Source organism: Aethina tumida, chromosome 3 (assembly GCF_024364675.1).
Source record: "Aethina tumida isolate Nest 87 chromosome 3, icAetTumi1.1, whole genome shotgun sequence".
NCBI lineage: Eukaryota > Metazoa > Arthropoda > Insecta > Coleoptera > Nitidulidae > Aethina > Aethina tumida.
The window spans coordinates 36,207,421-36,268,368 of NC_065437.1; the positions used below are offsets into that span (position 1 = coordinate 36,207,421).

Sequence of the window (60,948 nt, forward strand, 5' to 3'; positions counted from 1 at the left end):
CTTTAAAAAAATATATTATAATTAATTATTCATTTCGAATGTTTCTTATAACAATGTTATGGGTTCAAATTGTATCAATTGTGGACAAGGGATGAACGTATACGACATTCACAGAAATAAAGTTTCCATTTGATTATGTTGGAATTTGAGTTCCACTTCAGTTCCTCGAACGTGTTAATAAAATATCCGGGTGGATCCATATCAGACACAACCGTCTTAATACACCGAGAATGTGATCATAAAATAGCTTTTTTCATTAAATATATAATTCGAACGTCGAGCCATAAAATTGTTACGATCCAAAACCGATTGTTCACTATTACAAATTCACAGGCACATTCGGAACACTTTGTAGATGGGCAAGAAATTAATTTACGGCGCAGTAAAAACTATTACAGAAAAATAAAAGTGTCGACATAAATTTTCATCCCCTTTTAAACGAACATCCATTCGCAATAATGCGATTTAAATTCGTCGACAAAAAGCTTAAGATGCAATCATAACTTCGTAAAAGTCGAAGGAAAACAAACTTCAGTTGTAAGTTAATCCAATTAAAACTTTAACTATGGGATTGTGACTGCTCATAATTTTATCATGAGGCAAGAGGCTGGAAGAAAATTAGTAATAAACCATAAATGTAAATTGTGTAGTTGTAAACTTGTTACCATTTACGTAACAGCAAATCAAGCAGGAACGACGAATTAATTCAGAAGTTATTCATTAAACAAGTGGTTTGAATGTGGAAAAAGTGGCTTGGACGATTTCCAAAAGTTGCAACAAGGCAACCGACAAGATGGACAAAAAGAAGGAAAAGCTTCGATACAAATTGTTATGTAAATGAGCAACAAATAGTCCGGCAAACGAGCGTCACCCGTCCCGACATAAAAAGCCAATCCATTACTGGGCTGCATCATAAAACACACAGGCGGCACATTAATAAACCATGAGGCACGCACTTTTTTTCGCGTCTCACACACGCAAAAATAATACGATTTGCGTATAAATGGCCACGGCCATTAGGTTTAACGAGCGCTAAACGGCGATAGAGCAGAGGCGCAGAAAACAGGATCGTGCATGTGTCGTGCATCCGTGCATCCGTGCATCCGTGCATCCGAGCACCGTCGAGTGAATGCGCCCTCATTACAGAATAAAGCCCGTTATGCCCGTTATGCCCGTTTTGCCCGTTTTGCCCGTTTCGTCGTCCTTGTAGGGTGTAACATGGAAATTTAATAGCGGCACAATTCTGCAATCCGCACCGCTGGCAAAAAGCGAACGGAACGAATGATCATTTTATGCTGCCCATTCATAACTGTCACTTGTTGTATTTTAACAGGTTGTGTGTTTCTACGATTGTATTGTGAACGACCCGCCATAAAGCGATTTAATAATCGACTGATTTGTTGTTTGTCCCCTTCATCATTGGATCGTTTGTTTTTGCACAAAGCGTTGTTAGTGCCCCCGTCGAACGGCCGACGCTTTTATTCAATTCGTCAAATCACGTATACACTCGCACAATGGAATTTATTTTGTTGCCATGTTATCTGCACAGATGCGAAAAATTACACTTTAACTACTTTCATGCTGATTTCTTCTTAATCACCCTTAAGAAATTGTGACTAGAAAATGCCTATTCATAATACATATACAGAAAATTGTCTGTAATAATACCCGTTTAATAATGGTTTAGAATAATATAACAAATTTAAATTATATCTCCAATCACAACATTATTTTATAATTTAGAAATAGTTATTTAATTGCTGTAATTTTATTTCGTATTTAACTGACTCGTTTTTTTTAGTTTCCACTTCTTGGTCTGTGCCTTATTCCAATCCTCATTTTCACATAATTTCCATAATAAGGATTAAATCTCACTTTAATTTGTGTTTAATGTTTTTTATTATGTTAATTTACACTAAAATTATCATTTTCTTTTTCAAATCAAATTTTTGGATCTAGGGAATGTTTTATACAAGGTGTTTCACAACTTACAGGGTGTTTTGCAACTTATCCGACAAGTTTTAACCACATACTGACTGTAGAAAAGTATATATATTTTTATATATTTTTTTTAAAATTGACTACTTATTTTTAATTTGTCGGATAAGTTGTATCCTGTATACATATGCACATTAAAGAAATAACTCTAATTTTTAACCCAACATTTTTTATCAGATCAGCCACAACAACCAAATATACAAAGGCTGTGTGATAAATACTCAACAAGATGTGATTCCGGTATTATTAAAAAAATACCATTTTTCATATGCAGATGTGGAAATTTTTAGTTACTTATAGGTTAACCAGTAAGACTCTCTTACACGTGGCATATAGGAAATTCTTCCAAAGTTTAGTTTGTGATAGTTTAAACAAAACAGGTTATCCCGTTCCGTTATAAAAGATTGGAGAGTAAAAATCCAAATAATTTAATAACGCTTGTCGCAAGATGTAGTTATTTATATTAAAATATGATTATTTATTATTGTATCTTGTTTAGAGATTCAAGTTAATTAATGTAATATTACCCCTCTTTGTTTTCATTATTTCATCCTTTTGTTTAAGATAGTATTGGGAAGAGCTGGTATGAACTTTGATGAGAACGATTCGTCATCTTTGGTTTCAACTGTTAAATGGATAAGACGTCTAGAAGGTAATAATAAATAATAATAATAATAATATGAGATAAATTAATAATAATAATAAATTATTAATATAATAAATAATATATAATAATAAATAATAAATTATTAATATGAAAAATTTATATTTACCATATTTCTGGTTAAAATTATGTCATTGTAATAATATCTGTATTTACTCTATTTTTTAAAATGTCGAGTTTTGTCTTTAGATGTGAAGCTTTCGGATCTGTACGCGTTTCCTTGTTAATCTGTCTGCTAATCATTTTATTTATTACTCTTGTTTTTTTAGAAACAACATGCTCTCGTAAAACAGTTTTTCTCATGTGTCAAACCTGTGACTTAATGGGGGTTAGAGTGTAACTCAAACAAACATATATTCCAAATATATGCAAAATACTTTATTACTAAATAGTTACAAATAGGAAATAAACAATAATACTTAATATAACTTATGCTAAGGGGCATCTTTAAGGATGGGAATGACTCCTACATGTTTGTATCTACTGATGCTTGTCCTTTGTCTTCACTAACTACTCTACTCATCTTTCTATGACCCCCTTTACTACAACTTTAATACAACTAGTCAACTGTCATACTGTTACTACAAAAAATAATAAACATTCGGGAATGCCTTATTGTCTATATGTGACAATATTCCCTATTACATTTTCAATTCATCAAAATCTAATTAAAACAAAGCATAAAGTAACTGATCAATTTATTTCGAAATATAATAATGTATACTGATTATTCGGATTCTTTGATAATTTATTGGAATTTTTTATCTACATCTTCAGTTTTAGTTCCCTCTAAGTTAGTGGTTTCCTTAGATTTCTCAACAGTCCCATCTTCAACTTTTGCTGCTTCACGATTAGAATTTAACTTACGTAAAGCAGCTATATTTTTCAAAAAGTTGGCCCTTCTCATCTTTCTATCATCCTCAAGCTTGTCCAGTTTTTCTTTGGTGCTCTTCAAAGATTTTTCCATATTTTATCAATTTTCAATTTCTAATAATCAACAGCAATTATTTAATATGCAGTAATTATTTTTATAACTTACCTGACAGATATTAAAAATATATTTGACGTAACTTGAGTTAAACTCACAAGTGTCAAACATTTATAATCATAGATAAAATGACTCAATTCAATGAAGAAAGAAACATACTGGGTGTTAAAACAAATGTCACAGACTTTAAAACGATGTCCTATGGCCGTAAATATGACAAAAAGTTTTTATAAAGATGGGTGCCCAAGTAAAAAAGTACTTTTAATTAGGACTTTAATATTATCAGATTAGCGAATCAATTTAGTTAAATTAATTTTGTCATAAATTAGTAAAAAAGTATAATTATGAGTTTCCATATAAAATAATTTATTTCAAACAATTTAGATGTTTGGCCTAACTTTAGCGTAAGCAACGACCATAAATATCTACTTGTCATGGTGTGATCTCATCAATCATTTAAACTTAGATAAATTATTATTCGTACCTGTATATTAAAAGTTAAGATCATCGCTCAATTATTATTTTTATCCAGCATATAACATTCGAAATAAATAATAAAAATCAATAGTCTACTATAAAAGAGCGGTAAGCTTGTTAATTTCGAATTTCGCCAAAAGTAAAAAGGGGTGATTTGTTACAGAACACTCTCTTATTCTAAATGCCATATTGTCTAAAACTAACCTTATATGCAAGCCATATGCCAGAGTTTCTAGTACCCCTGATAAATTGTGTTCTGCTCCTCTTTTACTCACCCCTCTTCGGTTGGCAAAGAGCATACTCGCATCACGTCAATCCAAAGGTGGTGGTGTGGTGTTTTTACTCATTCAAAATTCCCCACCCTTATGTTACAGTGCTTGAAAGAGCAATGTTTATGTCTTTGGATTGATTGATACTTTGTTACTGGATAATGAACCATGAATCATTTCATGGGTCACCTTCAACCATTTTGTTAGAAAGTATAATTAAAAATAGTCATTTTCAATTATTATATTTTGTAATAATTAATTTGTCTATTCGTTTCCATTCTGATTTTGTTGCAAATGATTTCAAATTATCCATTCAATTTGGTCCGATGAAATATGAACATTTTAGAATGTCTAATCAGCATTATAACAATTCAAAGGGAGAAGAGTATCGTATAACCAACATAACTAAGTGGCGGGCACTCGAAGAGCACGGGGTCCCAATTATAACGATCGCTTATTGTCTGGTGCCCTCTCTAAAAAACCTGTCGCAGATGGTTTCAAAAAGGACACTCGATCAAAGAGTGTGGCATGCTGTTTATTGATGTTCCAGATTCTGTTGTCTCTTTGATTTTATTTTATGCATATGGTGCAAATGACGAGATATTGTGGAGAATCAGATGTAAAAAATTTGATTAGGTTTATGTCAAGAAGCAGTGTTAAAAATGATGGTGGCTGAATAAAAAATTGAAATTAAAAGAAAAATATAAATAACAATTTCAGAGAACATAAATAAATCATCTTGGATATCTGTCTATTGAAATTAAATACAAATTTCGGTTTCATCGACAATCAGAAGCAGATTGCGCACATATGTTTAATTAGATCGAAAATCGCAGTCACATTAAGGACCAACGATCCATATAAAATCCTGATACACAACATAAACTCCGGACATTGTTCGTATTGTTCCGTCATCGAAAATAGAAAAGGGGTTTAAGACCGCATTCGAATGACGCAAGGGTGCAAGAAATAATAAACACTCCACACAAATGTCCTGGGGGTGGACCAACCAGGCGTGACGACGCCAGATGCACCTTACGTAGTGCACGTCAACTATTACAATTAATGATCCTGTGTAAATTTTGATTTATTATCTTCAGCCACCAGTCGATTCACTAGTTTGTGGAAAATTGTAAATTTTCTGATTTATTATTCTTATTGGTAATTATATTTGTCTTATTTAAATTATGTTTAAAAATTTGAATAAAAATAATAAAGATAGATAGTATCACAAATAACAAGTCAATATAAATAAATAATTGTACACAACATATTACAGTAAAACTTAAACAATTCGAAGCACGACTTGCCACGAGTTACAAAATTATAAAAAGGTTTGTACAATGCTTAATGAACTTTTAATTATTGTGAAAGTTGCTGCAATCTGTTTATAACATGAAGCATCCTCCATCATGTTATTATTGGTATCTCGATATTATCAAACAATGCAGATTCAGAATTAATTCTGACAATATCTTTGTCTATGGGTAATTCTGATCTATCAATATTATCATCCACTGAAAAGGACATATTCTATATTTTTGATAATTTTTTAAACTTCCACATTTTCCTTCGAAAGTTTACTTTTGGAAATCAAAGAAATGTCATTGTCCTCCCTCCTCTTCAGATTATTGATAACAAAAACTATATTTTTTAAAACATTTGATTATCTGATTAACACAGTCCATTAATCTGATGCTATTTTATTTATTTTCAGGTCATATTTAGAGGAAAAAGACAAGTTTAACAAATTTTAATTTAGAAATTCACTCAGAAGTTCGACTTATCGAATATAATCAAATTTGTGAGAAATGGAACCTGAAACTTGTTTTAAAATCCAAGAATATCAACTAGAAATCAATTTTAAAAACATTTAATTCTTCAAATACTTAATATGTGGAGAAATAGCCAAATTATTAATTTATTTTGTTCGTTAAATATGATGTAAAGTCCCCCTCCAATAGAGTGTAAGTTTCAAAATTTAAAAAAGCAGTTCCTTTTTTATTTATATATTCATAAATTTTATATTTTAACATTAGTGCAATGAGTTTTTCCATTAATTAATCATTATAATTATAATTTTGAGACAATTAAATTCTGTCTGCATTTTTTATATTCACATTTAGTTAGTTATTTACAATAACGAAATTGTACTGACACATTATATTGACATTTTTAGCAATTTGTTTAAAAATTGATGAGAAGCGGTGGGACTGAAGTAAATAACTCAAAACTATCAAAAATTAACGAAAAATGCGACATAAAAACAATATATCATTTCATCCCAATGGAGTGTAACAACGAAGTGAAATATTCGAATAATAGGTAAATATTTATCTCTTGTCAAATTTTGATTGTAATCAATTATTCTCATTCAATTTACACGTTTAGCGTTCTTTCAATTAAAAAAATAGTCCGCTTAAATACGCCAATTGTAAATAGACATTCCCTTCAGTTATATATTTTATATTATATAGTATCTCTTTTAATAATAATATATTTATTATTAAAAGAGGAACTTAATTTATAGTTGTATAGTGTTATAATGTATTATAACATAACATAATATGTGATATTACAATAACTACATTAAGTGTTTAAATCCGAGGTCCCATCCCAGAAAATGGATAAAAAATGTTAACCATATGAGTCCCAATATGCCCCAATTTTTGAATACCATCTGCGACAGGTTGCAATAATTCACAAATACAATAGAGGATCATTACTGGAGTGGCATCGTGGACGGTGGCCCGTGCCCGCCACTTAGTTATGTTGGTTATCGTGTGCCGCACCCCGCTAGCGTGAATAATTAGAATGATAATGGCCGAATAAAAAACGAGTATGCCAAACAACGGATCGCTCCCCCGTCCTCAAACGTCGGACACTGCACTCGCTTCTGTCGGAAGGGAGGCTGATAAATCTGTTTTGCGGCGGCCGACCGAGTTCTTCGAGAGACTGGCAGGTTGCAGGCGGTGTTCGAACTTCGAAGTTCGAACAGTTCGATGCCGTGCCGGAGGGGGTGAGTACACAGTTTGTCCCGCGTAAGTCCATTATGACCTGATGGTTTGCGATTTTTGTTTACCGTGTACCCACACTGCGTTTGGTATCAACGGATCAGATCGGATTAACTAAACATGTGTGGTCACATCTAAATATTATCAAATGTTTTAATTAGGACAAAGTAATGCTTAACATTTTGGTAACAAAATTGGCCATTTTACAGCCATATACAGTGTAGAGTTTATTTCTGGTTTCACTTCGTTTTTAAAATGAATTAAAAATATTGATCGAGGGATTAGTAGATTAGTGATTTATTTATAACAAATAAAATTTTTAGTTTTATATAATTAAGGGTTACTTCTATTATTTCGTTTTAGTAAGTAATTACTTATTTATTTTTATATAATAATTATATTTCTAAATCTCAAATGATTTTTTATTAAACTTTTTATACCAAATAAACTATAAAATTTCTATTCTATTATGCTATATTTACTTTTATTAATGTAAATTGCTTTATTTTATAACTTTAATTATTAAAGTTTTAAAGTTTTAAAATAAAATTAAAATTATTTTATAATTAAATTAATACATTAAATTTTGTATAAAAATTTATTTATCTTTTTTTGAAAAGAGATAGTTTTGACATTTAATAAATATAATTCAAAATTTCAGCTCTTTGTCTTAAACAGAATTGGGGAAAACATTGGTATTCATTAATTTTGAATTTTTTCCATTAAAAAAAATGATAACGAAAAAAGAGGTTTTTTTGTAGACACGAAAACCATTTATTATTTGACTTTTCTTAGTAAAACTTATTTCCTTTTTAATATATATGTTTAATCACAAAACCTCTAAAAATAGAAATAAATTATATATTGAAAAACTGAATAGAACATATAGTATAATTTAATTACTCTAGCAATGTGAATGTAATAATTAAATATTGAAAAACATGCAAAATTGAATAATTATTGTATGCGACAAAGGCAAGGATTCGAAAAATCAAAGCTTGCAGAACCTTTCTAAACAAAGTTTGTCCAAAACACTCAGTAAATTACTCCAAGCTATACGTAATATATATTATTATTAATATTAAATATTAACTAGATTTATAGATCAAGAAAAAATAATGTAATGAGTGAAATGGAACCATATGAATGATATGATATATTTCATGTCATCTTTAAGAATAATATTATATCACTTGCTATTATCATGTGGTCCAGTTTACTTGAGCGCTGACTGCCATAGCAATAATAATAAACAAAAAGATAGTTTACACTCCACCATATTGTCAAAAGGTGATTTTTATACGATTAAGGTATTTTTATTTTTCTAAATATAAATTATTTTATTTTTCAACTTTCTTTATTTCATTTATAGAAGCTCCAACAATTCAAATAATTTTTTAAGGTTAGGTTTTAAATTAGAATTTAAGCTCTCTTAAATCCATTTAATTGACAAATAATATTTGTTATGTAATTATATATTTCCAATACAAAAATTAAATGCGTAAATTTGAAGAAAAACGTATCAAATTTCATTTTATGAATATTAATTAAAACTTTTGTTTTCAAATTTTGTATATTAAATGTATAGCAAAACTCTAAAAATATTTCAAATTTCAATGGAAAATACTTAATAAATAGGTATATAATTCATCGGTAATTCTCTCCTAAGTCGATAACAATTAATTTAGATCTCGACAAAGTCTTATCAGATTACAATAATGTCCCCACTAATCCAACGTGTGAACCCTTTCAAAAGAGCAAGCAACTCTTTGGTGGCTCGTGCAAAGTTCGTCCCGTCCCTGCAATTGCTGCAATTGTATCGGATACATCGTACTGTCACACATTGCTCTGACTGGTGTTATCGCCTCTATTACATCTACATATACTTGTGTCCCTTTTAACGGGAACGCGCTGCGATCTTATCTGGTTGCACTTTCGCATTCACTAAATGCACAACTGTTCGTCCCGTTTTTGATGAGCGGGACAATGGAAATACAAAATTTATATAGTGTTTCCCCCGTCCGAAACCCACATTATCAATGAATTAGCATCTAAACGCTCTTGTTCACTCACTATCCCAGAGTTTGACCATCTGACAGGATAGCACTCTTCATACTCCAATTCTATTGTTACGCGTCATATTATGAGCTAATCAATCATTCAGAGGTAAGATGGGCACGTCGTACTTAATTACTGTCTCATGGGACCTTGTTTTATTAACCTTTAATATTTAGTTCATTCATTTTGCAATAATTTCACTAGTTATAACATTAAAATACAATTATAATGGGAAACATAAAACTTAAGTCAGGGAGGAAAAAGGAAAAAATCATCCCCACTTCATAAAGAACATGAAGTTTGATTTGGCTCAGATCTGATTTATACCGAAATCCGTTTCACATTTATGCAAATAAATCATAATTATGGCGGAATCTGTTGAATTTTTGCCTCCAAACCCTCCCATAATCTGTTTATACGTATTGAAAAATCGAGACATAGCGTTACCTCGACTCCCTAACGACCGTTTCATCTCAATGTGTATTTATTTTTTTTATACGTATTTATGCCTTTCCCTGCATTATTTTCCTTTTCGTGCTGTCTCTTTATTTTGAAATATTGTGTAAGTTATTGTGGCCGTTTCGCGCCTCGAATTATTGCAACATGTTTAAATTTACTGTGCCTATAGGACATCCATAAATAACTTGAGCGTTTTTGTTACTTCCAAAAAATGTATATTGGCTTTGAGGGTTTCATTGTGATATTTTTTATCGTTGTTAAAATAAACCAGCAAAATATAGCTCCATTGAGAGGTAATTTAGTCACAGTCACAGTAGTTCTGAACAGATGTCAACTCTTTCCTCATAATTAGTTTTTATTCAACTCTAATCTGGAAAGTTTGAGTGTCACAATAGTTAAATCATTTGGCTTATCCTTCCAACAAATGATGTTATTGTGTTTTCAATAATTTCGGGAATCACTTACTGTTTACGGAAGCAGGTACACAAAATGTGGTAATGGCTCAGTAGCTCATACAAACAAATTTCTCTAACAGCATAATAAGTAACTGGTTAAGCAAGAGAAGGTAAAATTTTGTACCCCGGGGACGTAGCTGTAACGAACAATGGGACGCATGTTGAGATATTTACAGCTTGTAAAAGTGTCAGTTAATCACGGGACAATATTTCAGCTTACGTGCCCGATGTTAAAATATGCATGAAACTGTGTGTATTATTCCTTGCGACGGGAAGTTAAGTTATAAATCAATTTTTCAATATTGCCTTTGCCAAATTCACGTTCGGAAATTACATTCCGGTAACATAAATAAAACTACGTTTCAGACCCTATCAGTTACGTACGTATGTGTATCAATGGAGTGTGAGACGAGGTGAAAATTAAATATCTCGAGCTCGGTCGTGGAATGTAATTTCACTTTTTTTTTTCACACAGGAATTCATTGACGAAGTTAACGTAATTTGACAGTAATTTAATCAAAACAAGGAAACGGGGAAAATTGTGTAAACACATGGGATTGAAATAATTTAAATACGGTAGAATTTGACTTTCCAGAAAGATAATTCGGCTTATTATGACATACAGTATTGGCAGAAAGTAGAGCAACTTTAAAAATATATAGATTGTTACCGCCCTGTATATGCAAATCTAATATAATTTATACCAATTACGTACACACTGTATACAAACATATCGGTGAATATTTCTTCTATTAAAAATAATTCGTTAATTACAAAAAACTAAATATTCGGCTGGTAAAAATTAGAGCAACTTTTTACTAAATATCAAAATCTACAATAATTTTTTAGGTTTACAGTATACACCAAAGTAAATTGAGTTAATAAAGTAGAGTGGAAAGAAATTATTTACCGAATTAAAATCACGGATTGTATCGTTCTTTCAGTCCGATGAGAAGAAATCAATATCGCTCGATTATAACGCGTGTTTTACAACAATTTTCAAGTTTTTATAATGTGGAAGGAAAAAATAAAACTGGAAGACCAAGAAACACCAATAGGATTCAGGATAAACAAATTTTATACTACTCCAAAAAAGATCCTTTCTTGAGTTCCACCAAAATAATAGGTCTACTTGAGACCCAACTTGGAATTAATGTTTCTCCAAGAACTGTAAGGGATAGCTTACTATAAGGGTGTTTCATGGGAGAAAGGCAGCCAAAAAAGCAGTACTATCGGAGAAGAACAGACGATCTAGAGTTAAGTTTACCAGATTCCTTTTACACTGGATTTTAAATGATCGGAACCGGAACTTCATAAAAAGTTTAACTCAAAGTGCTTTTCGGGATTTGGAATGGGTCCTCTTGGATCGTTTTATATATAAAGACAAATTGATTATTATTTTCAACAAGATAATGACCCGAAGCACACTTTAAAATATTTGAAGCAGTTGCTTTTAAGGGAAATAATTAATGTTATAAACTTTTTATAACAATTTCCCGATCTAAACTCCATTGCAAACTTATGGGAGATAGTGAACAACGAAAGAAGACACAATGAGTATAGTAATCAGCAAAATTTATTCACGGTTCTGCAAGAGGCCTGGCAAAATATAGATCCAAATATTATGTTCCTTTCCATGAAAAAAGGTGTTTTCGAAGTTATTCATAATGTGAATTGTGAACAATATATTAGTGTAGAATTAATTTAAGTACTAAAACAAATTATTTGTATTATTAAAATTTTAAATAGCATAAGTTGCTCTACTTTTTTACAGCCCAAATAATCATCAGTAAAATTAAACTGTTATTTTTTATTGTTTAACTATGTAATTGTTAAATTTATAAGGGGAAGTTAATTTTTAATATACATTTTTTGAACATTATAACCAGGACAAAAATTATTTAAATTTTAAAAAAGTTGCTGTACAGTTATGAACGTACAATGTACCAAATAGTTGACATCGTCGGACATATCTCAGGAACTACCACAACTACTACGAGTCTCATAGTACGAATTGAGACAAAGTAGGTCGTTTTGTCTCTAAAAATTTCTTAATAAATCATATGCTACTCTTTTCGGAAAATAATTTATCTGTAGTTTGGAAAATTCAATAAAATAATTATCCAGTCCAAATCCAACATCTGATTTTAAATTCAACAAAAATCATCACCAACAAAGAGCACTTGTAGCAACTTAACTAAACAAAAGTCCATAAATTTTCTATTGTTTTTCATCAGCCATTTAAAAAGACTAATATAACCACCCTATAAAATTGACAAACTTTTTGATGTTATTTGATTGTTTCATTCACAGACCATATTTTTACGAGCCTTAATTTACCAACTGACTGAAATTTAACAAATATTTGAAAAAGTATAATAACTAAGTTTACTTGATCCGTTAGGAAGACTAATATGGTAACAAATATTCTGATTGAAATATATTTTCAATCCTAAATCATATTTTTACAAGAGTTTAAGTTCGAGTACCGCCCTCTGGAACAGACTGAAGGATTAGCAATGGACGGTCCTCTTAATCTAGATATGCCAATTACTTTATGGAAAAATTTGAACAAAAAGCGATTGAGGCTTCCAAACACAAACCGTTACGTTTGGTATTGTTAAGTGGATGATACTTTAGTGATATAAAAACATGGACAAGGAAAACTAGATCAGTTTCTAAAACACCTAAACTTTCAACATAGCAGTATCAAATTCACAATGTAATTGGAGAAGGAGAACCAAATACCTTTTTTGGATGTCCTAGTAAAAAGAATGGGTGAATTTAGACCATAGAGTATACTAAAATCCTACACACACCGATCGGTATCTACATAAACCATTTAACCATCATCCTAGTCAAAAACAAGGGGTCATCAAAACACTATCCGTACGATTCAAAAAGAAATGTGCCAGACACTACCTCGCTGAAGAACAAGAAACACTTGGAAAAAACACTACCGACCAACGGATACAAACGCTCAGAAATAAAACGTACAATGGGACCTCATAATAATAATAAAGATCCACCTGGTGAGCCCACGATTGGTAAAGCTTTTCTCCCACATACATATAAAGTTAGTAAGTAAAGTAGAATTGAAAAAATCTTATTAAAACATAACATTCATACTGTTTTTATACCAACAAGAAAGATTCAACACAGTCTCAGATCAGCCAAAGATGGGAGAGAGCATCAAACAGCTTCTGGGATATACCGCATACCATGCTCTTGCCGGAAAATATACATCGGTACCACAGAACGTTCAATAGGGACTAGGATTAAGTAACACAAACGAAACTGCAAACTAGGACAATCGGGCAAGTCTGCTGTAGCTGAACATGCATTGTTAGATGGAAATCATAAGATACATTTCCAAGACACAATTGCTTGCTTCGAAGCAATTGAAATCCATAAACCCGGAAACTACTTCAACAGAAAAGAAGAAGCATTGAAGCTTCATAAAATATGAACACCAGTGCTCAAAAACACCAAAATCGCTAAGCAGATAAGAACGGCCAACAAACATATGTTGCGTAAGTTGTCATTTAGTTGTCAATCAGATGTCAAAGTGACACGAACCAAATCAGACCTCTGAAGATGTTAGCCACTCGTGCTAGCGAAACGTCAGTGAATAATTCCAACAAACGTCGAGCAATAAACCCGAACAATTATAGATATGCATAAATACTAAAAAGTATGAAGAACATAAAAATAATTTAAGTAAAATGAAAAGATATCAAAAAGTCGTTGTAATAATGGTAGGAAAAGTCTCGGCGTTAAATCGAGGGACAGCTCTATAAGTAAAAGAGGAGTCAATGAAGAAAGAAATTTAATTGGCGTAGTTTGCATGAAACGCCAATTAAGCGAATTTATATGGCTCGTAAAAATGGTAGTTGTTGGAAGAAAACCGGCGTAGTAACGGAGCAGCCGAGCATCACGGAGGGTGGAATGCAGATTGCGTCTAATGAACGAAATTGGACTTAACGCATCTTTAATTTTCGCCACGGCGCGCGATGTCTATGCTGGAAGTCACTTTGTTCGAACTTCGTTACGTCGAATTTAACAATTACAACTTCGGGAATAATTTAGATTTGAACTTTATCCGTCGACGACGGCACAGTACGAAAAATTTACGAGTACCCAACTTTTGTTAGCGGATGCATGAATATGCATTTCGGATTAACGAAGGGACAAGGGCTCTTACTGCTTCGACAACTTGACTTATCTAACTTAGTTTTAACTTTTGTTCAGCACAATTTTTAAACAAATTTACACACTCTAATTTAGGTTATTAAATTTTGGTCAAAAGTCTTTCAAAACAAGAAGTTTTACAATTTGAAATTTCAGGCAAACCTAAAAAATTCTAGATAATTTTTACTGAAATTTCTAATTTCAGTGTGGTAATTATTATTCTATGATTATTATTTTGAAAAATAAAATTAGACAAAACTAATACTAATAATACTTTTAATTGTGACAAATTTTATAATCACTAAATTTGTATTAAATAATATTAAAATAACAAAACGAAAATAATAAAGACAAGATCTGTTGTTTAAATGAATTACAGAAATTAAATTAACAATTCTCACAATAAATATATAATTAATAAAATAAATTCTAAGGCCACCTTATATACATTGTAATTAACAGTGTTCAAATACCTACAATAAATTCAAACAAAATTCGTAGATATTATTTGGATATTTTTTATTTTTTGTTTAAATAAACCTAAAGGCAAAAATCTAACGATTTTTATGTTAAAAAGGATTAAGGATCCAGGCAACAATTCTTAATAAATACAATATCTTGTCTAAAAATAATTATTTCAATATTAATTCAACATTATTGTTTTAATATTAAAATTTAGTTTATACGATATTTTATTGGTAGAGAAATTGTATAATAAAATTATTTAAATAATTGTTGACATTTTTTGTTTTGTTAATTAAATTTAAATGAAACATAAATATCTAATAAATATACAAATAAAATAACAAATTAATTCTGAGTAATATACTATTCAATGTTTTATTGTCAGAAAAATTGTTTGTTGTTTTTTATCTCGATCATTCAATTGATAAATTTTCATACATAATACAAATTAAACATCAGTTGAATTAATTAATATTGTTTAATAAATATCTCCATAAATCTAATATCTAATAAAAAACTTAGAAATCTTAGATCTTAGAAATTGTATAATAAAATATATCGAATTTTATATTAAATTTTATATTTATATTTATGTTATAACAAAAAGAAAATAATAATAATAATAATAATAATAATAATAATAATAATAATAATAATAAAAAGTAGAAGAAGAAATTATGATGTGTACATTTTAAATTTGAACTATAACTAAAATAAATTAATTATTTCCTTAATATTAATATTAAAAAATCAATTACCACAAAAATTATTGTTAATTTTTTATTTTAATTAATCAATTATGAAACATTTAGGTTTTAATATTTCAATTTATAATTAATTCACAAAGCGAATAAAGTAAAATTAAGAGATTAAATAGATTAAGTAACAATTAAAACACATAAAAAAGGTTTCTTCAATTTTAGTCCATTAAAAATAGTATAAATATAAACGAATAATTTCCAACTTACATTTATATATATTAAACTATATTTGTTTGACTAAATACATATTATTCATTAAAAAGTTTCGAAATTATGACACTTCACTTTGCTATTCATTTTATAAAGTAATCTTCATTAATACCATATAATTGTAATCGCTTTTTTTGTAGATAAATATATGGAATAAAATGTGGTTTATGACAGAAAAGAATAAATTGTAATATTACTTAACGCATTTCAAAAAGTGCTTACCTATGAGTAAAAATTTAATATTTAATCGGAGACGAAACGTCTCGTTATGTAGGTCTCAAATGTAGGTTTAAACAAATATTTGTATTCAATAAACGATATAAATGCAACTGTCAATGTACGTAACTGCTGAAACAGTTACAGATTTATGATTTTCACCCAATGCACAAGCTTCCAAAGTGATGAGTGGGAACAAAATTAAATTCTTTAAAATAAAATGAAAAAATGAATGTTTAAGGTATCAAGCGGCGGCGTTTCAAATTGTAGTGACCGTCTCCCGCGCTTGCCGCCGCCTCACCGACTGAGCCCGTGTTGCAGAGCCTGCGACGTCTCACCTTCCGCCACCGGAAACGATGTGGCGCTCCGGAACAGGTGGCGATTCCGGCGCGTGGCGTCTCCGAAGTGGCAGGTTGGCCGGTCCGCCACAAGAGACCAGCACAAGTGGATCGTCAGCGTCCCACGTCCCCGTCCGCATCCCCACTTCCGGCCATGGGTCCGACGGGTCGGACGTCGGTCCCGATTGGACGGATGGGTTTCCCGCTCGACGCGTGGATTGGGCACCGACGCCGGTGGGTGGACCCCGGTGGGACGCCCTCCACCCACGGCGGCCGTGTCTCTGGGGGTGGGGGCCGGCCCAAGGGAGGCGACGCGGAGCCGCGTTGCTTCGCCGGAGCACACCGCCGGCCACCCCAAACTCGAGAGGTCGTCTCGCACGCAATTGCCACCAGACCAGTTTTCGATGCTTATCAGCGGCCCCAGTCGTGTTTAAACGCTTGTTGGAAGAGGTCTCTCGCGGCCCGATCTCTCGCCTCTCCGCTGACAGTCCTTCCATCCATCGGGAGCCCCAGTCGAGGTTATGAGTGGTGCTAAAAGTTTGTGACAGGACTGCTACATCATCATCATCATCATCATCATTATTATTGTTGTTGTTGTTGTTGTTGTTGTCGTTGTTGTTGTTGTTCGATACGCGGTGCTCCCCCGAACCGGTTAACGGCAGAACTTGAGAACCGCTGTCACCGGAAGCCGTCAAGACGCGGTCGGACGAAGTCATCCCCGCGGAACGCGGCTACCCATCGGCGTCTCCCTGGCCGGCGCTGTCGCTCCCGACGCCCGATCTGGACCCAGTGGCGGCTTGGGGACGCAAGCTGTATCCACCGGGGAGCGGCGCGGCGTCCCGCGTCACCGGACCCGGACTCATGTTCGGCCTGCACCATCACCAGGATGCCGCCGCCGGCTTGCACCATCACCATCAACCGCGCGGTCCCAGTCTCAAGGAGGAGCCGCTCACGACGGCCAGGTCGTGGATGCAGTCCGCCGCCCCCGATCAGACCGGGTAAATTTTATTAATTCACTTCACTAATAATTTAATAATGTCAACACTTAGTGTTTTGTGCTTATCAATAAAATATTTCTACTTGAATTGAATTGAACTTTAATTAGATGTAATTTAGTTTTTACAACTTTATAATTTAATTATTTGCTTTATTTTTAAAATCCGATGTTTGAGAAAAAATGTTTCTGATAAGATAAAGTTAAAAATAATTTAAATAATATAATTCCAACTATATTAGAAATTAAATATAAATTATTACTTATTTTAAAATTTACTTTTAAATTATTAATTTAATTGTCGTTATCGATTTACGATAATAATTTTTTTACTTTATTTAATTGAGAACATTAAAACAAAAATAAAAAAATTAACATAAAAAATGATTAACATAAGTTAAACAAAACAACAATATATGTATCTAATTTCAATCCATTCTATATACACATTTATAACAATTAAGAGAAGTAAATAAGATATAGTTCACTGCATTTATATATTTATAACAAAATGCATAGATTACTAAAAATTATAATTAAACTTTCTTTAATTAGTAATGTAATGATAACATAAATGTAGTACAAGAAATTGTACTCGTAAATTTTATTCATTCACTTTTGTAATTTAATTAGTGTTTGTTAGTTTAAAAATTAGCAAAGTGTAAGATAATAATTAAATATTAATTTATATTAAAATACTTTCACTTCAATTAAATGTAATTTATTATTAGTATTTAAAATTTTATAATTTAATTTAGTATTTTATTTTTTGTTTTATTTTTAAAATTCAATGTTTGAAAAAAAATGTTAAAAATAATTTAAATAATATAATTCCAACTATTTTAGAAATTAAATATAAATTATCATTTATTTTAAAAATATTAAATATTAATTTAATTGCCGTTATCGATTTATCGAATAATTTTTTATTTTATTAAATTGAGAACATTAAAAATTGTAAAAAAATAATTAACTTAAGTTAACCAAACAATAATATATATCTAATTTGAATCCATTTTATATACACATTTATAGACAAATAATAAGTCAATACGCAATTAAGAGAAGTAAATAAGATACAACCAATTATATATCATTGTATTTAGACAGTTACATACTAATCGACAATCGTTTGATCTTACTGAATTTTAAAAGAGACATCATGCACGACAGAGACAGTAAATGTCAGCAAATTTGCTTCGCAGTGAGAATCTTTTACTGTCTCTGTCATGATGTCTCTCTCAAAATTCAGTAGGATCAAAGACTTTCCAATCAGTATAACAAAAGTCAAATATTACTAAAAATTATAATTGAACTTTCTTTAATTAATAATGGAATGATAACCCTAAATAAATTCAATTCTATTTGTTCCATTTCATATATACATTTAAAACAAAAAGCAAATAATAATAATAATAATAAAACATTTTAGTGTAATATGGACTCTAATTAGAATTAACTCGCCTTTAATTAATATTGTAATTTTAAATAATAAATAAATAAATAAAGCTGAAAATTACAATTAATTTAAATAAATTATTTATGAGAGAAATTACGAAAGGTTTTATATTATTTATTTTATTAAACTTATAAATTTAGTAGAAGAAATTGTAGAATATTTAATTATCCTACTAAGTTATTACTAAAAGAATTTATAATAAAAGGCAAATTATAATAATAAAAAAACATTTTCACATATGAAACATTTGATTTTCAATATTTCAAATTCTAATTAAATTCACAAAATAAATAAATAACGGTACAATTAATTTAAATAAAAAGTTACTTAAAACAGAAATTAGGAAAGATTTTATATTATTTATTTTAATAAACTCATAAATCTACGACAAGAAATCGGAGAAAATTTAATTATCTTACTTTCTTACTATTAAAAGAAATAAATAAAATTATCGAATTTTATATTATGTTTTATATTCATATTTATAACAAAAGGCAAATAATAATAATAAGAAATTGTGAGATTTAAATTTGAACCATAACTAGAATAAATTCCATACCATAAAAAATATTTTTAATTTTTTATTTTAATTTATCAATTGTGAAACATTTGTTTGATTATTTAACAATTAAAACAAATAAAAAAGGTTTATTCAATTTTAGTTAATTAAAAATAGAATAAATATCTTTAATTTATACTATAATTGGAATAAATAAATAAAATATTTTAAGTTATAAAAAATATTAACAATTCAAACATTATTATTAAAAGTGAAATTTAATATATAATTGTAAAATTCATTAATCTCATTTTACTTAACACGTGGAAAATCTAAAATAAATACATCTAGAAAATGATTAAATTTCCAACTTGCATTTATATAAATTAAACTATATATTTGTTTAACTAAATACATATTATTATTCATTAAAAAGTTTTGAAATTATGACACTTCACCTTGCTATTCATTTTATAAAGCAATCTTCATTAATACCATATAATTGTAATGACTTTTTTATAGATAAATAATACGGCAGAAATGAATAAATTGTAATATCACCTCACGCATATACGGCTAATTTTATTAACGCATTTCAAAAAGTGCTTACCCATGAATGCGAATTTAATATTTAACGGGGGACGAAATATGATAAAAAACAAAAAAACAAAAACAAAAAATAACACGCCCGAATTATAAAACATCCAACAACAAAACGTCTCGTTATACGTCAAATGTAGGTTTAAAATAAATATTTTATATTCAATAAACGATATAAATGTAACTGTAAATGTAATAATTGAAACGCCAATTCTGCATAAAATTAAATTTAAAAATCCAACACTTCCAAAGGCAAATAAAATTTAATTTATTCCAGTTGTTATTTTACTATAATTCAATATTATAAATACGGCGGAATATTTTCAATATGATATGTATATATCCATTTAGGCCGGTCCGATTCGACACCGAAAATGTATAAAGTAATTTCGACGATGAAATATTTATCAATGCGTTTGTTATTTGCATGTGTGCATTATTTATTTATACATACGTATTAATTGATACGCCCGGAATTGCATATGCGATGCAATTAATTTTTTCTAATTGCACCGAAAAACACTTCTTTCATTCAGTCTTCTCAAATTTGAATTGGAACAAATTTTCAGGTTTTCAGGTTTGTTTTTTATCGATTTTCCTCCCAACACTTTTTGCCTCCTGTTATTTACCGTCTCGACGTCCATCAACAATGTACGCCCATTTTATTCGACGTACTTCAATTTGCTTATCCGGCTGAATAATAGATGAGATTAAGACACCTAAAGTTTAATAAGATTGTGCAGTTTAAGGCTCGTTTGTATCCGTCTCGTTCCGGAAGGAAGCGGGGCGAAATAGACGGAGAAAGATGCTCCTTCGCTAACCGGAAGTAAATAATAAGTTGTGCGAGGGCCGCTTCAATATGTCAAGTTAAAAATTAATAAAATTTCTTACTGCAACAATATGAATGACGCCATTTTTACCGGATTACCGGGGACGGAATTAGATTTTAATAAAATTGATGGCCGAAATAAATTCCACGGGAAATCGGTAAGTGGTATTTTTAGTTTTGTCTGACGAATCAGTGCAGGATTTCACAAAAAATAAAGGTTACGGTCAAAATTAATTTTAAACTTAAATTATTTATTTACAAATATTGCAATTATTATATTCTTATAATAATAATAAATTTAAAATTTAATAAGAAATAATGATTCTCGTTATGTTTTCATTTAATACCAAATCGAGAGAAATGAATTTTAAATGATAGATGTAAAATAATTATCTTATTATCTAATTTTTTTTATTACAAACATTTTAGTTGATACATTAATGTTAATATAAGAAATGTATATGATTCATTTCATATTAAATTTAAATATAATTCTAATTTTATATAACATTAGTATTGAATGTTCATAATTTCAAAATGTTTACATAAGAAGTAAACATAGTATACATATTTTAACTGAGGATTTTTAAATAAATTAATTCAAAGTTTGAAAATTAATTACTTAATTTAACATTTTCTTCAACAACCCCTCAATTAATAATGTAATTATTAATTTTACATAAAATAAAAAAAAAACAATTCTTTTAAAAATATTTTATCTAAATTTCAATATTAATTTCTTAATTTTTTATCTTCTTCAAAAATAACTTAATTAATAACTTACAAAATATACAAATTTATTTATTATAAATATTAATATTTATACATTCAAATTTTTATCTGGGAAATAAACATCTTTTTCCCCTTTACTTAATTAATAATGTAATTATAAATTTTATACAAAAAACATTAATCAAATAATTATTTTATTTATTAAAACTTTAATGTTTAATGTAATATTAATTTTTATACAAAATATACAAATTCAAATTTATAAGTATCTCCATTTCGATAATTTAATAATATGTATAAATGACAATTTATTTTTTATAAAAAATTTTACAACATATAAAGTGAACATAATACCTATACACATTTAAACATAATTACTCTTAATTAAGAGTAATTAAAAATTTTTACATATGAATGTACATAACACAATTCTAAATTAATTTTTAGAAAAATTAATTTTAAATGTACTAATTAATTAATTAATTATTTTTTATTTGAAATTTAACATAATTAAAATACATACACAAACAATCAATTAACGATATAACATTAATTTTACATAAAAATAAATTATAATAATGTTAATAATTTCAAATTTTTATTTAAAAAGGAAACATGATACATATTCACATTTAAACGTAATAAAATATAATTCTTAAGTTTTTAAGGAAATATTTTTTATATATTATAAAAATTAATGTTCATAATATTAATTCTTTACAAAACATTATAATACGAACAAAAACATATTACAAATATTAAAGTATATATTTAAGTTTTTACATAAAAACTGAACATAATGTACATATTGATTTACAATAAAATGCAAATTTATAAAAATAGATAGTCACGATAATTTTTGTAAAATGTGTATAAAATTATTTTATTAGAGAGGGAATGTTTTAAAACAGATTTTCGGAAAATAAGATATGCATATCTTTATGTATACCATGTATACTATGTAGGTATGTCTCTTTAGCTGTATGTCTATTTAACTTTTGATAAATTCGTAAATCTGAAGAAGTCAAAGAAAAACTGAACGTCAAATTGAAACCACCAAAAAAGCAGCACTTGAAGTTATTGGCCAATAATTAAAAACGATCCGGTTAGGAAAAGCGGACGACAGTGGCAGCGATAGAAAAAAAAATGAGAAAAATTGCTGCATTAATTGGCGGCGTCCGCAACGTAACCGTACGAGAGTGGCCCAGATCAATGACAATCAGTGGCTGTTTGCGGTCTCGTACAATGTTCCGCTCCGGTCCGTACGATGGAGAACTAAAATATGCCCCGAGGCCGCGTGAATTATATGGACACGATAATTTATACCTTGCCGTTAATGACGGCGGTAAATGCAGAAAATCGTTTGTTAGCCCCCCCAAAACGGTTGGTTGTTCGTTCTATGTCCTGTGTCACACAGTTACGGCGGGCGAGGGGGAACAAAATCAACTTTCCCGCATCCCGCCGATTTAATTCGTTGTTATGCTTTTTCCAAATTCACGATTCATTATTTTAACACTGTTTTTTTGATTGGGGTTTTTTTGGGGCTTCAAGTGGATGTTTGGCCAAATAAATTCATGAAACAGAACAACTAAAGCCCCCTTTATGTTAAATTATGGTGTACAAAAGTTTATTAATGTAACAATTTATCGACCGTATAACTTTAACTAACATTTACCATATATGTAGTAATATTTTTAATTCATAAATCTCAAGGAACATAAGTATATTGGAAGCAAACTATTAATTCACTTTTATAATAAGACTTGTATCTCTTTAAGTAATAGTTAATAGTTGTAAGTATTATTTTATGAAAGAGCAATTGAAATACGACTTCCACTTGTAAATCGCTATCCAAAAAATTACTATTAAAATAACGTTTTAATGTAATCAGATCAATCAAATTTAATTGTGGTGACTTACAAAAACAAATTAGGTATGAAATTAACATGCAAAATTATTATAAATTCAATTTTTAAACGGCCAAAAGATAAAACATTTCATATATAAATATGCATGGAGTGTTGGATTGTAATTTCTATATATTTATTTATGCACAGTTCTCATAAATTTATTACATGCTAACTTATAATTCATCTGTCGAGTATTAAATTTCAACATATTTATGAGCACTTGATAAATAACTGAACGACTGGTACAAATAATTGATACGTCTGTTCGAAGCTGAATAATTTTATCAATTTGGCAAAAGTGTAGAGACGAGCGAATTGAAATAATTGCTGTACGTATTTGATTAAATTAACACACTTAAATGCTAATTAACCACCAGCCAAAAACAACGATTACTAATCATTTGACGTTTTTACGTACGATGAGGCATAAAAAGTTAATTGCATAACCACTCCTAAAATAATATTAATAGTCATCCTACCTGTAAGATAATTATATGGACTTATCAACATGAAATCAAGCAATTATATAGATATGTCCGAGTAATGTCCCGGACAACTATAAAAGTCTGCTATTAATGAATACGATATTCGATTCCCTTATTCGTTCGTTATGGTACAAATTCTCAATTAAAAGCTCGATCCAAGTTGGAACACATCACAACAGACAACAGATTTACAACAAATTTAGCCCAGTGATGGCTGTGTCGTCGGATATTCGAGCGGTTTTAGAAGAGTAAAAACCCGTTATTGGGTGCATTTCAGCATTGACACGTGTCGGTTTTTTCTTCCAGGATCGGCGTCGGACGGGCGCACTTCGAGAAACAGCCGCCGAGCAACCTGAGAAAATCGAACTTCTTTCATTTCGTGGTGGCCCTCTATGATCGTGCGGGACAACCGGTGGAAATTGAACGGACCGCCTTCATCGGGTTCATCGAGAAAGATCAGGTGAATATTTCAACTGTACAATATGCAATCAAACAGTTCCCCAATGCGGTAACTCCGCAACGGGAATCCAATTTTCCGATGCACGGCCGGTCTAGACGCCCAAACTGATGGCCACTCTTCTCTCACATATTCTCCTTTCAAACAACGCATGGACAGGACAGGATGGATCTTATTTGATGCATCTTATGTTTCTGCGTCTGATTTATGAAATTTAACATTATTTAGATATTTCTCAAATGAATTATTCAAAAAAAAATATTGTTATCAGTGAAGTTTAACTTACTTACAAAGAATTAGTGTAATTTTATAGATTGTAGCTTTAAACGTCTCTTTTTGGTTATTTAGTAGATTATAATTTGGATCACATGATTTTTTCAATGTTCAATACAAATATTTTATTTTGAAGGAATTTCCTTTAACACATGCCATCTCTCAATATTTATTTTAAAAATGTCAATATTTCTCAAGACTTTGGTTTAATAGAAATGCTGCTTAAAGTATAAAACTTTTGAAATTAGTGGCAGAACTAATATGATTAACTTAAGCGTAATGTAGTGATTTATTGTATGTTATTATTTCAAAACAATATACAATATAACTTAATTAGTAAGATAAATATAAATATATTTTCTAAGAATAAATATTTTTACAAAAAAAAAAAACTACTGTAGCTTAATAGTGGGTAGCAGCTAATTTTAGCTAATTTACAATTTATTAATCGTTACGATTTCAGAAATTGGCCAAATTTTATTAAAAAAATAATATATATTTCATTGACAATACAAATTTTCATACTTGTTATTAGCCGACAGAAGTAGAGATTCTCACACATATAATTAATAAAATAACTACATTTATGAAAAAAAGAAATATTTTCATGGTTTTCATTTGACAATGGAGAGTTTAAGCGTAATTTAGCTTTATAGATTAGAGCTGAAAATTGAAATTTTTATGGGCGCTTTCGCGTACTTCGCAATAACGTAGACATCATATCCGGGGACAATTGATATACAAATCCGGCGGCGGCATTAAGAGGAAGTCGCCGCCTATAAACGTCGGGCCGTATCTCGAAAATCTAAAGCGTTTAGAAGTCGTTGTGCATGATACGGCTTCTGTTGTGACCGGCGCTCACAGCTTTGGTTTGGGTTTCATGATAAATGTTCTGCCCGAAAAGCGCCCTAATCTTCTGCATCGCCACGAACACAATTACACCCGTCCCCCTCGGCGTCCCGCCGCTCCCGCAAAACACGTTCCGTCTACAACTTCCTACCTAGTCGAAACATGCTGTATTTATTCATCTCACTTTCCCTCCATTCTACAATTTACTGAACGGATGCCATGGCAACAGATTCCGGCAAATGCTTTTGTCCATTCGCCAATTTTATACCTTTTCTCCGCACGCTACGTACGTCGAACATGCAGTTTCAGTTTCGAGAGGAACTGAAAATGGCTTTCTGATTGTGAAAAATAAATGCCCTCCTTGTTGTTTCCTGCATTGCCTATCGAACGGAATGAATAAATATCTGCCGCTTCAAGCGTAATACACTTTCTCACAACGAAAGCGAAGCGATTCATGCAAATAATGCCCCGGCTCTGAATAATAAACCCCGCACAAAATGCCTTTTGTCCTTTTTATTATTTACTTTCTCTTTATTATAAATCCTTCCCTTAGCCTAACCTAATTACATTAAACTCTTCTGGATTTTTTTACAAATTCGATTTTCTGTCACCCTTGGTAATTTGTGTTAATGCATTTCTTGTTTTTCAGGAGGCCGATGGTCAAAAGACAAACAACGGGATACAGTATAGACTGCAACTGTTGTATGCCAACGGTGAGTTCCTACCTATCATTCTTTTTTACTTAGTAAATTGAATTTTTATATAATCAAGCATCAGCACACGTGCATACTTAAAAAATGTAATGCAAATACGGTCACGTCACGCGAACCAATATTCATTCCTGTCCCCGGCTCGTTCACTTCCTTGGAAAACCGGTGAATTAATTTTATTAATTATTCACAAATTACTTAGACATTTCAGCATACCAGAAAAAATAGCATTGACGATAAGCATCAACCATTAATTAGATTAAATTCTGCTAAAAAGTCGTGCCTTTGTTTTAATTAATTAATTAGTTCAGGATGCTTGGCAAAGAAAGTGACAAGTTTCCTGCGGTAATGACTAAACGTTCAGATTTATTGTATTTATTAAATTTGGTTTTTTGCGGTGAAAATTTGCCGACCAAGTTTTAATCCTATTTAATTATAGACTATATACGTTAATTACCACATATGGAATTCATTTCAAATTCAAAAATTATGTTGTTATATGTAAAAGATTACTTACAGTGGTGGAAAAAAGTATGGAATATTTTTTTATTTGGGGTTAAATTCTCAATTTAGGAAAGAGTAGTTGAACTTTGTAAAAGTGGCCGAACGCAATGTGATGTAGCAAAAATATTATTATTTATTACTCAGAAGTGATGTTTCGAAGATTTTGTGTAAATTCGGCACTCAAAGTGGTGTTGAAAATGGACGCAAGGCAGGACGAAAAATCACTCCCAAGATAGACAAAACTATAAAATGAAAACACCATGTCGTGGAAGAGATGCGTTTCGTTAGATATTCCAACAAGACAACGATCTCAAACACACGTCTAAAATTATTAAAGAGTAGTTTCTAATCAAAAACTTAACTGTGCTTGAATTACCGTCTCGTCCCCCGATTTAAACCTATTGAGCGCCTTTGGGAAGTATTAGACAGTCACATCCGAACAAAAAACGTCAAAAGCAAACAAGAACTTCTTCAAACCCTGTTGACACATTGTAGAAACTGATAGATTATATGCCAAGCAGTGACAAAAGCCAAAGATTACGCCACAAAATATTGAAATATTTGAGTTATTGTTAATTTTTTATGATTACTAATAAAATATTCCATACTTTTTTCCAGACAAATTTGATTTTTATTAATAAAAAAAGTAAAAATCAGTTAATATAATGATCATTGTGATTAATGGACCGATCTTGCTGTAAATTAGGTTTGTTCAGTTTTGCAACAGATTAGGGAAAACATTATGTAACATTTGTCTAAGTATTTGAATATTTCATATTTGCACAAGTCTATATCATTTTTACAGTTTTTTATGAATTTAGTGTATATCCAAACCGAATTTCATAGAAAAATATTAATGCTGAAGTAGCCTTAAAAATGACATTTTTCTTATAAAATTATATATTTTAATCAATCAAACTAACTAAATCTTTAAACAGTTTTAACAAGCAGTTTATTTGTTTGTAAAAATAAAATAGTATAACTTCAATAGTGTATGTTCGATAGGCCGGAATAATGAAATTACTTTAGAATGGCTTTTATTATTTTGAAAATACCTAAAAACTTGTAAATACATTTTTTTATTATCCAACAAAATTTAAATAAAACATTTCTAAAAACAAAGTGTACTTTCAAAAATAAATTGAAAGTACTATTCAAAATTTCAAATATTAATATCTGTCAAAATATATCTTTTTGTTAATTTTAGTTTGAAGTATTTTGTGTAAAATTATATCAAATACTTATACTTTTCTTCAACTTCTTAAGAAATAATTTTATATGAGGAAGTTATTTTCTTCAATTCATTGGATATGCATCTCCATATTTGGACAGTCCGCTCTCTCTTCACCTATGCTCTTCCTATATGGGGCACCGCCGCTCCTTGTCTCATTGGGTCCCTGCAAGGGACCTACATGAGGCTAGTGAGGTCGGCCCTTGGTGTCCCATACTATGTTCGTAACAGACAAGTCTGTTTCGAATACAACATTTCCTCTCTTTCGGAGCTGCGGCGCAAGCATGCCCTCAATCTCCGGAGATCTATCTTTCAACACTCTAATCCGGAGATTGCATGCTTGCATGATATCCAACCCTGTGAATCCGACAGATACAAGAGACCTTGTCTCTTGGCTGTCTAGATCTCTGCGTCTCTTTGGGACATCTTTTTTTATTATGTAGCGATTGTTACGTACCTCTTTATTTTTCCCTTCTTTCTATTTTCCTAAACCTTTATGGTTAACTACTCTTAGGTCATGATCTTCGGATCGGTGCTCAGAGAGGGGTTTTTAGTCGGTAAAGTCCGGCACTACGTCTTGTAGATTTCCCCCTCTTTGTGCCAATAAAAAAAAAAAAAAAAATTTCCATATTTGCTTTCTCTACATTTACATTCTTTTCTAACTATTCTTCTTTTTTAATATTACTCTTTAACGCTTTTTGTATTAGTTGGTCTTTAACTAAATCAATTACAAAATGTTTGATTCCCAGAGCCTATATAATAATGTCAACGCCATTCAAATTATTTTCTGGATCAATAACTTTTGAAGATATATAATTTGAAGAAGGAGAGAGGAAAATCTTTGTCATCAGAATCAGAGGTTTTGTATTTTTTTTTTGTTGAACGTACTGGCTCCAAGCCAAAGAGAAAGTTGAAGTGATATATATAGAGTTATTTAGACAGGAAAATTCTTGTATTTAATGTTTTTACTACGTATGAGAATGTATTAAATTCAATATTTTTTTGTGGAACACATTCATTTTAAAGAATTTTATTTTATTATATTATAATAGTTTTTAATGTTATAAATTTAATAGTTTGTATTCAGTATAATTACTTACACGGGCCACACTGTATTTTTAATTTTACTATTAAGATTAAGTGTATTATTATTATTATTAGAAAATTCTGAATTTAGATTTTTTCGTACTGTAGAAAATTCGAAAGATCATTATATCAGAAAAGAGAATAAGTAGTACAACAATAAGAGTATTAGACTTGTTAAAACTTGGCAGTCTCATAAATCAAATGTCTTTGCTACAGAATGAGACAGAACAGGAAATATAATTGAAACTATTTATTATTTACTGCTTATTTCTGACTAACAAATGAGAAATCACGTGTAAAATGTTTAAAATACATTTTCCAAGAATAGCCACATTAAGTATGAAGTGACTATAAGAGGAGTGCATAAAAAGGTGGATGGATAGTGCGTAACAGAAAGTAGACGTAAAACATCCCGGGTATGTTCTATATTTTAAGTTAATTAATTTAAAAGGCTCGCCGTAGTGGAACTGAGTAAAAGAAAATCGGTTGTTAAGGCTGATCTGATTGATCGGATTAATTATCTATCTAATTAAAAGCAATGACTACTAGAGCGATTTGTAATTCCTTCAGCGTTCTTGTTTGCGACCAGCTCCTTATAAGCAATGTTCTTTACTGCGCTAAAGTGTAAATAGTGTTTTTCTGGCCGAATGTAAAAGGCAAGTCGGTTGGTCTTTGCGGGCCGGTAATAGATGTAATTGACAATTGATAAACCATTCACCAAACTAATTAATTAATTGCATTTACAAGCACTCGAAAAGTATGTGAGCAGTATCTCATTACGGCTTAAACAGGCAAGACTGCTACCGCTGCGGCTCCCGCAGTGACCGAGCCACTCGCAGGAATTATAATGCGTCCACGTTTGATTTATCCGTGTTATAAATATTTCAGCACGTGTTTACCTCATCGGGACTGTTCTCAACGACCACCGTGAAACCCGGACAATTCGCTTCGCTTTCGGTTTCTTTTCTCTTCATCTCACATCGCGAAATGTTATAATCCATTAGGGAGTCGGTTTCGAGCTCTTAATATTCAAATTCTTAAGTTTAGCTCTAGCCCGGAATGGTCGTACAAGTTTCGCTCAAAACTTTCAACACTCAACGATAAGGTTAACATCGGGGAATTAGACTCTTACGACAAGTGAACATTTTATTTTCTCTTTGGCACCTCGTAACATCCACATTCAATCTCGCAACATGTTATACGAGTGCCAGGTAATTAAATTCCATAATGGCACCAAATGAAGCTGTTGCGGTATAGGAATCAATGTGTGACCCAACGCAGTATCAGTTTAATCCAAGGAGGCAAACGAATCGACGTCGTATTAATTGCTAACGGCCGTGCGGACGATATAAAACCCCTTAACGATAAACCTCGCGGGGCGAGTTCGCAACTAAACTAATTACCAGGGAAGGTTTGCAACAAATCCACATACACGGAACTTGTGCTCCTGTGTAATTTCTCGAAGGCGCAGAGCCCGGGGTCTCGGAGGCCCCAAAGTCCTAACGGAGAAAGAGCCACAGGCCAGGCCAGGCCACACTCCACCGCAAATTCCTCAACCACGACCGCCTCTTATCTCGGCGGACAACCGAACATTCCCGCCCCCCAAAAGCCACCCTCCCACCTTCAAGTCGGAGCCAAAGGCCAAAACTAACAGGTCGACTCAAAATCGGCAATGATCGGATGTGCAAATGGTGAAATTACTATTACTATTACTTCGTTCTTAAAAAATCTTCGGATTTGGAGGCGGCACCACGATCGCATTAAAATTCTATTATAAAGTTGGGCATAATGTTCCGTTATCCACCGAATCGAGTTTCCTTATACATCTCATGAATCATTAAAATGATATGGCCCAAGTTTACGGCATGTCAAACTATTTTGATACCGGCGACTCAGTTGCGGCGCTCGATAAGACGCGGGGGTCCTTATACTAAAAAGCGGCGGCAACAAAGATGGGGGGCCGTCGTGTGTCGGCACGGGGTGGCCCCCGGGCCACGCCATATTTCTACTCCTCGGAGAGCGTTCGAGGAGTTACTTTATTACAAATAAGGACAGCAAGAGTGCTCCTCCGGGATAAGACTGGCTGAGGTGTGTGTTGCAGTGTGTGTGTGTGTGTGTGTGTGTGTGTGTGTGTGGCGGCACAAATGAGATATATTCCGACTTGTACGCTTTATGAAAATCTTGTTTGATACGTTTTATGCCGCGTCGTTGGAGTGTCGTTTTTAAAATTGTTTCAACCACTTCGAGACTGGATTGTTTAACTGAATTATGTCGTTCGAGATGCTTTGCAAGTAATGAACTGAAAAATGCATGTCGTTAACAGCGATTCGTTTTTTCCATTAAATTCATAAAGATAAACGAATTACCCACTTGCTTAAAATGTCTTTATGCATTTAAGTTTGTCTTTTGTGTTTTCAAAGTTTCTACCAAGGTAATTCCACGGATCTCCTCAGTATTCCAAACACCTGTAATTCAACATTCAATTAATAGAAACACAATTGTCGAACAGGCAACATTGGTTTGATTAAATAGACGTTGGATTTGCAACAAACCGTTATCTGGAATCATTGTCGGAACTAATTAAACGATTTCTTCGGTTTCAGGTGTACGACAAGAACAGGACATTTACGTACGACTCATCGACTCCGTGACAAAACAAGTAAGTGCTTAATTCTATCTAAGGTCAAATCATCTAATTGCCATAAAAAGTCTTGGCTTCAAGATGATCGTTTAGGTATTCGTTTGTAACGAACCTACATTAATAATTATCAATTAGGCCTTAATTCAGACCCGATAAATAGCAAAACAACACATCGGGTGTTAATTTTATTTACCCTCGTTTGTCCCACCTTTTAGACTTAATACGATTACCACACGAAGTGGATTTACTGACCGTTAAGCCTTTTAATCCAACCTAAGTTACTATTTCGGAATAGTAATAATAAAAAATAAGAATGACTAAAAGTAATTTGTAACGTGTTGGAGATTGCAGAGAACGACGGATTGTTGGGATTGATGAGGGTGGAAAAACAATGACTTCCTTCCTAATGTCATTCTAAGTCCCCTAATATTGAAATGTCGGACCCCGGAAAGTTTCCCCCACGTATTTGACATTTCGAAAAAATAACTACGTGCATGGTTAATACACTCAAGTAACTTGATTAGTGCACTGTTTTAAAAGCCATTGAAACAGTTGTTTCGGGTTTTAAAATTTCGAGTGTTATAAATCTATTTGGGCAGGCAATAGAATAGAATAAATTGAATAATTGGGGAAACAAAAGTCTGCATAGAAAGAAGAGGGGGGAACGGTAATCCATAACTTCTAGGCAGTTTCGGGGAAAAAAAAGACGAATGAAAAATTTATACGCATCGTGAATTAAATCGATTTGCTTTTAAAAAGGAGCACTCGGAAAAATCTAATTCGGCCTTTAAATATTGTGTACGCGCAAGAGATAAAAAAATCTGATAAAACAATTTATACAGGAGTCAAGTTGATGGAGTGAAAAGGGGAAAGTTTAACGCGTTTAAGTTCTTAAATTTAATTCTAGTCAATCATCCAACTTGAAGATGGTTTGAGGTAAAATTTAATTTGGCGCTCGTCGAATCTACAATGAGAAAGACATATTTGAACGTGTCGCCGAGAGAGACATTATCTTCCGTTTGCGTCTTATTGCATTATTCATTTAATTATTACGCTCAGCGATTTAGATTCGCAATGTTTTGCCGGTATCGGTTTTACTCGTAACTAAGCTCTACTTGTTATGGAACTCCCACTACGACGACAACATATACGCCGGTAAATCCATTTAGACATTCACCTATTACATCTACCTTCCTTTCGTTTGATTTAACATTTTTATATCTTAAATTGTTACATCCATTTTAGTAGTGGTAATTTTTATATTTTTTGTTTTGCAATTTTATGTTAAAATACCACATATTTCTATTTCTATGTACTGGCCATCATCAGGGGCATCAAATAAAAAGCTCCTCTACTATTCTCTACTATTCATTATTATTGTATCTTAAAACTCTACATCTTTCCACCTTTTAGTCAGCATCAGGGGCTGCATCAAAACTTAAAAAAGAAAGAAAAGAGTTTTATTTTCGAGCCAAATAAATATATTTACATATTTTAGTTTGAAATCAGATAAAAAGGATTTCCCTGCAATTTTTTATCATTGACTGAGTTACTCCCTTACTCCTAGTTTTTTTCTATTAGGAATAAATTATCCTAGTTCGGGTTGTTATAGTAGTAATTTAGTAATTCTCATGGAGATGGATTAACACAGGCAATTTCGAAAATCTTCCGTGACTTATTTATTATGTCTCCTCTTTGTATGGTTCGCCATTCGCGCCCTTCTCATATAGAAATAATTCGCAACGCCAGCATAATTCATGTATACACCTTATCCTAAATGTTCTAATAAATCTCTAATAATGGGTAACGTTACACTGATTATCGGAGCCTCGATAGTTGGTTAAAATTTAGAAACGAAAATAAATTACCTCCTGTGGCATTACCAGCAACAGGCACGGATAGTGTCAATTAGTCCACACGATAATTGTTTATTGCTATAATATCACGTTAACAATTCTAGCTTCCGAATATCCTTCGGCAAAACTCCATCAGCTTTGGCATAGGTCCATAATCCTGGTGAAGAGCCAGGATAACATCTGGTGGGCGTCACTATTCATCCGGATTATTTTAAAGTGTAAATAAAATAGCGATATTTCAAGATCGACTGCCGACGTGACAACCCGTCTGTTTATAAATCGGCTAAAGTGTTTATGATAAGAACGCAACGAGCAACGGTTTCCCTAAACAATCGGGGGTGCCACGTGGCCTGCCACGTGACCGCGATCGTCCAATAATGAAGCGATCGTCGATAAGATTGCCACTGTATGTTATGTGTTGTATGGGCACACAAAAAGGACGTATTTAACATACAAAAGGCGGGCGCCCGCCCTGGGGCCGTGCGCCATATGGCCAATTACGATATTACCGTGGTTATTCTCCCGGGGGATGGTTTCGAGATGAAGTTCAATGCACTGAAAAAATCGTCCGAGGTGTCAAATGATTTCGCTAGAGTTGAAACGTTGACCAGAAACTCTTCGGGAAAATGTTTTAATCAATTTAAGTAGTTTAATTTGAAGGAAGACTAACCTGGGTAAAATGCAGATTGCATGTCTATCTGTAAGCACTCAGGTAAATGATGTCCCGCAGATCTTATTTAGGATCGAAATAGAATCCAATTCCATTAGTTAATTATAAGACGAATGAATCATATTGCAATTTTGCTACAATTTTACTAGTTCCACACAACACATTTTTTTATCGCCTTTATTTTGCAATTAATCAACGTTAAATTTTACAGACACCTGGTTTGTAAACCTGGTGCAAAATTAATTAACACACTCTAAATAAACAATTACACGTATTGTTTGTATACGTTCCATTTCTTTTTTCTTCGTTAATATTTTTAATTTTATATATTTAGGGTTCTACCAAAATAAGATTGTTTAGATTTAGATCCTAAACCATAATATTCCCAACAAGTTAACAATTCGACTTCCGACAAAAGAATGTTTGGTAGGCCTTTCAGCAGCACTTCTTCCAAATCCCCTAATGATATGTATGTTACAACACTTGACGGTCTGACGGTTTTATGATTTATGAAAACCCTCTGACATGTCACAAAATAAATTTTTAGGAAGAATTTCGTATTTTCACTGTCCATTCAACATAGACCCGCGATAAAGCCAATCACGTCCCCTGAGACCGGGTAACCGGTCATAAACACTTTGACAGGCAGTCAAACCCACAAATATGATTTACGATTAGTTTAAATTTGACCATTCAAAATTCGCGGAATTAATTGTGATTATTACCCATTTTGTAAATACCAAACGACTTGTAGGAACGACGTGCTGCAAGGAAAAAACGATTAACAAACAAGTGAAACAATCGCATAACTCAAAAACCATGGCATGGCATTTAAAGCGCGGTCGAATTTTGTCAACACGGGAAAAGAGAGAGAAAATTTAAGTTTCGGGGTGGAAGCATGCACTTCTGGACTCGTTAAAATTACATTAAAATGCCAGTTTTCATATCACAGAGATACAGACTACAAGCGTAATGCGGTTAATGGAACCCCAGAGATGCGGCTTTTCCGATTGACGGTTATGGCGATCCATTAACGTAATTTTTAACATGGTTTATCAATTTCTATATTTCAATTCAATTTCCTGTTAACGAATTCAGTTCAAGAACATCTCCAATTTGTTTTATTGTCGTTAATTATTCACAATTATGCGTATTTATTATGCGTGTTTACTTAAAATAAATCTAGTTGTACAAAATTAGCTTCTGGTTATTTTTTTAAAAATGTATTTATTTTGGGTGAATTCTATCTAATAAATAGTGAAAAAATCATGGGAATAAAGCCGTTTGAAAAATTCATAGGGCACTCTGGTCGGGTTACAAAAACTCTGATGTTTTATTTAAATGCAATTGTATCAAACATCAATATACTTTTGGATTTTGGTGTTAATTTAAATGCGTATGGGTCGGGCTGGCTATCTACTATTAAAATTTTATAACGCGTTACATCATTATCATCGAAATTGACGCTCCGCTAATCCTGTTTGTTTTAAATGAAATGTAAATTTTATTACGAAATGTTTAATGTTTTACTATTTTAAAGCGTATTTTATACGACAGTGTAATTAATTCATTATTTTACTATCGTAACTAATGAATGTATCTCGTGTATCAAAATTGATCAAACAATCAAGTAGTTTTACAAGATAATATCATTTTTTAGTCTATAATGGTCTTAACATAATAACCTATTACAGAGTAATAATTGATTAAAAAAATTTAAAGCAGAAATTGTCAGAAGCTAATAATGGGTCGGACACCCTCTTTGATTAAGACACTCATTGACGTGTCGTGGCATCGATCTAATAAGATTATCGACATTTTCTTGTGGTATTTCATTACCACGACCTGAATCTGACGTCTTAGTTTATTAAGAGTCCGTGGAGGGCACTGTAAATTCCTGTCGTCCCAACATATCCCACACATGTTCGATTGGGGAAAGGTCTGAAGATCTGGGTGGCCAAGGCAGTAAATTCACATGCGAGGCTTTTAGGAAGTTTAATGTATTCCCGGCAATATGTGAACGGTTATTAACTTGCTGAAAAATTAGTCCGAGATCTCTTCTTATGTAGGGATGAATGTAAGGCTCCAAAACGTCGTCCTCATATAGCTGAGAGGTCATATTGTCACTAATGAAAACTGAAGGTGACTTGCTACCATAAACAATAGCACCTCATACCATTAAACCCATATTGTTATGAACATGACTCCACAGCAAAGCGAGGATCACGTCTTTTTTTCACGTCGCCCTCTTTCTTGCACATGACCATCATACGTGCCCAAGCTAAAGCTAAAGGATCACTAAATACAATGTGATTTAACATATATTCAAAATTACCCCACCACTACATCCTGTTTACTGAATGGTTGCTTGATAATTTTTTTCATATTATTTTTCTCTTTCTCAGAATAATATATTGAGCACTATTATTGATTCAATATATTATACAATTCGTACATCCCCACATTGATTAGTGATGTCAGGTACCATTACAGAACACTTAGTTATAACGATGCCATGAACAAAAATGGAAGAAATCTCAAATTAAATTTCCATCTCCTTTTGTATATGTTGAATCTTTTCTTCCTTTCGCTTCTTTTTCTTTTCGTTGTTTGTTATTGGACTTCTATCTCAAAAAACTAATAATATAGCACTTTAATATATTGGCAGGTCTTGAATAAAAGTTAACATATTACTATATTATTGCTTCAATGATTCAGATTATAAACTGAAATCAATTAAACAAATACAAATTGCTGCAATAACTTTTGCCCAAAATATACGTATATCGACTTAAAATTAAATTCGAAACCATCTCTAATTCATTCGACACGTCTCTTTGAAGCGGCGACATCTAAATTAGGGGGGCGTCGTCGCAAAACAATAACAATACCCGTTGCGTAATTTCCAAATATCCTCTCCGGGGAGAATTGATAAAATTTTATGAGTGTGTGCGCCGCGCGGTGATTAATTAAAATTCCAAAGATAATGTGCATTCGCCGGTCTCGTTCATACGATAAGAAAGGCTATTCCCAGGGGAATATTTAAACAAGTCATTTGGGTTTTTGTGTAAAAATCTCCTGAGGTGCGCTCAGTCTTCAAGTTATACTCGGGAGGATTTGAAATATTATGTTGGGAGTTTGGGCTGGGCCTTTTTAACATGCTACATGTAAATAATCACACCGTATGGATTTGGGATTAGGTTATAAGGCGTCTTTGCAGCCGCCACCTTTTTATTAGTGCGCCATGAGGATTAGCTCTTTTGGTGCAATAAACTTGGAAACATAATGGACATCCACACTTTCTCATCACACACTTGATTTAGATTATTATGATCACCACAGTTTTTCACTGGTTAATACAAATGCTGTAGTTTTACTTACAAAAGAAAAATAAGTGGAAAGCAGAACAACGTGTGCCCACAAGTGTAAAGCATATGGTGCAAATAGTGAATAAATTTGTGGGAGCAATAGATAACTATTAGTCCCGGCGTCACTATTGGTCTTAGTGCGGCTGATTTGTTTTAGATCGCGGCACGCCGAACTAAACACATGTTGCTCCGTTGTCCGGTAATCTTAGTTGAGCCGTCCCGAACAAGGGAAACAACCAAGGGTTGTGTGCGCGCGTTACATATTCAATTAAACAAAAATCTATCAACTGGTCTAACCTAAAGCACCTTAATCCCACGGCCGGGAAACCAAAGCCTCCTACGTCCTATACGTCCTATACACAGATATGTGTGTGGTGTGTATCGCGGGGGGAGATGTCGGAATAGGCCGGATTAGTGGGGTTGCGAAATAGAAAAGTCCGGTAATTATCCTCGGGCTCCGGGGGAGCTATTTTATGTCCATTGATGACTGGCTTCTGTGTCACTTTGCGTTTCGGGGGGTGTTGCCTCGTTATAATCCAATCTTATCTCGTATTACCATTATAATTTTATGGGAGACGGGAGATGATTTTTGGATGCGTGTGCATTGGGTCGATCCTGTTGCAACTTGTAATCGGTTTCTTTTATCTCTGGCTGCCTTGCGCAAGGGGTTGCCAAATCTGAAGGGGCGCAGTAGCTGCTTTTGCCACTATTTTTTATTATGGTTTATTATGTGGATTTTTCTTTGTTCCAGGCCATTATTTACGAAGGACAAGACAAGAATCCTGAAATGTGCCGGGTGCTCCTCACGCACGAGATCATGTGCAGGTAAGAGTGAAATAATTTTATTTGGAAGGCCTAATATCTTTCTAGAACTGTTGATGGTTGATTGAAAGGTTGAAAGGATAGATGTTATTAGAAACTACAAGACGTTTAAATTATTTTTTGGAAATTGTCCATATTTCCAATATTCGAATGGTAATAAATTATAATATATTTTTGACAATTTGTTATATCGAATGTAATTTTTTTATCTATCATTAATATAAGCCTATATAAAATAAGTGACATATTGGCACACTAAGATGACACTATGAGCTTAAATATAAATATTTTTTTACTATTTGAAATAATATTAAAATATAAATTTATTTTACCTTTTCACGATGGACAAATTTAAAAGAGATAAATTTGTCACAAGAAGTGTAATAAAAGAAGTATTGTTAGAAAGAGAAAACGTTTTTAAAAAAACTTCTAATCTTGTAGTACACCCACGTCACTTTATGTAGTCGAATTAAATTAAAAGAAGCATGAATGGTATTGCAGAAAAGTGAAAAAAATTTTATGAAATCAATATTAAATATTTCTTAAGAATAGATTTCAATAACTCTATGAATGGGCTGCTGTTTGATTTGAATTGATGAACTAAAATCTGATGTACTCAAAATAAATAATTTGATTCATGGTTCATATCCATCATTAGTTGTTCTTTATCTCTTAAAAGCTAGAATTTTTTTTAATCAGATCTAGTTGATCTGATTTTCCAACGATCATTCGAATTGGTTTAAAAAATAAATCCCTCTAGGTGCACAATCTATTTATTTTATCCACCAAGATGAAGATTTAGATAAGACAACAAATCCTTTCAGCACTCGAACAAAACGTGCCCTGCCAATCTGACTAAAATCTAAAATAGTTCAGCCGCCTCCCCTTTCGTACGTGGGTGCTAATGTTTTTAGTGTCTCCATCGGTGCAGGAACGTGTACCGCGCGCGACCAACGCAAGAGACTGCACAATGGTGCGTAGATTGGCGAATGAGAACAATGTTTGTTATGGCAAGACCGGGGAGACCGGGGAGACCGGGGAAAGGACAGACTCCCCCGAGATTATCCCCTCCTTTCCTGAACCCCCTTGGAAATGTTCAAGTCTATAGGGAAACGAGATATTTAAGGAATCTTTTGCTGCATCCGACACCCAAATATACACTCACAATGAACTTATTACCGGGCCATGAACTAACAAATTTATACAACGCAATTGTTTTGACTAACTTTGTTTGTTTGGTTTCAGTCGGTGTTGCGACAAGAAGAGTTGTGGCAACCGGAACGAGACGCCTTCAGATCCTGTAATTATCGACAGGTAAGCATATTTCTTTCTCAGTACTCAGTTTCGGCATGAATTACTTTGTATGTTAGATTTGGGACTATTTACTTTTTCCTATTTTCATGCTAAAAAAAGGGAACAAATTAATCTGGTATCTAAATTGGTGTTGGAGGCTTATCTTTACGGTTTGCTGAGAAAAAAAATCAAGTGCGTACAGCCTGAACATCACCAAAATCGTCGTCCACGGACCCGTTTCCGCATAATTCCTTATGTATTCAAACGTTGCTATCGCCGAAACAGCATCGCATCAAAAGTCCTTCGCAATTGACTTCTTCCAACGTTGTGTAGTGCTGATAGTAAGGGGATATCTACAAAATGGTGTCCCGCGGGAACGACCGAAAGACAAGGGGAAGACATCTTATGGGCCGGGAGATATTGCGGTGTCGTGAACGGAGAAACTGAGGGGCCCTCCTTCGTTCCTGCCGCTGCCTTGTGGCAGGATCGTGGTGGTTATTTTTAGAATTGCATGCGGTCATGCAATCGAGTTCCATACATTTCGACCGGGTGATGTACGGACGGTTCCGTTAAATACCGCCGTACGTACGTCTGAATGGGTATTATTAAAAAAGAACAATTCTAATAAGCATTTTTCGTCCATTTCATTGAACGTACTTAGATGTGATAAAAGCATTTAGATGAAAACTTGCACAGGGGTGCATTTCTTGTAACACAGATCAGCGGATTAAATATTCCCATTTAGATCTTAATCACTGCTCCGATATCCGAATATCCGATCAATGGAAACCTCGTTGAAGGGTCTCTGTTTGTTTTTTCGACTCGACGATGCATTGGATGTAATACGATACATAAGAGAAATGTAAAAATGGGCGTGCACAGTCGTAGGGGGAGACAGACACACGATGTTACTGTAGCTGTTGTTGGTGCAGTGAAGCACATACACGTAACAAAACATATGCACGCGACCAAATTATCCGGCCACGTGCTCGCAGCGCCAGACCACTTTGCTTAATACAAATTGGCTACAGTCACCCGATCCGCCCGCAATCAATCCGACATGTATTAGGAATATTAGATTTAAATTTAATTTTAATTCCCTTCGAAAAACAAATTTCGTTCGGCTATTGTTGGCATTGGTCTTAGGTTTCCTGTTATAGCCACATGGGACTACGGTGATTCATCCCCACGATAACCGCATATGTGCCCTTCACGTACCAGAAATGCATAAATCGGTCAAAACATTTGTTCAGACCCCTTTCTGTTACATCTTAAAGGACCACTCAAAACATCTTAATTTCAAGGGCACCTAAACTAAAATAAAAAGTAATCACAATCTAATTTAAGCTACTCCTAACTTAAATCAAGAAGAACACTCGACTGGTATTAAATTTTATATTATATGAGCAACCAGCAATTTCTTTTTTGCTTGATATAATGATATTGAAAATATTTACTTAGAGTGTCTCTCAACATAATTTTGTCAAATAATCAAATTATTTGAAATACTAATGATGAATACCCATCATTACCCTCCATACATATCAAATGTTACCAGAATTCTATGAGAGATCAGAAAATGGAACATTCTTGTCTGTCAAGTATGAGTATGTTAAATAGGAATTTACAAATGTCATCAAATTGAACATTCGACATGTGCTTCGATAAGGCTTATCGATAAATATCAATTCATCCACAGGATTATACCAGTAAATTTTACTAATTATACTGGTAACCCGATTGCATAATATCCATTTCAATATTTCCGTAATTGTGTCGACGCAACTAGAAATCATAATTAAATGCCGGACCTCTGAACGAATCCACGTAATTTCAAACACTTTTCCTCCTCGCCCAAGATAATAGAACTAATCATAACTAACCCATATATTTGTTTTCGGCAACCACAAACATCCAGGGAAATTTGGGCGTCCCGACGTGCCATACAATGCCTCCAGTGTCGCGATCAAGTACAAACCCAGCGGGACAGTTCCGCTGCTGTCCCGGTGGGACTGGAGCTTTTATTTTTTCCCGCTCGACAATGGGTCCCCAAACCCGACTTATTTGACTCCCATTGACTGACATAATCTGATCGACGGATTGACAGGAGTCAGCGGGCCGAGAGGACCCCCGAAAATGTGTGCCGCGATTGCGGCGAACGAAACAAAGAGGCCTTAGAAGCTCTGTCCCCAAAGTGCTACGCGAGTAATTAGCCACCAATTTGCACGGCGGCGAGGAACGATTGCACTGATTAATTGCCTTTTGGGTGGCTTAAATTCCGACCAATTTAGTTGATGCACACAACTACGCGCCACATTCGCCTGAATATTTTTAAGAGGATCAGTCGGGGGACGACTGTTAATTAGCTCCGGATCTTTCATTCGGAAGACAAGTTTTGTTCTGTTAACAAAGCTAAAGGAGGAGAAAATATTTTTTGTGGGCTTTGGCAATTCAAGTTTTATTGGCAATGCGTAAACTCATCTGAGTGTCTAAAGAGTGGGCAGATTTCCAATCGCTTTTTCCAATAAAGTTCATCATGTCGTAGGATCTATTACCGGAGTCTCGAATGTCCGGGCTGGTCGTGCACATTCGATATTACCGGGGAAATCAGTTTTATCAGGTCTTTTGTCGGACCGTTCGCCGGATGTTTCCATTTGATACGAAGATAATTCAATAATCACATGACAATGGCTTCTCAGCCACACACGGACACCCGTATTGTGTATATTAAATAATTCAATGGCACTGAGTGGATTGGGACAGACACGTTCCAGATTGGCTGTTGATTTTCATGAAACATGACTCTAATTTGTTTCTATGGCCAATTGTGCAATTTGGAGCCAAAAGATTGAAACAAGTGGGCAATATCAAAGGCCAAATTTACACAAAATGTGCCAAATCAAAAATAGAATTTCCTCATAAACTCGGGGTTGAAAGTGGGCTATAAATCTGGACAGAATTCGGGGAAGACAGGAACATCGGAAGTAATTATGGGCCATTAAGTGATCGCATTTTTCAGAGATAAAGGTTGTATCCATGTCAACAGTGCGATTTCACACTTGAATGTGTCCACATGTGCGACTGCGACTCCGGCGTGTGAGAAGTGGTGCGAATGTGCACTCGGAAATACCCCATACATAGATGCAACCAAGTGTGGATCTGATGATTTACACTGATGCCGTCGAACAACTGCCCATTTTGTCACAATATTTATTTGTTTAATCGACCCTATAATTTGAAGACTTTCTAAAATTTTGGTTAGGTCATCCTTATTATTCTTTGTTTCCAATAAAATTAAATTTATTCAACATATTTTGTTCATTGTTTCTAATGGGAAAGTGCCCTTTCAGATGAATATTCATGTTTTTAAATTAGGTATATTATGGAACTACTCCCTGCAATTGAAACCCCATCTGGCATATTGGAAATATGTCGTAAAATAGATCTATTCGTATTTTAAGTTGCAATGAAAATTTTGTATAACGTACAGCAATTTTATTAAATTTTCGGCATATTGAAAGAAAATTGATCAAAAATTTAATATCTCCTCTAAGTGACAATAATAATAGAATAAAAAAAAAAAAAAACTTGAATGAGTCACAAAAACTATCAAGACTACTACAAACTATTGTAAATAAAAAACAAAAATTGATATGGGGAGACAAATAATAAACATTCCAGATTAATTAATATTCCATGTAATTAGTATTATTTTACATGTGTCTGGACACATGCAATATTCGCCATCTGCACTTATGGCGCGTTCACGCGAGGACACGAAATTTATTATTTAGCAGTGTAGATTCGTGCGACAGATGCATAAATTAACACCAAATTAAATAGAATAAAAATGATAACAACAAAGGACTTAGACCATTTTCCATATTAGAATATCCTAGTTTGTTTGCTGTTCGCTGGGTCACATTAGAATATGATAGAGACATAAACAATGAGCATAAACACGAACTTTAATTATTTATGAGTCGCAACGTCGGTTGTTGGCCCACGCATTAATAAACTTATTTTAACAATTGATTGTATCTTTTGAGCGTGATATTATGCAGAGTAAATAAAAAAAAAAGTTATTAGTAGTAGTTATTTAGACGGTAGTACCTGATTTTCAATAAATTCGTTTTCTTATAACAACAGCACACATTCAATAAGTCTTATTAATACATATACAAGATGTTACAAATGCAAAACAAAATATTTAAAAGGATTATTTCTGGGTTAAGAAAAAACTTCATATGAACGTATGTTTTTTTTTTATAAATCTATCAGAAAGTAGAGCAACTTTTTTAAAATTCAAATAATTTTTGCCCTGAAAATTATGTTCAAAAAAATTTATATTGAAAATTAGCTTCCCTTTATAAATTTAACAATTACACAGTTAAACAATAAAAAAAATTAAGGCTTAATTTTATTAATGATTATTTGTTTTGGGCTGGCATAAAATTGAACAACTTAAGTTTTATTACTTCAAATAATTTGTAATTTTTGTATAATATATAATTTGCAAGTATTTAAATGAATTCTACACTAATATATTGTAAAATTTCCATTATTATAAACATCTTTTTTCAGCAACAGATACTACTCATACTCTGTGTTACTATTAGTATAGTACTATACTGTGTCTTATTTTGTTATTTGCTATCTCCCATAAGTTTTCAATCGAGTCAATCATATTAATTTTTTTCCCTTAAAAGCCACTGCTTCAAATATTTTGAAATGTGCTTCGGGTCATTATCTTGTTGAAAAAAAAGTTTTTGTGGAATATTTTTATTTGAATATGGTACTAAGTTATTCCTCAATATTTCTTTATTCATAAAACGATCCATGATACCCTCTATTCATAGAAGTTACCCATCGACCTGTCGCCGTCTATAACAATGAGTATGGTAAACTTTGGATTAAATTTTTCATGAATAAGTCCTCTTACATATAAAATTTCATCACTGCTAACCAGATTAAACTTGGTTTCATCACCTGCAAACTTAACTCTGGCTCGTCTGTTCTTCCTTGTAGTAAGTGGTTTTTTAGTCTGGCCTTCTCTTCTTATAGTTTTCTTGAAGAAACATTTATTCCAAGTTTTAATTTGCTGGAACTCAGGAAAAACCAAAACCTGTTGGTTTTTCTTGGTCGTTCAGTTTTATGTTTTTCTTCTACATTACCAAATCTTGAAAATTGTTGTAAAACACGTAAAACACAATCGAGCGATATTGATTTTCCTTTATCGGATTGAAAAAAAACGATACAATCCGTTATTTTCATTTGGAAAATATTTTTTCCCACGAGGTACTATATCAACTTAGTTTACTTTGGTGAATATCATAAAACTAAAGATTATTGCGGATTTTGTAAAGATTAGTGACATTTAGTAAAAAGTTGCTCTACTTTTTGCCAGCCGACTATTTAATTTTCTGAAGTACATTTTTTTTATTTATTCCAGTGGCGTTCGTGTGAGATGGTTTTTCTCGTAACATATAATTCTCATTCACATCTGAGCAAATTTAATATATTAATTTTATTTCCATCGACGTACGGTTTTCACATAAAAAACTTTCTCTTTATGATCATATATTTATAATGTGGAATATTGATGTAAAAAGTAGTTTTTAACTAAGGCCAAAGATTAGAAAAAGCTAGTTTATGTGTGATTTAAAAAAAGAGTTCCTAGATACATTTCAGTCAAATTTATTCAAATTTTCAAAGTTCTCTAAGAAGATCAAGATACACCGTTCATCAGTGGCATTCGTTGAAATAATTCTGAAGAAAAGTATGAATTAAATAACCGTTAGATGAACGTTTTATTAGTAAAACCATGATTATAAATTAAATATTAGTTATTAATAGAGCACATAGATTGATTGGTTGGAGTGTTACGTTGATGTCGGGTGTCAGATTGACCAAACGGTATAATTAAAGCGGCGGAAGATAAAAAATCGCAATGGTAAATTTTAACTAAAATTCAGCAAATGTTACGCGCGATGTCTACATCACTACACACAGCAGAACAAATCTAATTTTGCATTATACCTATGTAATTTATTGAATAGTTGTTTCCAACATCCATGCAATTTGCTGTCAGTTACGATTTTAATGAACACGGACAAATGCAACAGCGTATTTTTATAATAATTCGTAAATTCCATTTGACGTATATCTGCATATAAACTCATCATAACAAGTGCAATGTCATATCGCCGATGACAATAGAGTCACATAATTCAACCGGAATGCCGACAATGTGACATTTGTGTGCAATCAAGAGCTAAATAACTCATTCGCATCAGCGTTCCACCAACAAAGCACATTCATCATCTCAACATGTTGAATTTACTCAGCTCACTTACCGATTCTGAATGATTTAATATACCTTCCGCATACACATACCGAAACACTACAACTCTCGTTTCTCATTTTCTCGATTGTCGATTGTTTTTTAAAGCATACTTACATTCGGAGTAAATCAGTCAATTTGTCCCATGCATATTATAACTAAATAAATTTATGAATAAGATTCATTCTATAACCAACGTCATTCGTTATTAATTGTATCTGATTGATTAACTGTATGTAAATGAAATAGGCATAGGTATTTGAAAAAGAAAAAAAAAAGGATCTTCATTTTTAACTACAAAGGACTGGATAGACGCATTCAAACGTCCATACGAATGTCCGTCATAAATGATATGATATCTAAACTACTTCAGAAATTATCGAAATGTAAAAATGAGTAGAATTCATGAGATTTTAACGCTCTCAATTAAAGAGTGGCAAAATATTTTATCGACTCATTTGGATTCGAAAAAGCATTCTGCAGGAATTGCCACACTCGTGTGACGTCGTCAAAAAAATGTTTAACTTACTCAAACAGCTTGAATGAAATAACAACCGAGTAAATTTTATAATTATTACAATATATATTATGTGTATATCATTTTCAGTAGTTAGAACTCACTTTAATTTCGTTTAAACTCCGCAAATATTGCCAAATTTCAATTTTATTGTAGTTCGTGATTATTAATTAAGACTCAATTTGAAGGTCTAAAACAAAGTTGTAATTTTTTGATTTATTTCAAAAACTTGGTAGTTTAAAAAGTTTTCAGATGTCACAAACTAATTAACAAGTTACACACTTTACCTCATTTATTTAAACAGAATCAAAGTTTAATGGAAATCGTCACTATTAAACATTGAGAATCTTTATTACATTTTTTACATATTTATTTCACAGATCTATTTAAACATTTATAAGTATATTGTAATCACATTCTACATCAGACTGAATGAATTATAAATAAAATCCCCAAAAAAGGTAAGGGTAAAAAAAACACGAAACATTCCTCCAGGACGTTTCGGTAGAAAAACAGACGACACACACTCACTTCCAATTCGACTAATTAACGAAGCCAATCTATTACTCATGCTGACCGCTAATTTTCGATTTGCATTTGTTTCGTCGTTTATCTCTGCATCGCATAAATTGTCCACGCGATCGTTTTAATTCGGCAAATTAAGTCTTTATCTCGACACCCCAACATTTTAATCTCGCATCGACGTCGTATGACCAGTCGCCGGAGCCATAAGAAGAAATTAAATTGAGTGTAATTGATATAGAGGGATGATAGGGTCGATTAACATAACGGGTAGTCCGACAAATCGGGTGCACGCCCGGTTTTTCTATTAAATAAAAACTTTCAAGAAGAAGTGGTTTCGTGTCTAGAATAAATACATTAATCCATTATTCTAATCGAGTTCAATGGAATCAAACTAAAGTGCCTCCCCGGCGCCCCAACCGGACATATGTTACCTTGTCAAATTATGTCTAATTGATCGCGCATTGCGCATTGTGCATCTCGCCGTACTTTTTTGGTGGGTTCGATCCACTTATGTAATGGGAGTCGATGTGTTTATATGCACTCTTACATCTTAAATATCGATAAAGGTGGTGCTTAGGTTTAGTTCCCACTTGTGGGGATTTAACAGTTCAAATATGCGATTAAACCGGGGCTTATAAGTGTTTCCGTCAGTAAAAACCTATAAGCCAAGCGTAAATATGGCGTCATATCTAAATTACAACGACACAATTAAGCATTTAATTACGAAATTTCTTCGGCCAACACATATTCCCGTAATGTGCTTTCGTAATTTATTCGTAAATTCAGATAATCCGGTGCATGCGATCCTCGCCTCGACTGGAACACGCGTTCAAGTGCTCGGCACATAAGTTTCAAAATTTGTTGTTAAGTGCCGAGATAATTTAATAGTGTGAAAGTGATAACACCGGTGTCAAATAACTAGCCATTTGCAGAGCCCGGAATGTTGATTGCTGGATTTAATTACCGGCATGACAGCCATAAATACACTGCTAATTGTGGTCCTTTATAAAGAGGTGGCCCTTTTTGCTCGTCATTTTAGCTGTCCATCAATCTTTTATAACGCAATTAACTGACACTGGAGACAAACACCCATCAAGTGTTGTTTTTCGAGCGACGTGTTCATACTGCCAGTTATGGTTTAAAGGCCAATTTTATCGGCACAATTTGACACAAATGTATTGCTTAGATGCCACAACAATAAACTGTTAGAACTATTAGAATTGTTGCATTATAAAAATGTAATAACCATGTGTGTGTCGGAACAAGTTTCATTAGCCACAGACACGCGTCGCAGGAATTCCGGAGATCTCCAATCGTTAATGTGGCCCTGACGGACGCCTAATTAATCGGAAATTACATTAGCTTAGTCCCCATCGCCAACCCACTACATACAAATATGTATAATATAAACTCAAAGTCGGATAGCAGGAAGTAAATATAGACGGGAGCGTGTGTGTATGTACGCAGAAGTTTTGCGGGCAAGAGACTCGGCAAGTCTCGGCAGGGTACGGCTTTGGCTCCCTGCGGTATTGACGACCGGCTCAGGGGAGAGAGAAGAGTCAATACCTACCCGAGGGAACAACCTCCCGTGGGACCGGGCCCGAACAGAGATAGCAGTAGCACATAGTGAAAGCAAAAATGTACAAATAGCCCATATATACTTTTCCTCTGCGTTTTTCAGCGACGCAACGGGCGCGATTTAAGGCGCATCATCGGATGTTTGGATGGCGGTTAATTAAAATTGTTCGACATGTTTTTTCTTTCAAGGTCTGGAGAAAGAGAGAGGGGAATACTGCACGAAGGAGCGAATCGCGAACGAGCTACGTTCAAAAGTTGTTTGGGGAAGTGTACTATTTATTGGCAAAGGAAATTTTAAAATACGGCCATTTGGAGACACCAACGCAACATGTTTGATCTCGAATTAGTTATATTGACCGAAGGTTTATTTTCTTTAAGCTGGAATAACTGAGTACAGGCGAGTGGGAGGCGCTCTGAAAACCGACCAAAATAGTAACATGAAACTGAATCTTTAGGAGTAACAAATTTTATACGTAATTTGTATATATAGAATGTATTTATGCCATTTATTGGGTTATTCAATTAATTCAATTATCCTTCCTTAAATTCCTGGTAATGTACGCAACATAGTGCTGACAAGTACATAATAGAAAAATTAGTAGGCGATGCGTATAATAATCCCCTAGAAATGATCGTAACAGAATTAAATGGCAATATGATGTGTATATTATCCTCTGCACTGTATAACGAAGTTATTTATTATTCGTTCAGAAATATGCGTGACTCCATTATACGAATTTATTTGTAGAATATTATGAATTGTAATAAGACAGGGATAATTGAGTTAAGTTCTGGCATAGTAGAGGAATAATAGGCGAAACAGTGGGGACCCGTAGAGTAATATTACCTTATTATAGTGGCCCATATGGCCGGGAGGATTGTTGGATGCCTTATGTTACCAGTGTGTTAACTAATGTATGCTGGAAACGAGAGTAACGGACTTGGCAAGATAAATAGAGCACCAGTAGCCCCAGGACAGGAGACTAACACGATATAAAGGACCCTCGTACTGCCGGGGCTCCTTTAACCAGATTAAACGGTCCGATATTTAGCTGCGAAATTATGCTAACTGTGCATAGTCACGTAAATAAACTTGCACACGTCTAACAAGTGAACCGTGTAATCGTATTGGCTGGTGTCTTGGCTTCGTTTCCTGCTACTGTTGCCTGCTGATCCCGCTACTGATGTTACTGCTTCCGTTTTTGCCGCCGCGACCTCCTCAACGTTGTAATGGAAGATCATCAAATATTAAGATCTCGTGATATGGGTTTTATTAATTGATGCCAGTTAAGAACGGTAACATTTGCATTATGCACGAACTTGCGAAACGTAATTTTCCCAAATTGGGTGTATTATTGAAAGGATTTACTAAGTTTTACGTCCAACTTAAATATTTATGAAGTTGACGTTACTGATTATCAATTACCGTGCACTTATACTCCCGATAATTTTTAATGAATATTTATATACGAATAACTTAGCATCATTGGAAGGGACTGGACAGTGTTCCGGAATAAACAGGACATTAGCACAGAAATCCTTCATTGGCACAAGTTGCAGAGTCATCCCATTTCTTTCGTCCACCTTCCTTAATTTTGCGCCCTCACCGAGATAAATGACTGTCCTTATTTCAACACGTCCCACACGAGCTATACCACAAAAACGGTCGCTATCTTTCTCCGATGTACACCACTTGTAAACGTCTTGTCTGTTTGTTTCAGATTTTTTCTGAAGTTCTTTCTGAAGTGCAATCAGAACTGTTTGAAGAACGCCGGCAACCCGAGGGACATGAGAAGATTCCAGGTGAGTTTCATTCCCAATAGAGGTTGAAAACAAATGCGGTGTAATTATTCCCATGGGATTTTTAGCGCCATGTTCCGCCGCACAATTATTGGGTATTGCTGTCTGGACGATGTAAATCGTTTGCCAAAACAATTAAATAACATTTTATTGTTCTAATACCAATTTGGATACTGTAGCGGTTCCAATGTGTAAAAACCACATTTCCTTTCAACATAATGGTTGGTTCAGTTCAAATATGACATTTCATATCTTCGATATAAAAAATTAAAAACTGAAGATGAATATTATTATCATTAACATTATCATTAAAATTAGTGACAAATATAAAATAGTTATCTACATATTCACAATGTTTTTTTTTTTTGTTTAGTTAACCAGTCAATTTGAAATTTATCATTTACATAAATAAATACGACTATACATAAATAAATAAAATTTATAAACCCAATTAAAAATTAATTAATAAATAAACTCAATGATATTTAAAATTTATTATATACAGCGATAAATACTATTTTATTTAAAACTAAAACATTTTGTATCATACATTCAAATAAATTACTTGGGGGATGATGGGAACTAATTTCAAACTTGTAAAAAAGACGTATTTATGTAATTAAATTATTACCTGTATTACTCTAATACTAACAAAACCAATTAAAAATTCTGACTAATAAATAAATTTGCCATATTTTTTTCAATATTTTTAAATAATTTATTTTAATTTGAAATATCTCTTTTCAAAAACCTCAGTTGAATGTTCTCGAAAAACAAATTGATTTAAAATTTATTATATACATAAATAAATTAAAAACTATTTTATTTCAAACTAAATCATTTTTAACATATATTGAAATAAATTACTTAAAATTAATTAATTTTGAACGGTTTTAAAACTTGTAAATAAGACATATTTATGTAATTAAATTATTTTATTTTAATCTGAAATATCTCTTTTTAAAAACGTTAAAACTTGTAATATAATTCCCGTAGCATTAGAATATTCGTAATGGGACCAATGTTCGTTCATAGTACCTTTTGAGCATATTTCCGGATAATCCGTTGAAAAACAAAGGACCCAATGGCCCCGGAAAACCGGAGCCAGGTATCGAATATCGCCGGTGCCCGCGTATACATTCGTATAGAGCTTTTAATAGAGAATTTATGGGGCCGTTAGTTGTCGAAGTTCAATATAAGATGGAGAACGTGGGCCACCAGAAGGTGGGCCGGCTCACCCGCCGTCAGGGAAATCGCACCGGGCACGACAACCGGCCGCCGGAATAATATCTCGCGGCGGCAGCGGCGACGGCGGCGGCGGTGGTCGATGGCCGTATTCGGGGGGCCACCACGGCGTATCGAACGCCGCCTACTGGCCGCTTCGCCGTCATCATCTGTGGTTCCCATGGGAACGCGTGTGTATCGTGGGGGCGCGCGGGGTCCCCAGGGACGTTGCCGGCGTCCCGAGGGAGGAGTCTGTCTTGTAATATACTTCCGCACTCACCTTCTTGTGCAAAATGGCTGCACTATCTTTATCATTTCCCGTCGGCCGCTCCCGCGCCCGCTTCGCTGCCCCCGCGGCGACAGCACGACGAAGGCGCCCGTGCCCGCCCGATTTGCGTTCGGACATTTTTAATCAACCTGTGGAGGAGGCTTTACGGCCCGCCACCACTTTAATATTATTAGTGTAACAATTTAAATGCCCCACGGAACGTTTGTAATCCCTAATAATATTAAATGTTCGGTTTTTACCGTTCCGAAGATTTTTGATACTTCTCGCAATTTTTTAATACAAAAAATGTTTTTGATAATTGTTAATAATATTCAAAATAATTTTGTTGGGCATATATAACATACGTTGTCTTCTTAATTTTGGCGAATGCGCCAATTTAGTTTGTTTCCAAAAATTTATGAGATGTTATTGTCATTGATTGTTTTTAAGTTTTAACTAAAGTGAGATTAATGTGAATAAATTGAATTTAAATAAATTTCACTGTAAATGCTTAACATTTGTGAATTTATAAATTTGACAGGTAATTAATACAGTGAAATCGTAAAAACTCTTCATCCTACTAATTAACCAACAAGTCAATAATAAACGATTTACTAAAACTGTATATTTATCTATAATATAATATAGTAACATCAAATATTTAGTAATAAACATTAAGTAATTGTTTCTTATTCTACATATTAAATGAGTTTTAGCGTTGAATACAGAATAAAAATACCTTTTAAACGAAGTCAAGACCATTTAATGAAAAATAGTTTGTAGTGTCATGTAAAATGTAAAAAGTTTATATAAAATTAACGCAAAATATTGAAATTACATCAACTGTCAATAATTATATCTTATTACAAACAATGAAATGTTTTAAAATTCATTGTATAATAAATTCATCCACGTTCTACAAAAAGCATAAACCCAAAAGGATAAAAAAAATCATCTAAAAACGTGATCCGCTCTGATTGATACTTTCTCCCATTCCTAATGATTTTATATTTTTGTTGCAGGTGGTAATATCGACTCAAGTGGCGGTAGATGGGCCCCTACTGGCGATATCGGACAACATGTTTGTTCATAACAATTCCAAACACGGTCGACGGGCCAAACGACTGGATCCCACCGAAGGTGAATATTGAATTTTTTCTGTTTCGCCTTCCCGCCCCGACCTCTCCATGTTACGGCGCCTATAAATCCCCCATTCAATTTTCCGGCATGAAAATTAGGTATTAGTGAATAAAGTTCCTTCCCTCCATTGGCAAACCCTTTAAATTCGCAACACCACCTAAATTTTTCACCTTTCACCTTCTTAATTTTCCTTGCTTTTGCTGAGGCCGTGCTTGTTCCACAAGAACGAATTATAAAAAAAATAGATTTTCGAGTGGCGAATATTGTCCGGTCGTGTTGCGAGCAAAGCAATCTCACGGTACGGCGGTGCGACGGTGCGGCGGTGCGGCGGTGCGGCGGCAACCGGAGCCGCGATCCGCGGAAACATCTCGTTTGTATGCAGACCCGTGGCGGATCTAAAACTTTGTGAAATTGGCTCCCGATTCAGTTCACTGAAGGAAGGAAGCGGAAACACCGTCCGCCACCTCCTGCACTTTCTTACCCCAGTGTTGGCCCCTCTTTAATCTTCTTTCTTATTCACTTTCTCTTTCTTTCTTTATTATGGTGTCGGTAGCCGCGTGCGACGGCTCCCAACCGTCTTTCTCCATTCTCCCGCTATCCTGGCGTCGTAACTCGTGTTCCGAATTAGCCACCCGTTACTACAAGAGAAACCCGTTTCACTGTGTTAATATCTCATTTTAATTTATTGGATTCGGTTGGGAAAAAAAAACTAATGGGATTTCACGCACAAAATTCGAATAAATCAGATTTCTTGCCAAATAAAAGAACACCCCCACTTTTCTTTTAAACTAAATCGAATTTTTTAGCTCCTTCATAAAATCCATAGTTTCCAATACTTAACTAACCATTAACTAACACCATCTCGCCATTTACTAAAGAAATGAAGTAATCCCTTGATTGGAAGTTTCAAACATAAATTACATAAATTTCCAATTGAATGTAATACATTAGACATCGTTGGTAAACAAATAGGAAAGATACATTAAATTTCAAGGTCAATTTCCAGGACTCTACCCCCCGTTACCCGTGGCAACGCCTTGCATAAAGGCAATAAGTCCCAGCGAAGGTTGGACGTCGGGCGGATCCACAGTAATCATTGTCGGCGACAATTTCTTCGACGGTCTTCAAGTGGTGTTCGGGACAATGCTGGTCTGGAGCGAGGTAAGCACAAAAAAACGACGACAACCTAAACTTTATTCATATTCATATTTTAATGTTCGAAATGTTCGAAATAAATTAAACAGCTTAAACTGTCCGTAAACAAGTGGATTAGCAACGTAGAAGCAGCAAACCTCCATAAAACCTCCATAAAAGCTTGCCGTACAAAACGCCATCTAATTAGCTTAATGTAATAATGCCGGCTCGCAGAGAAATTCTAAAAATGCTGCAAATGCGTACGGACAGTTTAGGTAGCACACCTGCACGTGCGACACAGGAATGCGAAGAAGGCGAGAGATGAAACGATATAAACTTCAGGTCTTGTTTCAGCTAATTACGCCGCACGCAATAAGGGTGCAAACGCCACCCAGGCACATTCCCGGCGTCGTGGAAGTTACGCTCTCGTATAAATCAAAGCAGTTTTGTAAAGGAGCACCCGGAAGATTTGTTTATGTTTGTAAGTATCTGACTGGCTTGGCTACCTTTTCTTTGTTTCTCTCAAGTACTAATTAGTACTGTTATTGTTAAAACTTTCGCAGAAGAATTAATTAGTGTTGTGTTATATTGTTTTATTTTTATTAATTATCGTCAAATCTTTTGTTGATTCTAAAATTATATATTTTCAGCATTGAACGAACCTACGATAGACTACGGTTTCCAAAGACTGCAAAAACTAATTCCCAGGCATCCAGGGGATCCGGAAAAGTTACCAAAGGTAATCAACTATTCAATTCAAGAAAACCTAATTTTAATATTAATTTTTTATCGTTTCCAGGAAATTATCCTGAAAAGAGCGGCAGATTTGGCGGAAGCTCTTTATACAATGCCCAGGAACAATCAACTGTCATTATCAGCACCTAGGTCGCCTACAATGGGCAACAATGGCATGTCTTCCACCTTTAATGCGTACACGGGCCAGTTGGCGGTCAGCGTACAGGACAACGGAAACGGTCAGTGGACAGAAGGTGCTTGTCCTTCATTCTTAAAATTTTGAAAACGTACAAAATTAACTAAAACAGTAATTTATAATTTATTAAACTCATATAACCATTAAACCACATATAGTAAATTACTAATTATTAATAGTTTTAAAAATCTTATTTATAGTCTTTGTTTTGGGTGCTAAAGTTATATATCATGATTTTGAAACTTATCTAAGAAACTACAAACGAAAATTACAGCATTAACCTAATATAATAATATTTACTGATATATTGCTAACAGTAATAGAAAAATGTAATTTTAACTGTGGTTTCGACTAAGCTTAACAAAGTTTGAGTGTGCAGTAACTGACTGGGGGTCTTTACCGGTAGGGTTTTTCTTTTAGAAGAGTACGGCGGCCGCGCGCAGAGCAGCAGCGTGTCGCCCCGGGGCGGCGGCTATTGTTCGAGCGCCTCAACACCACACTCGTCCAACGGCGGCGGCGGCTCCTACGGCGGCGCCAACATGAACGGGTACGGCGGCGCAACACCAACAAGCACCGCGGCGCAACTCTCTAACATGCTACCCGGATCACCGTCCACCGGAATCTTCAACAGTACACCACGTAAGAATGACTGTTACATTTAAAAAATGTGACTTAATTCGGGAACTGTATCATAAGTACCTAGTCTTAAAACCATTAAAAAGGTGAACACTATCAAACTGTCAAATTTTTTGGGTTTTTTTCGTTGTGATTCGGAAAACAACAATTTTGCAATTTTTAAAATCAGATCAAAATGGAACAGTAAAGATTATGGAGGCTCTGCACCTTCACTATCGACCTTAAAATATTGGACAGCCAGAGGTCATCCAGCTCATCCAAATGAGATTATCATTTCAGATATTATTGAAAAATTTAGCGATATAATGATAGTGATAACCGATCAGAAAGTAAAGGTACCCAAAGAAAATCAGCTATCAGATCAGAGAAAAAGTTAATCGTTTCATAATAAACACGTCAACGTACTGTCATCTCCTGGCTAGAACCTATTTCGAAATACGACGAAATAAGCTACAAAAATTGTCTCTAATGAGGTCGTTGCTGAAACAAATATATCAAATATATGAAAATTGATTGTTGAAAAATAAAATAAATTTTCTATAAAAACTGTTTCATGTTAAGGGTAGGTACTTATCATATGGCACTTAAAATGTATCTTGAGTATAAATAATATAACAACATAAATTATTCTTAACAAAAAACAATTCTGAATATTTTACATAAATCTTGTGAACTGCTTACTATAATGACTTAAGATGCAATATTTGGCACTTTAAATTTATAGTCCAGTCGAGTAAAATATGAAAAAATTTGGAACAGTTTTTTATTGAAAGCAGAGGTTACACTAAAAATCCGAGTTAAATTTGCATGTAAGCAAAAGTTAGGTCGCCGCTCTAAATAAATACGCGTCTCACACCCTAAATTATGAGCCACGAGATAATAAACGCGGTTCTCCACATTTTATCAAACCAGACGAACAATCCCACCCTTTAATACCGAATTTATCATATTCAACTCGACTGGTCCACAAACAAATTTTTTGCCCGTGCACGTTTACTTTTGGTTTTCGGTCGGTCAAATTCAAATTTCGATCATTTTCTTTTTTAGTTTCGCCGGACTCGGGGGTTCATTATCATTTCGGCGCGCACAATACTAAGACGGAGCCCGGGGGCTGCAGTGGCGGCGGCGGCGGCGGCGGCGGCAAAGAGAAAAGCGCCTTCGCCCCGGTGATCAGGGGCAGCGATTCGCCCCACGCCACCCCCGCACCCGCGCTCTTCCACCATCAGCCCGTCACCGGTTGGCACCACTTGGCTGTGCAGTGTTAGTATATTATTTTTTTATTATTTCTTTTTACATCCTAATGTTGTTATGTTTGATTCGTTCGCCGTTTATTGTTTTTGTTACTTGACTATTGCCTGAGAAACAACATAAATAACTCATAATTACTCATAATTTATTTGAAAATTAATCATAAAATTTATTAAGGTTTATTATACCTTTATTTACTGAATACAGTACAGTACTGTTGAACATTATAGAGTAACAAATTCGTATGTTTATATTTGAGATATTCTCGTTGAATATAGGAGATAAATGGGGCAATGTCCAATCTTTGAATATTAATTTGTTTTAAATGGATGAGAAGTGGCCGATAGTGCTGCGTTGAGAGCACATAATCGATTGGACGTCAGGATTCACATTGAGAAATTGACCGATGGTTATTTAATCCATCTTATTGCCCATCTAAAATTCAAATTTGATACTCGAGCTTCAATTTTGTGATTCCCCTTTATAATTGGCATAAATTGAATGTTTTCATTCATTTATCAATATTTTTTAATAATTAACTTCTCATTTTTTAAAATGTGAATATATATAAATATATATAAAATGTAAAATGTATCATCAACTATATACGTAATACCTAACCTGAAACAAAATTACAATCGTTGAATAACGTTGAAAGATAACAACAAAATTAACTTAACAAAATTTGCGAGTTTAGAGTGATTAGATGGTTACAAAGATATTTTGTCTGATATTAACACTGGATTTATAAACTCAACGTTGACGTTCGAGTCCGCGCCAGCGCCGACGTTCGCGCTGGCTTCGAAAGTACCCATTTATAAACTCAAAGTTGACGTTAAATTGTCAAATTTGGTCACGTGACCCAATAATGAATTCTGATTGGTTGTCGCGTTGCGACTACGCCGGGCTACGAACGGTGAGCGGCAGGAAGTTCGACTTGAACCATCTCGAACGCCAACGGCGTTTCTAAAAGCTTCCATAGGAATACACTAGTTCAACATTGAACGCCCCCAGGATGGGGGCTCAGTACCGCTCCACAAGCCAGTGGTAGTGGGGAGCTAACGGATCCAACACCTGCAAGTCCAATCCATCCCCAGGAAGATCTCGGATCTTCCTCAGATTGGACTTGTCTTCTGGTTCAGCATGCCCCGTATATGCAAATATACGTTCCTTTCCCCCCATGTATGATTTATCATACATGGTAACACTATGACCATGATCTTCGGATCGGTGCCCATAGAGGGATTTTTAAACTTTCCCCTCTTTGTCCCGCAAACAAAAAAAAAACATTGAACGCCAACGTCCAAATTACAAATCTAGCGAAATTATTCTAGCAGTCAATCTTTCTACAACTAATCAATTATTAGTTTCCAAAATATGGACCACCTTCACTATTTGGCCACCATAATTATTATTAAATATTTTTTTTCTGGCAAAACACGGTTCAAGTAACCGAAATTCAACTCATTTACCAAAAAACTGTTTAGAAATAAGTAAAAGATATTAATGAAAGATCACTTTTATATTTCAGGAATGGGTTTAGTGTCGTCGCCCTTCGCTTCGATGAACCCGTTCGCTTTGCCGACGTGCAACTCGCAAACGTACGGTACAAGCCCACTGGTGGGAACGGGGAAATAGCGACCTGAAATTGACCCGGGTCCCCAATATTGTGCACCGTCGCCGCAAAACGTCGAACAAAGTGCAATATATTCGGTGTGAGGAGTACAAGGACCCTCGACACAAATTTACGCCGCCACATCTACACAGCTCTGTACCTAGATTTCGAGGACATCGTTTCGTGCTCCAGTCCAGGCTCAAAGTTTGGCGGTCCCAGGATTCGGTTTCCGTTTTTTAACTGACAGCGACAAGCAGACACCAAAATTGTTTTGCAACATGTAAAGGAATTATTAAATATTGCCGATTGGAAAACGACAATTTTCGTGTGTTCTTGTTGTGAAAATATGACATATCAAGTGTATAGTACCTCTGCTATATATTTGCAAATTTTTTTCATTTTTGTTTCGTTTCACTCGTTATTTATTTCGAATATACCTACCTTAACTGTGATTACAAAGATACTTGTGTAGTTATTTGTAAAAATTGTAATTATAATTAGCCTATAAGAAGATATTATTGCACAAATTAATATAAAAAATCGATTTAGCATATCTTTACTGAATATACATATCGCTTAGAGCTGGGATTCTAAATTAAATAAAAAAAAACAAATTTCTGTAGTTTTTTATGATGTAAATATCAACTATTTGTTACTGTAACATGTGCGAAACTTTTTATTCACTGTACAGTTTTTCAATTGAAGTTGTAAAATTATTGAAAAAAAAAATCAATCTAGACCGTTTTTGAGTTATCAATAAAACATTCGACACATGTGCAGAAACAAATTTATGCTAATGTAACGAATACCAACAACGTATTTCTAGAAATATATTTTCTAAGATTGTCATATCACAAAAAAATCGTTTATATGTATAATTCTGTATATATTTTAATACATATAGATTATTAGTTGGCGAATAAAAACTACGTGACTTCTTTAAGTCCTCCTTTTGACAAAGCGAGAGCAAAAGTATACGACCTTTTCTATAGTTTGGAAGTAATATAAGGATAAATAAGAACAGTAAACATTTTCTATTTAAAAATTCTATAATTATTTTCGTACGTGTTGTATTCGTCAATTACCGATACTTGTTTTTGTAAATATGTATTTATTAGTTATATATTTTATGTTGAATTATTTATTGAAATTATTATTTTTTTTTTTTAATTTTTGTTATTGTGAAATGTTTTACATTGAAATAAATATTTGCAATTCGCATAAGATTTTTCTTTTTTATAAATATAAAAAATGTTTAGAAATTCTCCGATATCCTGTAGAAATATTTGTATTCTGTAGATTAAGAGACATCTATCAAGCAAACTTCAAAATGTTGAGGGATGATTGGGGTATCTTCTCATCTGTGCGGTATATTTACTAAAATAGTTTTCTGTAAAAAATAGGAGTACAGAAACAATCATTCTGATATGAAATTAATCATTCTAAAGTTAAGCTTTAAAATTCCATGTATATATTTAGATGCATGTTTCTATTTTATAAAAGAAAAATACTGAAATTTATATATGATAGCTACTTTGGTACTTCTCACAACATATTTTTTTAATATTAAAAAATAGTCTTTTCCATTTTTTATTGTAGAATAATTTAGTTAACGGATATATCAAATATATTTGTATTTATTAATTGATTATCCCTTAAATTTTAAAGAATATTGAAATTTTCCTATCAATCGGATTATTTTTGTTAAGTAAGATGTAGTTACGTGATTAAATGGCATTTCAAATTTATGGAATATTATCTCTATCTACATATTAAAATATAATAATTAATTCAAAAATTAATTAAAAATGTATATTTAATGCGCTCTCTGATGAGAAATCCTTCAACATATTTTACAACGTTACAGACCTATCTTTTTATTTTAGCTACCCGCTTGAAGGTGGCGCTTTATACACCAGTATGAATATATTCATAGTAGAGAGACTATCGTAGACGGATATTTTTAGTCTATTAAATAGACGTTGATTTACTCCTTTAATCGCAATTTCATAGTGTAAAGTCTCAATACAAAGAACATAAGATTATGATAGAAAATTGCCAATTTGAAAATATTTTGCAAATAAAATTCGAATTTGGTGACAATATATTTCTCTAAATAACTGATTGAATTAGGTATCAAATCATATGTAACTCTGCC

General features: G+C 33.4%; 1 protein-coding gene and 1 long non-coding RNA gene across 3 annotated transcripts; one reads left to right on the top strand and one right to left on the bottom strand.

The window, feature by feature from the left end:
- Nucleotides 1–3,343: 3,343 nt before the first annotated feature.
- Nucleotides 3,344–3,807, bottom strand: LOC126264894 (uncharacterized). The gene is made up of 2 exons (XR_007547492.1): nt 3,702–3,807; nt 3,344–3,649 (listed from the first exon to the last, which is right to left on the bottom strand). It is a non-coding gene; the product is annotated as an uncharacterized LOC126264894 (long non-coding RNA).
- Nucleotides 3,808–17,386: 13,579 nt separating this feature from the next.
- On the top strand, nt 17,387–59,884 carry LOC109598680 (transcription factor collier). Of its 2 annotated transcripts, XM_049964574.1 has the most exons (15): nt 17,387–17,561; nt 24,378–24,531; nt 26,300–26,363; nt 31,785–31,840; nt 38,468–38,541; nt 39,784–39,852; nt 50,516–50,597; nt 53,109–53,226; nt 54,233–54,387; nt 54,715–54,841; nt 55,011–55,099; nt 55,160–55,349; nt 55,712–55,930; nt 56,975–57,187; nt 58,707–59,884. In XM_049964574.1, coding segments are annotated over exons 1-15 (1,749 nt in total). In that variant the 5' UTR covers nt 17,387–17,424; the 3' UTR covers nt 58,709–59,884. The 2 variants fall into 2 exon arrangements, with proteins under 2 accessions (XP_049820531.1, XP_049820532.1); XM_049964575.1 differs by lacking the exon at nt 56,975–57,187 and having other exon boundaries at nt 54,221–54,387.
- The last annotated feature ends 1,064 nt before the right edge of the window (nt 59,885–60,948 follow it).

Excerpts from the sequence above, each read along its gene's own strand:
- LOC109598680 (XM_049964574.1), top strand. The coding sequence starts at position 17,425 with ATGTTCGGCCTGCACCATCACCAGGATGCCGCCGCCGGCTTGCACCAT. Across the intron at positions 26,364-31,784 it reads GCAACTGTTGTATGCCAACG|GTGTACGACAAGAACAGGAC; the intron begins GTGAGTTCCTAC and ends CTTCGGTTTCAG. Across the intron at positions 54,388-54,714 it reads CAATGCTGGTCTGGAGCGAG|CTAATTACGCCGCACGCAAT; the intron begins GTAAGCACAAAA and ends GTCTTGTTTCAG.